At 49.5% G+C, this 71,985-nt stretch overlaps 1 protein-coding gene across 1 annotated transcript; it reads left to right on the forward strand.

The window, feature by feature from the left end:
- Window positions 1–22,678: 22,678 nt before the first annotated feature.
- Window positions 22,679–36,288, forward strand: LOC140492371 (transmembrane protein 88-like). Its single transcript, XM_072591290.1, has 2 exons — window positions 22,679–23,325; window positions 35,983–36,288. The coding sequence occupies exons 1-2, from the start codon at window positions 23,044–23,046 to the stop codon at window positions 36,247–36,249; spliced, it is 549 nt and encodes a 182-aa protein (XP_072447391.1). The 5' UTR covers window positions 22,679–23,043; the 3' UTR covers window positions 36,250–36,288.
- Window positions 36,289–71,985: the final 35,697 nt, after the last annotated feature.

Raw genomic sequence — 71,985 nt, forward strand, 5'->3', positions numbered from 1 at the left:
CTCTCCCCTCTCCCCTCACCCTCCTCTCCCCTCACCCCTCACCCTCCTCTCCCCTCACCCTCCTCTCCCCTCACCCTCCTCTCCCCTCACCCTCCTCTCCCCTCACCCTCCTCTCCCCTCACCCTCCTCTCCCCTCACCCTCCTCTCCCCTCACCCTCCTCTCCCCTCACCCTCCTCTCCCCTCTCCCCTCACCCTCCTCTCCCTTCCCCCTCCTCTCCCCTCACCCTCCTCTCCCCTCACCCCCCTCTCCCTTCCCCCTCCTCTCCCCTCACCCTCCTCTCCCCTCTCCCCTCACCCTCCTCTCCCCTCACCCTCCTCTCCCCTCACCCTCCTCTCCCCTCACCCTCCTCTCCCCTCACCCTCCTCTCCCCTCACCCCTCACCCTCCTCTCCCCTCACCCTCCTCTCCCCTCACCCTCCTCACCCCTCACCCTCCTCTCCCCTCCCCTCACCCTCCTCTCCCCTCTCCCCTCACCCTCCTCTCCCTTCCCCTCACCCTCCTCTCCCTTCCCCCTCCTCTCCCCTCACCCTCCTCTCCCCTCACCCCCCTCTCCCTTCCCCCTCCTCTCCCCTCACCCTCCTCTCCCCTCTCCCCTCACCCTCCTCTCCCCTCTCCCCTCACCCTCCTCTCCCCTCTCCCCTCACCCTCCTCTCCCCTCTCCCCTCACCCTCCTCTCCCTCTCCCCTCACCCTCCTCTCCCCTCACCCTCCTCTCCCCTCACCCTCCTCTCCCCTCACCCTCCTCTCCCCTCTCCCCTCACCCTCCTCTCCCCTCTCCCCTCACCCTCCTCTCCCCTCACCCTCCTCTCCCCTCACCCTCCTCTCCCCTCACCCTCCTCTCCCTCACCCTCCTCTCCCCTCACCCTCCTCTCCCCTCACCCTCCTCTCCCCTCACCCTCCTCTCCCCTCTCCCCTCACCCTCCTCTCCCTCACCCCTCACCCTCCTCTCCCCTCACCCTCCTCTCCCCTCACCCTCCTCTCCCCTCACCCTCCTCTCCCCTCACCCTCCTCTCCCCTCACCCTCCTCTCCCCTCACCCTCCTCTCCCCTCTCCCCTCACCCTCCTCTCCCTTCCCCCTCCTCTCCCCTCACCCTCCTCTCCCCTCACCCCCCTCTCCCTTCCCCCTCCTCTCTCCTCACCCTCCTCTCCCCTCTCCCCTCACCCTCCTCTCCCCTCTCCCCTCACCCTCCTCTCCCCTCACCCTCCTCTCCCCTCACCCTCCTCTCCCCTCTCTCTCCCCTCTCTTCCTCTCCCTCCCCTTCCCCCTCTGAGGATGTTCTGGTCCTTCCAGGAGATGCCTGGGAGCTGCAGTACTACCCAGTGCCCCTCAGTGGCAGTGCTGAGCCCAGCAGCTCAGGCCTGCCCCATGGGGTGGTCAGTGGTAATGCAGGCAGTGGAACAGACCTGTGAGATTGAAGTCCGTCACAGTGCTGTTGAGCCCAACGTTAGGAGAGATGGCGAGGGTGGCTGCATTTGAAAGGTTTGATTTATTGTGTTTGGTGTTGATGGGGGACAGTGTGGTGAGGAGGAGGAGGAGCAGGGAAGGGGGTGCCTGGAGTTTGGGATCTTTGCAGAGTCAGGCCTATGTGTGAACTCGATCCATTCCTGTTTCTCCCGCAGGCGCCTCAATCCAGCTCCTCCAGATGACGAGATCTTCAAAAGCCATACCAAATGTTTCTCACTGTCCGAGGTTCCTCTCCAGTCCAATGGCACCGCAATCCCCTGCCCCCCACCCACCCAATATCCCTGCCATGGACTGTCCAACCAGCGACTGGGCTCGCCCAATCACTATGCGGATCTTTGCATCAGCCAATCAACTATGTGTTTACTCAACCTTATCATCAGCAGCTGCAGCTGCTGATTGGCCGCACAAGGTGGAACAACAAAATGGCCGCCTCCTCAGGTGGAACAACAAAATGGCCGCCTCCTCAGGTGGAACAACAAGATGGCCGCGCCCCTCCCCTTCCCTGCGTTTGGTGATACCGAGGCGGCCAATTGGCAGTTAATGTTCTCGAACCTCTGTCATTCGACACTGCAGCAAATACCACTTTGGCCTTCGAAGATGGGAAGAGGAAGAGAAGGAAAATGGAATTAAAAATAAACTTTTTCCTATCAAAAAAATGTAAGCATTAAGAAGTGGTTTTGGATTGCTAAATACGGGTTATAGCAAGAATTATTTTTGTTGTAGCTTCTTGTATGTGTTTCTATGTATGGTGTCACTTTAATTTAGACATACGATCCCACAGTGAAATTTCCACATTTAAATTATCAATTGCGTCATCATCATTGAATTTACCTCCATGTTTTAAAAAGTTTTCTTTTCTAATGTACAGTTTTGGTTTTATTTATGAAATTCTCTATTTATTCACTCTAATTGTCTCCCCTAAGGTTTCACATTTTTAAAAGTTTTTTTTTAAGGAAAACACTTCTAACTGCAAGGTTGGCATTCTAGACTCTCATTCTCCTTCTCTCTGTCCCTCTCTCTCTCTGTCCTGATCTTTGTTTTTCTCTCTCTCTCTCTCTTTCTTTGTTTCTCTCTCTCCTTTTCATACCTATCTTCTCTCCTTCCACTTCTTCCCTTACCCCATTCTCCTATCAGTGTCTCTCTTCCATCACTCCCCGTCTCTCTCCCTGTCTCTTATTTTTCCTCGTCTCTCTCTCTCTCTCTCCCTCCCTCTCTCTCTCCCTCTCCTCTTCTGTTCCTCATTGGCCTCACCTTTATTCCATCCCCAGTCAGTTAGGAGCAGCTGAGAACTCGATAAGAGTGAGTTGTTTTCCTGAAATTGTGTGCTATTTTTAATTCTAATTAAAATTTTGCTCGGGGCTTTTTTAAGAACACGAGGTTATGTTGGAGTCGGAGGGTAGTTTTTTTTTGTTGTTCATTTTGAATTTTATGATGAGAGTATTGTTTTAGAGTTGACTGCACTGTTTGAGACAAACTGAGCCAGAACTGTCTTAACTTTGTGAATCGGTGTGACATGATTAATAAAGCTTTTGATAAACTTTATTTCTTCCCCACTTTGCGGAGGCGGTTGAGGGGGGGGAGGGGGGATGGAGAAAGCTGGGAGTGGGCAATACGCTTTCCTCAAGTCCAGGGGCTGCCTTTGCAACTGCTTCGGGGGTGGGGTGGGGTGGGGTGGGGTGGGGTGGGGTGCGGGGGAGGGGGGGCACCAGTCTGGGGGAGCGCGGCAGGGGGTTGGGGTTCCAAATGATGGATGGGAACATCACCAGAAGTGGAGCCACTCAGACCCGAGGGGCCGGTAGTGTCCTGGGAAACGGATTGGGAGAATCGTTTGGGGAGGGGGGAGGCGGGCAACGGGATTTAACAGTGAGATTTTGACATGTGGGTTTACTTTTGAAGCTGGGGTGAGACCGGGGGCTGTTTGATCGGGGCCGTGGGTGTTGGTGGGGTGGGAGGGGGGAAGGTTCACTTCAAGTTGAACGTTGGCCAACGCTCCACCCCCTTTTCAATGGAACTGCCCGGGAGCTCGCCCCGTGACTGAGTTGGTTGGCGAAGGGGTATGGATTTGGGAGCTGTTACCCCATGTTCTTGCCACACTGGGCTCTTGAGGTTTGAGGGGCCCAAAGCTGGAGCTGTTTCTCCATGAGCCTAACTCCTGTGGTCTCGGGTAAGGGGGTGGTAGAGTTGGACTCAGTGCCCGAGGTGCAGAGGGTATGTTGATTGGGCTGCTCCGGCCATCCCAGCCTGGCAACGCTGCCAGGGTCAAACAGCTCACATGTGCCCGGGGTGGGTAATGTGGGTGATCCCGAGGTTAACATGAAAGGGCAGGAGCGAGGATGAGGGAGACCTTTGAAGTGTTCACTCCTTTCACTGTGTGTGTTGGGGGGCCCTTGATCTGCTGGTGAGAGGGAAGAAGAGACTGCCACCAAGAGATATTCTCAATCTTGAGATTCAAGATGAGGGAACATCTGCCCCCAATCAGCCTGCTCCCTTAAGGCAGCACAGCCTCCCAATGTGTGGCTGATGCTCAAATTCTTGGAGAAGATTAAAGAACTGATCAGAGGAAGCCATTACCCTCCATGAGGCAGACAGTCAAAATGGCTTCCCCCTGTACCTTGACTCTTTGCACACAAAATGATCCCGGAACACAGCAGACCTAGCCGAGCTGGCGGGGGGTTGGGATAAAATATTCCAGGGCATTTGATTTTTAGGAGAGGTGACCAAAATGGAAAAGAGGATAGTATCTAATTTATTTCTTCAGTTGTGGGCCTTGCTGGCTGGTCAGCCTCTGCTTTGATCTTAGCATCTTGCTCGGCCATTTTAGAGGCAGGTGACAGCCTCACGTCACTGTAGGCCCGAAGTCACAGGTGGGCCAGAGGGTGGCAAGTTTCCTTCCTTGACGGACATTAATGAACCGGGAGGGTTTTTCCCAACAATCAGCAATGATTTCGTCGTTGACTCTGAGTTCCAGATTTTTCTTCCCCTGTCAAATTCAACTTCCAAACACAGGCGCCCAGAACATGAGGTGAGTTTCCCGATTAATGGAATCATTGATAATTGCCCGAGGCCATCGTCTCCCTGGTGGTGCTCCTATCACAAGTTGTGACAAAGTTAAGAATCTCAGGGTGAACAAAGTATTTTTAAAAATTGAAAGAGCAGGCGCTGGTGGTGATGTTTTACCAGCTCCCCAACAGTAATCATTATGTTGAGCAAGGAATAGGTCCACACATTCGGGGAACGTGGCACAAGGGTGATTGGATAATTATGGGGATCTTGATCTTCATTCAAAAGGTAGGCAACCACCAAAGAGGTCGAGATGGTGCAAGAGACATGTTAAAGAAGCAACAGGTAAACAGGATTTTGTTTTTCAAGGTTAATTAGTAATACAGTAATGGATCCTCTGGGGAAGAGCGATCATAATATCGAATCTCATGACTTTGGCAAGTTTGTTGAATCTGAAACTAAGCTTCAAAGTGAATTATACATGTATGGGGTAAGCGCGGATGGAGGTAGGTTCAGAAAGTGTATGAAAATGTAAGACGGGAGAAAAAGTGTTCAAATGAAATAATTTATAATTATACGCTCCACCAGTATAGCCGCAACTGAAAGTAATGTTAGATTCAACAATTCAGCAGTTTCTAATGGTCTCAAGGAATTGTCAGCTTGAGGTCTATAATCAGGTCCTGGGGATTTATCCACTTTTATGCATTTCAAGACAATCCAGTACTTCCTCCTCTGTAATATGGACATTTTTCAAGGTGTCACCATCGATTTCCCTACAGTCTATATCTTCCATATCCTTTTCCACAGTAAATACTGATGCAAAATACTCATTTAGTATCTCCCCCATTTTCTGTGGCTCCACACAAAGGCCGCCTTGCTGATCTTTGAGGGGCCCTATTCTCTCCCTAGTTACCCTTTTGTCCTTAATATATTTGTAAAACCCCTTTGGATTCTCCTTAATTCTATTTGCCAAAGCTGTCTCATGTCCCCTTTTTGCCCTCCTGATTTCCCTCTTAAATATACTCCTACTTCCTTTATACTCTTCTAAGGATTCACTCGATCTATCCTGTCTATACCTCTCATATGCTTCCTTCTTTTTCTTAACCAAACCCTCAATTTCTTTAGTCATCCAGCATTCCTTATACCTACCAGCCTTCCCTTTCACCCTAACAGGAATATACTTTCTCTGGATTCTTGTTATCTCATTTCTGAAGTTTTCCCATTTTCCAGCCGTCCCTTTACCTGCGAACATCTGCCTCCAATCAGCTTTCAAAAGTTCTTGCCTAATACCGTCAAAATTGGCCTTTCTCCAATTTAGAACTTCAACTTTTAGATCTGGTCTCTCCTTTTCCATCACTATTTTAAATCTAATAGAATTATGGTCGCTGGCCCCAAAGTGCTCCCCCACTGACACCTCAGTCACCTGCCCTGCCTTATTTCCCAAGAGTAGGTCAAGTTTTACACCTTCTCTAGTAGGTACATCCACATACTGAAGCAGAAAACTGTCTTGTACACACTTAAATTCCTCTCCATCTAAACCCTTAACACTATGGCAGCCCTGGTCTATGTTTGGAAAGTTAAAATCCCCACCATAACCACCCTATTATTCTTACAGATAACTGAGATCTCCTTACAAGTTTGTTTCTCAATTTCCCTCTGACTATTAGGGGGTCTATAATACAATCCCAATAAGGTGATCATCCCTTTCTTATTTCTCAGTTCCAGCCAAATAACTTCCCTGGATGTATTCCCAGGAATATCCTCCCTAAGTACAGCCGTAATGCTATCCCTTATCAAAACATCATTCCCCCCTCCTACTGGGTCGTTCTAGCAAATGTCCCTGCCAGTATATTAGTCTCCTTCTTATTTAGTTGCAATCTGTCCTTCGTGTATAGGTCACTTCTACCCCAGAAGAGATTCCAATGATCCAAAAATGTGAATCCTTCTCCCGTACACCAGCTCCTCAATCTGCCTTATCCTCTTATTCCTGCCCTCACTAGCTCATAGCACCGGGAATAATCCTGATATTACTACTCTCGAGGGCCTCCTTTTTAAATTCCTGCCTAACTCTCTGTAATCTCCGTCCAGAATCTCATCCTTTTCCCTTCCAGTGTCATTGGTTCCAATGTATACAATGACCCCCTGATCCCTCTCCCCTTTTGAGAACATTCTGCACCCTCTGTGAGATATCCTTGATCCTGACACCTGGGAGGCAACACACCAGTCTGATGTTTTTCTGCTGGCCACAGAAACGTCTGTCTGTGCCTCTGACTGGAGAGTTCCCAATCACAATTGATTACTTGGAACCCAATGTACCCCTCATTACATTAGAGCCTGTCTTGATACCAGAAACTTGGCTGTTCACACTACATCCACCTGAGAGTCCATCATCTCCTACTTGTTCCTAAAGCGTTTCCTTACTTGAAATGAGGATGGCCACAGAAGACTGTTGCCGTACCTGCCTACCCCTCCTACCTTTCCTAGAGTTAACTCATCTACCTGACTGTATCTGTGGCTTTCTCCCTTAATATAACTGCCATCCATCACATCCCCTAGCTCTTGTAAATTTCTCATTGCCTCTAACTGTCGCTGCAACCGATCCGTGTGAACTGAGAGGATTTGCAACTGAAGACACTTCCTGCAGACAGGATCCTCAGTCACACGGAATCTCTCCCTAAACTCCTACCTCTGACTGGAAGAGCAGATCACTCTACTAAAGGCCATCTTTGCACCTTAACAATCTATAGAAAGTAGATTACTCTGATCTTATTACTCTGATAAACACTGCTCCAGGCTAACTTAATATGTTTTATATTTTAACATTTTAGTTGAGAAAATCTCAATAAACCATCTAACCCACTCTATTCACTATTAAGAAAACAGTGAGGTTACACTTAAAAACCATGCACTTATCTGCTCTTTTTATCAGGTGTACCCTAGAACTCTGTGGGAAGCTCGGGGAGTGATTATTGGGCCCTTTGCTGAGATATTTATATCATTGATAGTCACAGGTGAGGTGCCAGAAGACTGGAGGTTGGCAAACGTGGTGCCACTGTTTAAGAAGGGTGGTAAAGACAAGCCGGGGAACTATAGACCAGTGAACCTGACCTCGGCGGTGGGCAAGTTGTTGGAGGGAATCCTGGAGGGACAGGGTGCACATGTATTTGGAAAGCAGGGACTGATTAGGGAGAGTCAGCATGGCTTTGTGCGTGGGAAATCATGTCTCACAAACTTGATTGAGTTTTTTGAAGTAACAAAGAGGATTGATCTATATGGGCTTCAGTAAGGCATTCGACAAGGTTCCCTATGGGAGACTGATTAGCAAGGTTAGATCTCACAGAATACAGGGAGAACGAGCCATTTGGATATAGAACTGGCTCAAAGGTAGAAGACAGAGGGTGGTGGTGGAGGGTTGTTTTTCAGACTGGAGGCCTGTGACCAGTGGAGTGCCACAAGGATCGGTGCTGGGCCCTCTACTTTTTGTCATTTACATAAATGATTTGGATGTGAGCATAAGAGGTACAGTTAGTACGTTTGCAGATGACACCAAATTTGGAGGTGTAGTGGACAGCAAAGAGGGTTACCTCAGATTACAACAGGATCTGGACCAGATGGGCCAATGGGCTGAGAAGTGGCAGATGGAGTTTAATTCAGATAAATGCGAGGTGCTGCATTTTGGGGAAGCAAATCTTAGCAGGACTTCTACACTTAATGGTAAGGTCCTGTGGAGTGTTGCTGAACAAAGAGACCTTGGAGTGCAGGTTCATAGCTCCTTGAAAGTGGAGTCGCAGGTAGATAGTGAAGAAGGCGTTTGGTATGCTTTCCTTTATTGGTTAGAGTATTGAGTGCAGGAGTTGGGAGGTCATGTTGCAGCTGTACAGAAAATTGGTTAGGCCACTGTTGAAATATTGTGTGCAATTCTGGTCTCCTTCCTATCAGAAAGATGTTGTGAAACTTGAAAGGGTTCAGAAAAGATTTACAAGGATGTTGCCGGGTTGGAGGATTTGAGCTACAAGGAGAGGCTGAACAGGCTGGTGCTGTTTTCCTTGGAGCGTCAGAGGCTAGGCATTTATAAAATAGTGGTTTATAAAATCATAAGGGGCATGGAGAGGGTAAATAGACGAGGTCTTTTCCCTGCGGTGGGGGAGTCCAGAACTAGAGGGCATAGGTTTAGGGTGAGAGGGGAAAGATATAAAAGAGACCTAAGGGGCAACTTTTTCACACAGAAGGTGGTACGTGTATGGAATGAGCTGTCAGGGTATGTGGTGGAGGCTGGTACAATTACAACATTCAAAAGGCATTTGGATGGGTATATGAACAGGAAGGGTTTGGAGGGATATGGACCGGGTGCTGGCAAATGGGACAAGATTCAGTTAGAATATCTGGTCGGCATGGACGGGTTAGACCGAAGGGTCTGTTTCCGTGCTGTTTCTATGACTCTAAATCAGCAAAAGATGACACGAAAACTAATGGTGGAGGGGAATAGGGAGAAACATCAAATGGACAAGGACAGCATAGGAACAGGGGAAGTTCCTTTCGGCCCTCCGAGCCTGCACCACATCTCCGTGAGATTACCCATCTCCATAGTGACAGCTTCACCCTATAATCCATTCATCGTTCTGGACAAAAAGCGATCAATCTCTCAGATTTACAATGAACCATCGTAACTGCTGTTTGTGGAATCGAGTCACAAGCATCTATCACCCTTTTTAGAAAGGTTCCGCTCCTAAAAGTTCCGACTGTCCCCTTTAATCCTACGCTCCTGAGAAACCATTTCCCTCTCCCAGCACCGCTTCAAGAGAGAGGAGGAAAGGAAAGGGAATTATAGACCAGTCAGTTGTGGGGAAAATGCTTGAATCCATTATCAAGGATTTTCTAGCAGAGCACTGAGGAATCGGTGGTTTTCGGATGCATGGGTTTACAAAAGGGGAATCATTGGCAAATCTATTGAAGACCTTTGAGGATGTAACTGATCGAGTTGGCTGGGGATTCACTGGATGTGTTTGATTGAGACTCTCGGAAGGCTTTTGACAAAATGCCACGTTAGAGATTAATGTGTAAAATTGAAGTGTTTGAGATTGGGGGGGTAGTGTTTTGATGGATAAAAAATTGGTTCTCAGAGAAGCAGGGAAGAGGAGGAGTCAGTGGGTCTTTTTCTGAATGGCAGGCAATGTCTTAGTGGGGTACCGCAGGGCCCAGTGCAGAGAGCCCAGCTATTCTCAATATATGTTAACGATTTGGATGAGGGAACTAAATATACCTCAAGGTATGCTGATGACCCAAAGCTGGATGGGCGGGTGAGCTGTGAGAGGGACGCAGAGATGGTGTCATGTCAGTTGGACAGGCTGAGGGAGTGAGCAACTGCAAGGCAGATGCAGTTTAATGTCACCAAAATAGGAAGGCAGATTATGATGTGAACAAAGAACAAAGAGAGCAAAGAATCTTACAGCATAGGAACAGGCCCTTTGGCCCTCCAAGCCTGCACCGATCCAGATCCTCTATTTAAACCTGTCACCTATTTTCCAAGGATCTGTATCCCCCTGCTCCCTGCCCATTCATGATTCTGTCTAGATGCATCTTAAATGATGCTATCGTGCCCACCTCCACTGGTAATGCATCCCAGGCACGCAACACCCTCTGCGTAAAGAACTTTCCACACATATCTCACCTAACTTTTCCCCTCTCACCTTGAATTTGTGACCCCTAGTAATTGAATCCCACACTCTGGGAAAGAGCATCTTGCTATCCACCCTGTCTATATGTCTCATGACTTTGTAGGCCTCAATCAGGTCCCCCCTCAACTTCTGTCTTTCTAGTGAAAATAATCCTAATCCACTCAACCTCTCCTCATAGCTAGCACCCTCTTTACCAGGCAACATCCCGGGGAACCTCCTCTGCACCCTCTCCAAAGCATCCACATGCTTTTGGTAATGTGGCGACCAGAACTGTACACAGTATTCTAAATGTGGCCAAACCAAAGTCTTATACAGCTGTAACATGACCTGCCAGCTCTTATACTCAGTGAAGGAAAGCATTCCGTATGTCTTGAGTGACTGTAAGTTAAGAGAGAGGGGAGTGTTCAATGAAACCAGTCGCGTGCAGGTGCAGCAGGTGGTAAAGAAGGTAAATGGTCTCCTTCATTGCGAGAGGCTTGGAGTACAGAAACAAGGCCACCTTGCTGCAGTTATACAAGGCATTGGTGAGCCCACACCTGTAATATTGTGTGCAGTTTTAGGCTCCCAGTCTGAGGAAGGATGTTCTTACTCCAGAAGATGTGAAGCGAAGATTTCCCATCCTGCTCTTTGGGCTAGCAAGACTGACCTGTAAGGAGAGATTTACTCAGTTCGGACGGAAATCGGAAGAATGAGAGGGGACTCTCAGGGAAACCTATAAAATTCTGACAGGACTGGACAGGTTAGATGTAGGAAAGATGTTCCCATTAATGGGTGAATCCAGAACCAGGGGGTCACAGTCTAAGGAGAAGGGGTCAACCTTTTCGGAATGGGATGAGGAGAAATTTCTTCCAGGGGGGGGGAACCCTGTGGAATTCACTACCCCAGAACATGGTTGGGGCCAAACCAATGTGTGTTTGAAAGAAGGAGGCAGATATAGCTCTTACGGCTAAAGAGATCAGGGGATATGGGAAGGGGGAGATCAGGGTATTGAGATCGATGATCAGGCGTGATCATATATAGTGATGGAACAGTCTTGAAGAATCAAGTGACCTACTCCTGCTCCTACCCTCTCTGTTTCCAAGGTCTCCCTCAGGCCCTGTAACTAAAACATTGTCTCCCTGCTTTTGAATTCAGTGCCCCTCGTGAAAGAATGATCATCCCTACAGGATGCAAACAGGCCACTCAGTCCAACAAGTCCACACCAACCCTCCAAAGAGTATCCGACCAAGTCCCATCCCCCTCCCCTATATTTCCCTCTGATTTAACCTACACATCCCTGGATACTATGGGCAATTTAGTATGTCCGTTTCACCTTCACCTTTGGATTGTGGGAGGAAACCCACACAGAGAATGGGTAAACTCCACACAGACAGTTGTCTGAGGCCGGGATCGAACCCAGGTCCCTGGAGGCAGCAGTGGTAACCACTGAGCCACTGTGTGGCCCATTCTAGAGGGTTTCCTTCACCTGCTTTGAAACCTTTTGTGATTCATGCACTAGATCTCTCACTATTTACATAATATGCATATTTATTATTCTTTCCACATTTGCCCACTCACTGAACCAATTCATTGGCTCCCAATAAAGACCAATAATATCCAGAATCTCAGTAAGCGAGTCATTCCCTCAGTTTTGTGTGCTGTTTGGTTGGAGTTTCCTGTCTTGTGAATTCCTGAACAACATACTTGCTAAACTGAGCTTACGTTGATGCCGTCAGTCTCATACAGTCACAGAGATGTACAGCACAGAAACAGACCCTTCGGTCCAACCCGTCCATGCCGACCAGATATCCCAACCCAATCTAGTCCCACCTGCCAGCACCCGGCCCATATCCCTCCAAACCCTTCCTATTCATATACCCATCCAAATGCCTCTTAAATGTTGTAATTGTACCAGCCTCCACCACTTCCTCTGGCAGCTCATTCCACACACACCACCCTCTGTGTGAAAAAGCTGCCCCTTTTATATCTTTCCCCTCTCACCCTAAACCTATGCCCTGTAGTTCTGGACTCCCCGACCCCAGGGAAAAGACTTTCTATTTATCCTATCCATGCCCCTCATGATTTTATAAACCTCACCCCTCAGCCTCCGACGCTCCAGGGAAAACAGCCCCAGCCTGTTCAGCCTCTCCCTGTAGCTCAGATCCTCCAACCCTGGCAACATCCTTGTAAATCTTTTCTGAACCCTTTCAAGTTTCACAACATCTTTCCAACAGGAAGGAGACCAGAATTGCACGCAATATTCCAACAGTGGCCTAACCAATGTCCTCTTTGTATAAAGGATTAAAGGTTGAGACCCGAGCACTGAGCCCTTTGACACACCACTTTTCACAACCTACCAACCAGAAAATTGCCCCTTAGATTCCTCTTGATAGCAGGCCAATCCTCTATCGATGCTCCCCTTGCACCCTGAGCTTTTATTTTCCACAATCAAATTTGGTGTGGGATTTTACCAAATGCTACCTGAAAATCAATTTACAATATATCTACAACACGTCACCTGAAAGAGCTCCAGGAGATTGGTTAAAGATTTGATCACTGGTACCTCACAAATCATATTGAATCTGACTGATTCCCTTGACCTATTTCGAACAGTAACCTTTTTAATAGTGGCTGCTAAAATATAGACTTGAGCTAACTGGTCCGTCATTCTGTTTTCCGCCCCCTTCCCTTTCTGAGTGAAGTTACCTTCAACTATTTCCAACTTCGGTGAAACATCTATGAATCTAGGGAATTGTTGGAAATAAGACTGAGGAACAGAAGTAGCCCATTCAGTCGATCCTGACTGCTCTGTGATTCATTGAGATCATGGGCTGACCTCAACTCCATTTTCCTGCCTCCCCACAACACCCCCCCATAACCCTTGATGACCTTACTGAGTAACAATCTGCCTATTTCTGAAACCAAACACACCAACTATCTCAGTAGCCACTTCATTGAAGTCCCTCGGATGAAATTCTGTCAGGAGCCCATGGACTTGTCAGAACCACAGCTCCACGTTCCTCCTTCCCTTCTATTCCCTTCCATTTCCTGATGTGTAGCTGCTTTGGGGTTGTTACTGGTAACCCTGCATAGTGATACAATCCAAAACATCTGTTCGATTCTTCTGCTGTTATTATTATTTTCCCAGTGGCTCAGTGGTTAGCACTGCTGCCTCCCAGTGTCAGGGACCCAGGTTCGATTCCAGCCTGTCTGTGTGGAGTTTGCACATTCTCCCCGTGTCTGCGTGGGTTTCCTCCCACAGTCCAAAGATGTGCAGGTCAGGGTGGAGTGGCCATGCTAAATTGCCCCATTGTGTCCAGGGTGTGTACATTAAGTGGATGAGACACTATAGGGTATTTTTGGAGGGTCGGTGTGATGTGATGGGCCGAGTGGCCTACTTCCACTCTGTACGGATTCTCTGATTATTAATTCTTTAATTTGGTGTTCTACTGGACAATGCTCACTTTGTAAACTGTCTCCTTTTTAAATTTATTTATGCAAGTGTTTAGTCAGCACCTTTTAAAAATATTCCACCCACTGTTCTGACAAGCCCCCCCGCCATTTTTGTGCAGTGATATGTTTTTCTTTAACCTCGCTATTATCTCACCTTTTTAACAGCCACAGATTGTCGGTCTCCCCTTGGAACTTTTCATTCTCATTGGAATGTAAATAGAGATGTACAGCATGGAAACAGACCCTTCGGCCCAACCTGTCCATGTCGACCAGATATCCTAACCCAATCTAGTCCCACCTGCCAGCACCCGGCCCATATCCCTCCAAACCCTTCCTATTCATATACCCATCCAAATGCCTCTTAAATGTTGTAATTGTACCAGCCTCCACCACATCCTCTGGCAGCTCATTCCATACACACACCACCCTCTGAATGTTCTGAACCACCCCCTTAAACAATGGCCAGTACATCTTGTTGACTAATTCCTTCACGTTTATTACTTTATCTCACTCAGCCGTTCTGTCTTCATGTTTGCCCTTATTTAGACTTGCTATGTATTCCTCAAACTGGACACTGTCTCTGATCACAGGTACCTCAGGGAGTCATTACTAGACAATCATTAATGAATCGAATCCCAGTCCACAATAGCAGGGTTGAGTGTATCTTGCTGCCTGGTTGTATCCAGAACATGCTGTTCTAAGAAACGGTCCTGAAAACCTTCTGTGAATTCCTCAGCTCAGCTACGATTGCTCATCCAACGTTTCCAGCCTGTGTCACGCTGCATGGATTAAAATGCCCCCCCGAATCGTTGCTGCACCTTTCCGCCCCGGCTCTCACCATTTCGACTCTGCCTCAGCGTGGGTCACCCTTCTCGATTGTGGAAATTGATGAACAGAGCTACGTTTCCCACCTTTTCCTGCCCTCCTTCAACATTCAGATGCCAATCTGTTATCCTGCAGTTACCAGACAGAAAAGACATAAAGGGGCAGAAATTAGGCCGTTCAGCCCATCGAGCCTGCTCCACCATTCAATCATGGCCGATGGGTTTTTCAACCCTATTCTCCTGCTGTCTCCCTGTATCCCCTGGATCCCCTTGATACTCAAGAACCTATCTATCTCAGACGTAAACACACTCACTGACCTGGCCCCCACAGCCCTCTGTGGCAGTGAATCCCATCGATTCCCCACTCTCTGGCTGAAGACGTTTCTCCTCTCCATCCTAAAAGCTCTTCCCTTTACTCTAAGGCTGTACCCTCGAGTCCTCATCCCTCCTACCGATGGAAACATCTTCCCAACATCCAATCTGTCCAGGCCATTCAGTGTTCTGGATGTTTTAATTCGATCCTCTTCGTCCTTCTAAACTCCATGTATACGTCTATACGGCTCCCATACGCTATTCTATAGTGCGATTGGCTGCTATTGGTTCACCTTATTTTTATAACCTCTGGCCTTATCTGTGTGTTTATTCTTCGAACTGTTCTCTCTATCCCTTCCCTGTTATGATCTGTTTATCATTTCCTGTAGTCTCTACCCAGTGGTTTACTGCACATCTCCAGATTTGATTCCTTGGCCCCACTATTTCATTTCAAACCCTCACCAGAAGGACAGACCCGAGCACAGGTTCAGGAAGGTAGACCAACCCCACACCCTCTTCCCCCCGCGCCCCCCCACCGATACCAGTATCAGTGCACCTTGAACCAGAGCCCATTTTTCCCACACTGATCTTTTGAACTTGGGAGAAATTCTTGTGGAGGGTAAGGAAATGATGGGATACAAACATCTCAGAGTCATCGAGATGTACAGCACGGAAACAGACCTTTCAACCCGTCCATGCCGACCAGATATCCCAACCCAATCTAGTCCCACCTGCCAGCACCCGGCCCATATCCCTCCAAACCCTTCCTATTCGTATACCCATCCAGATGCCTCTTAAATGTTGCAATTGTACCAGCCTCCACCACTTCCTCTGGCAGCTCATTCCATACACGTACCACCCTCTGCGTGAAAAAGTTGCCCCTTAGATCTCCTTTATATCTTTCCCCTCTCACCCTAAATCTATACCCTCTAGTTCAGGACTTCCCCATCCCCAGGGACCAAGTTGGTGTTCATATAACAGAAAGTGGTGCAGAAAGTTCTAATAAGGCCAAGGAACTTAAAGTAATTAATATTGATAATTAGTCAATTTGTCATATTAATGAAGAGAAGAAACGAGATTAAACAGGAGCTGAACAGCTTGCAGTGAGAACACAAAAACAGAATGTTATTTAAATCAAGAGACCCTGTCGGGAATTGAGACACCCAGGACATGAGGAACATTAATTGTGTCTGCCGGGGCACCAGCTGATGAGGGAGACAGTGAAAAAATGTTCCTCATTACAAAAGGGATTACAATAGAAAATGTTCACTGCAGGGGGTGGTATGCTCACATCTGCAGCACGATGTACAGTTTCTGCTCAAGGAACGAGACAACGGCTCAGAGAAAACTCACTCGACTGATTCCTGGGATGACGGGGTAATCAGACCAGGAAAGGTCAGACAGGCCGAGTCTGCAGTAAGGGTTACAACATAGGGGATCTTACTGCGAGGGGAGTAGGGGCTGGAGGAGGTTACAGAGATAGGGAGGGGGTGTAGGGGCTGGAGGGGGCTACAGAGATAGGGAGGGGGTGTAGGGGCTGGAGGGGGTTACAGAGATAGGGAGGGCGTGTAGGGGCTGGAGGGGGTTACAGAGATAGGGAGGGGGAGTAGGGGGCTGGAGGGAGTTACAGAGATAGGGAGGGGGTGTAGGGGCTGGAGGGGGTTACAGAGATAGGGAGGGGGTGTAGGGGCTGGAGGGGGCTACAGAGATAGGGAGGGGGTGTAGGGGCTGGAGGGGGTTACAGAGATAGGGAGGGGGTGTAGGGGCTGGAGGGGGTTACAGAGATAGGGAGGGGGTATAGGGGCTGGAGGGGGCTACAGAGATAGGGAGGGGGTGTAGGGGGTGGAGGGGGCTACAGAGATAGGGAGGGGGTGTATGGGCTGGAGGGGGTTACAGAGATAGGGAGGGGGTGTAGGGGCTGGAGGGGTTACAGAGATAGGGAGGGGGTGTAGGGGCTGGTAAAGGTTACAGAGATAGGGAGGGGGTGTAGGGGCTGGGGTGTTACAGAGATAGGGAGGGGTATAAGGGCTGGAGGAGGTTACAGAGATAGGGAGGGAATGTAGGGGCTGGAGGAAGTTACAGAGATAGGGAGGGGGTAGAACATAGAACATAGAACATAGAACGTAGAAGAATACAGTGCAGTACAGGCCCTTCGGCCCTCGATGTTGCGCCGATCAAAGCCCACCTAACCTACACTAGCCCACTATCCTCTATATACCTATCCAATGCCCGTTTAAATACCCATAAAGAGGGAGAGTCCACCACTGCTACTGGCAGGGCATTCCATGAACTTACGACTCGCTGAGTGAAGAATCTACCCCTAACATCAGTCCTATATCTACCCCCCCTTAATTTAAAGCTATGCCCCCTAGTAACAGCTGACTCCATACGTGGAAAAAGGTTCTCACTGTCAACCCTATCTAACCCCCTAATCATCTTGTACACCTCTATCAAGTCACCCCTAAACCTTCTTTTCTCCAATGAAAACAGCCCCAAGTGCCTCAGCCTTTCCTCATAGGATCTTCCTACCATACCAGGCAACATCCTGGTAAACTTCCTCTGCACCCGTTCCAGTGCCTCCACATCCTTCCTATAGTATGGCGACCAAAACTGCACACAATATTCCAGATGCGGCCGCACCAGAGTCTTATACAACTGCAACATGACCTCAGGACTCTGGAACTCAATTCCTCTACCAATAAAAGCCAGTACGCCATATGCCTTCTTCACTGCACTATTTACCTGGGTGGCAACTTTCAGAGATCTGTGTACATGGACACCAAAATCCCTCTGCTCTTCCACACTACCAAGTATCCGACCATTAGCCCAGTACCCCATCTTTTTATTACTCTTACCAAAGTGAATCACCTCACACTTAGCTACATTGAACTCCATTTGCCACCTTTCTGCCCAGCTCTGCAGCTTCTCTATATCCCGCTGTAACCTGCCACATCCTTCCTCACTGTCTACAACTCCTCCGACTTTCGTATCATCCGCAAACTTGCTCACCCAACCTTCTAACCCTTCCTCCAGGTCATTGATAAAAATGACAAACAGCAATGGTCCCAAAACAGATCCTTGCGGAACACCGCTAGTGACGGCACTCCAAGATGAACCTTTGCCATCAACTACTACCCTCTGTCTTCTTCCAGAGAGCCAATTCCTAATCCAAACCTCCAACTCACCCTCAATGCCATATCTCTGTATTTTCTGCAGTAGCCTACCATGGGGGACCTTATCAAACGCCTTACTAAAATCCATATATACCACATCTACCGCTTTCCCCTCATCTACCTCCTTAGTCACCTTCTCAAAGAATTCAATAAGGTTTGTGAGGCACGACCTGCCCTTCACAAAACCTTGATCACATTATTCTTATCCAGATGTGCATAAATCCTATCCCTTACAATTCTCTCTAAGACTTTGCCCACAACAGAAGTGAGACTCACTGGCCTATAGTTACTAGGATTATCCCTACTCCCCTTCTTGAACAAGGGAACCACGTTTGCTAGCCTCCAGTCCTCTGGCACTACTCCTGTCGACAAAGAGGACACAAAAATCAAGGCCAATGGCTCTGCAATCTCCTCCCTTGCTTCCCAGAGAATCCTAGGATAAATGCCATCAGGCCCAGGGGACTTATCTATTTTCACCCTTGCCAGAATTTCCAACACCTCTTCTCTACATATCTCAAAGCCATCCATTCTACTTATTCGTGCCTCAGTATTCATATCGACAACAATGTCCTGTTCCTGAGTGAATACTGACGAAAAGTATTCATTCAGTGCCTCCCCAATCTCTTCAGCCTCCACACGCAACTTCCCATTACTATCCTTGACTGGACCTATTCCTACCCTAGTCATTCTTTTATTCCTAACATACCTATAGAAAGCCTTAGGGTTTTCCCTAATCCTACCAACTAAGGACCTTTCATGTCCCCTCCTTGCTGCTCTTAGCTCTCTCTTCAGGTCCTTCCAGGCTACCTTATAACTCTCAATCGCCCCAATTGAACCTTCACGCCTCATCTTTACAAAGGCCGCCCTCTTCCATCTAACAAGGGATTCCAATTCCTTATTAAACCACGGCTCCCTCACACGACCCTTTCCTCCCTGCCTGATAGGTACGTACTTATCAAGGACACTCAATAGTTGCTCCTTGAACAAGTTCCACATATCAGTTACGCTCTTGCCTTGGAATCTACTTTTCCAATCCACACATCCTAAATCATGCCTCAACGCATCATAATTTCCCTGCCCCCAGCTATAACTCTTGCCCTGTAGTACACACTTATCCCTCTCCATCACTAGAGTAAAAATCACCGAATTGTGGTCACTGTCCCCAAAGTGCTCACCTACCTCTAGTTCTAATACCTGGCCTGGTTCGTTACCCAGAACCAAATCCAGTATGGCCTCACCTCTTGTTGGCTTATCTACATATTGTGTCAGGAAACTCTCCTGCACACATTGGACAAACACTGACCCATCTAACGAACTTGAGCTATAGCTTTTCCAATCAATATCAGGAAAGTTAAAGTCCCCCATAACAATCACCCTATTACTGTCACTCTTCTCCTGAATCATCTTCACAATCTTTTCTTCAACGATTCTAGGACTGTTAGGAGGCCTGTAAAAGACTCCTAACAGGGTGACCTCACCTCTCCTATTCCTAACCTCAACCCAAACTACCTCAGATGGCAAATCTTCGTCCATCGTCCTTTCCACCGCTGTAATACTATCTTTGACAAGCAAAGGGTGTAGGGGTGGAGGAGGTTACAGACATAGGGAGGGGGGTGTAGGGGCTGGAGGGGGTTACAGAGATAGGGAGGGATGAAGGGGCTGGTTTTTGTTGTTTATATAAATGATTTGTATGTAAATATAGGAGACATAGTCATCAAGACGTACAGCATGGAAACAGACCCTTCGGTCCAACCTGTCCATCCCAACCAGATATCCCAACCCAATCTAGTCCCACCTGCCAGCACCCAGCCCATATCTCTCCAAACCCTTCCTATTCATATACCCATCCAAATGCCTTTTAAATGTTGTAATTGTACCAGCCTCCACCACATCCTCTGGCAGCTCATTCCATACACCCTCTGTGTGAAAAAGTTGCCCCTTAGGTCCTTTTTATATCTTTCCCCTCTCACCCTAAACCAATGCCCCTCTAGTTCTGGACTCCACCACCCCAGGGAAAAGACCTTGTCTATTTACCCTATCTATGCCCCTTATAATTTTGTAAACCTCTATAAGGTCACCCCTCAGCCTCCGACGCTCCAGGGAAAACAGCCCCAGCCTGTTCAGCCTCTCCCTGTAGCTCAGATCCTCCAACCCTGGCAACATCCTTGTAAATCTTTTCTGAACCCTTTCAAGTTTCACAACATCTTTCTGATAGGAAGGAGACCAGAATTGCACACAATATTCCAACAGTGGCCTAACCAATGTCCTGTACAGCCGCAACATGACCTCCCAACTCCTGTATTCAATACTCTGACCAATAAAGGAAAGCATACCAAATGCCTCCTTCACTATCCTATCTACCTGTGACTCCACTTTCAAGGAGCTATGAACCTGCACTCCAAGGTCTCTTTGTTCAGCAACACTCCCTAGGACCTTACCATTATGTGTATCAGTCCTGCTAAGATTTGCTTTCCCAAAATGCAGCACCTCACATTTATCTGAATTAAACTCCATCTCCCACTTCTCAGCCCATTGGCCCATCTGATCCAGATCCTGTTGTAATCTGAGGTAACCCTCTTCGCTGTCCACTACACCTCCAATTTTGGTGTCATCTGCAAACTTACTAACTATACCTCTTATGCTTGCATTTGTAAATGACAAAAAGTAGAGGGCCCAGCACCGATCCTTGTGGCACTCCACTGGTCACAGGCCTCCAGTCTGAAAAACAACCCTCCACCACCACCCTCTGTCTTCTACCTTTGAGCCAGTTCTGTATCCAAATGGCTAGTTCTCCCTGTATTCCGTGAGATCTAACTTTGCTAATCAGTCTCCCATGGGGAACCTTGTCGTACGCCTTACTGAAGTCCATATAGATCACATCTACTGCTCTGCCCTCATCAATCTTCTTTGTTACTTCTTCAAAAAACTCAATCAAGTTTGTGAGACATGATTTCCCACGCACAAAGCCATGTTGACTATCCCGAATCAGTCCTTGCCTTTCCAAATACATGTACATCCTGTCCCTCAGGATTCCCTCCAACAACTTGCCCACCACTGAGGTCAGGCTCACTGATCTATAGTTCCCTGGCTTGTCTTTACCGCCCTTCTTAAACAGTGGCACCACGTTTGCCAACCTCGTCTTCCAGCACCTCACCTGTGACTATCGATGATACAAATATCTCAGCAAGAGGCCCAGTAATCACTTCTCTAGCTTCCCACAGAGTTCTCGGGTACACCTGATCAGGTCCTGGGGATTTATCCACCTTTAACCGTTTCAAGACATCCAGCACTTCCTCCTCTGTAATATGGACATTTTGCAAGGTGTCACCATCTATTTCCCTACAGTCAATATCTTCCATCTCCTTTTCCACAGTAAATACTGATGCAAAATATTCATTTAGGATCTCCCCCATTTTCTGTGGCTCCACACAAAGGCCGCCTTGCTGATCTTTGAGGGGCCCTATTCTCTCCCTAGTCACCCTTTTGTCCTTAATGTACTTGTAAAAACCCTTTGGATTCTCCTTAATTCTATTTGCCAAAGCTATCTCCTGTCCCCTTTTTGCCCTCCTGATTCCCCTCTTCAATATACTCCTACTTTCTTTATACTCTTCTAAGGATTCACTCGATCTATCCTGTCTATACCTGACATATGCTTCCTTCTTTTTCTTAAGCAAACCCTCAATTTCTTTAGTCATCCAGCATTCCCTATACCTACCAGCCTTTCCTTTCACCCTGACAGGAATATACTTTCTCTGGATTCTTGTTATCTCATTTCTGAAGGATTCCCATTTTCCAGCCCTCCCTTTACCTGCGAACATCTGCCTCCAATCAGCTTTCGAAAGTTCTTGTCTCATGGTCAAAATTGGCTTTTCTCCAATTTAGAACTTCAACTTTTAGATCTGGTCTCTCCTTTTCCATCACTATTTTAAATCTAATAGAATTATGGTCACTGGCCCCAAAGTGCTCCCCCACTGACACCTCAGTCACCTGCCCTGCCTTATTTCCCAAGAGTAGGTCAAGTTTTACACCTTCTCTAGTAGGTACATCCACATACTGAATCAGATGATTGTCTTGTACACACTTAACAAATTCCTCTCCATCTGAACCTTTAACACTATGGCAGTCCCAGTCTATGTTTGGAAAGTTAAAATTCCCCACCATAACTACCCTATTTTTCTTACAGATAGCTGAGATCTCTTTACAAGTTTGTTTCTCAATTTCCCTCTGACTATTGGGGGCCAATAAGGTGATCATCCCTTTCTTATTTCTCAGTTCCACCCAAATAACTTCCCTGGATGTATTTCCGGGAATATCCTCCCTCAGCACAGCTGTAATGCAACTGGGCGGCACAGTTGGTTAGCCCTGCTGCCTCACAGCACCAGTGACCCAGGTTTGATTCCAGCCTCAGGTGACTGTGTGTGAGTGGAGCTTGGACGTTTTCCCCATGTATGTGTCGGTTTCCTCTCCCGTCCAAAGGTTATGATGGATTGGCCATGGGAAATTGCCCATTTGAGCCAAGGGGCATTTAATTCAGATAAATGCGAGGTGGTGCATTTTGGGAAAGCAAATCTTAGCAGGACTTATACACTTAATGGTAAGGTCCTGGGGAGTGTTGCTGAACAAAGAGACCTTGAAGTGCAGGTTCATAGCTCCTTGAAAGTGGAGTCGCAGGTAGATAGGATAGTGAAGGCTGCGTTTGGTATGCTTTCCTTTATTGGTCAGAGTATTGAGTACAGGAGTTGGGAGGGTCATGTTGCCAGGCCGCAGCTCGACACAGTCTCAGCAGCTCCCTCTCACCTCTCTGACAGCACTCGCCCAACCACCCCCACCCCCATTACTCACTCACTCTTTGTTCGTATCTCTGATGGGGGCCTGTGTTATCTCACATTCCAGGATTACGTGTGGGGGGCCCTCTGCTCCTGGCTCCAGCCGGGAGGGGAGAGAGAGAGGGAGGGAGGGAGAGGCCTGGACTCAGTTCTCAGCATTCTGTGCGAGACACAGAGAGACGAGCTTTCCAGATCCTCACAGGCAGCCCCACGCTGGGAATCTCTCGCGTGCCGGACTCCACAAAGGCTTTCCCAGAGGTTTGGGACCAGACGGTGCTAAAGGAGGGGTGTGGGGGTCACGGGTGCTGTTCGTCTGCTCTCGGGATTGGCTCCACCATGTCTGACCTTGCCGACCCGTTTGATGGCCTGGCGCTGGGCAGCCAGAGTGCAGAGATGCCCCGAGGAATGGCGCTGGGTCAGTGCCCGGGTGAACCGCTCTGCCGAGGGGAAGCGCTGGAGTTGCGCAGTGGGCTGGACTGCTGGGCGTGTGCGGTGCTCCTCACTGCACACAACATCCTGGTCACTCTTCTCAACGTGCTGCTCATTGTCACCGTCTTTGGGAGCATCCTACTGCCCGCCTCCATCATGGTCACCATCGGCCTACTCTGCCACTCCCAGGTGAGGGACACCAGAAACACCCCTCACCCCTCACCCCTCACCCCAACTCCTCACCCCATCTCAAAACCCCCACTCAAAACCCCATCAACTTCTCTCAAACCCCCCTCAGTCTCCCCCACCCCTTCACACCCCCACTCAAAACTCCCTCAGTCTCCCACACAGCCCACCCCCACTCAAAACCCCCTCAGTCTCCCTCACCCCCTCACCCCCACTCAAAACCCCCTCAGTCTCCCACACCCCCACCATCCCATTCAAAACCCCCTCAGTCTCCCCACCCCTACCCCCACCCCAAATCAAAACCCCCTCAGTCTCCCCCACCCCCTCAACCCCCCACTCAAAACCCCCTCAGTCTCCCACACTCCCCACTCCCCAACTCAAAACCCCCTCAGTCTCCCCTACACCCTCACCCCCCCACTCAAAACCCCTTCAGTCTCCCACACCCCTCAGCCTCCCCCACCCCCTCAACCCCCCACTCAAAACCTCCTCAGTCTTCCCCACTCCTCACCCCCAACTCAAAACCACCTCTGTCTCCCCCACCCCTCACCTTCACACAAAACCCCCTCAGTACCCCACCCCCTCACCCCCACTCAAAACCCCCTCAGGCTCCCCCACCCCCCCAGTCTCCACCAACCCCTCACCCCCAAATCAAAACCCCCTCAGTTTCACCCCTTCCAGTCTCCCCCACTTCTCACCCCCCCCACTCAAAACCAGGAATGGGGGAGGGTTTCAGGAATGGGGTAGTTTTGGGAAACAGGAGAGGGTTCAGGGAACAGGAGAGGGTTCAGGGAATAGGACTATGTTTGGGGAATGGGAGAGTGTTTGTGGGAAAGGAGTGGGTTTAGGGAATGGGGGGTTTGGGGGAAAGGAGAGGGTTTGGGGAATGGAAGAGTGTTTGTGGAACAGGAGTGGGTTTAGGGAATGGGGGGTGTTGGGGGACAGGAGAGGGTTTGGGGATTGGGGGAGGGTTTGGGGGACAGGAGAGGGTTTGGGGATTGGGGGAGGGTTTGGGGGACAGGAGAGGGTTTGGGGATTGGGGGAGGGTTTGGGAACAGGAGAGGGTTTGGGGAATGGGGGAGGGTTTGAGGGACAGGAGAGGGTTTGGGGATTGGGGGAGGGTTTGGGGGACAGGAGAGGGTTTGGGCGACAGAAGGTTTGGGGATTGGGGGAGGGTTTGGGGGACAGGAGAGGGTTTGGGGATTGGGGGAGGGTTTGGGGGACAGGAGAGGGTTTGGGGTTTGGGGGACAGGAGAGGGTTTGGGGGACAGGAGAGGGTTTGCGGGATAGGAGAGGGTTTGAGGGACGGGAGAGGGTTTGCGGGACAGGAGAGGGTTTGGGGATTGGGGAAGGGTTTGGGGGACAGGAGAGGGTTTGGGGATTGGGGGGAGGGTTTGGGGGACAGGAGAGTGTTTGGGGATTGGGGGGGAGGGTTTGGGGGACAGGAGAGGGTTTGGGGATTGGGGGGGAGGGTTTGGGGGACAGGAGAGGGTTTGGGCATTGGGGGAGGGGGTGCGAGTTACTAGCAATGACCTCCGTGTCTCTATGTTGAGTGAAGGTAGAGGTTGTCAGCGTTCTGGGTCCTGTTCAGATTGCATCTGGCCGCACTGTGATCCAGATGCACGTTTGCTTGGGAGACGTACCTGTGCTCTGCAGGTGTCGCTTCCAGCCCAGACACGCTTGACGACATACAGGTAAGTCTGCAATGTGGGATCTTGCTGTGTATAGACTTATGTCTCCTGCATTACAACTGTACTCCCATTGGCTAAAGGTGTTGAAAGCTGCTGAGTCGTTGCCTAGAATGTGGCAACGGTTCCGGTCTCCATCTTGGGAATGGTTTTCCTGGATGGCAGGAGTCTGAATGTCAGGGAAGGTTGAACGGGACGGAACTCTTTTTCTCTGGGAGTGGTGGAGGGAAGGCTGACCGAGGTCTTTAAAGAGATGGAGGGTCTCCACTGGTGTGGGAGACCAGAACTGAGGACCACCGACCGCAGACAGTCCCTAAATAAATCCCACCGGGAGTTCGGGAGGAACGTCTTTACTCCAGAGAGAAAGAGGAATGTGTTCGAGGGGAATAGTTTCAGTCCATTGTAGGATAGACCACACCAGGGAGAAAGGACTAGGAAGAGAGACGGAAAGGGATTGGAAGGAGACGCGTGTGGAGCAGAAAGACCAGCATGGAGCGGACGGGCCGAGTGGTCTCACAGAGGGAACTCCACAGAAGGCTCAGTGGTTAGCACTGCTGCCTCACAGCGCCAGGGACCCCGGTTCGATTCCACCCTCTGGCGACTGTCTGTGTGGAGTTTGCACATTCTTCCCCGTGTCTGCGTGGGTTTCCTCCCACAGTCCAAAGATGTGCAGGTTAGGGTGGATTGGCCGTGGGGAATGCAGGGTTGCAGGGAAAGGATAGAGGGGGAGGGGATTGCAGGTGACTCTGGGGGGGGGGGGGGGGGCGGGGGGATGCTCCTCAGAGGGCCTGTGTGGACTCAGTTGGCCAAAAAAGCCTGTTTCCACGCTGCAGCGATTCGATCTTCTATTCTACCTTCCTCCACCCAGCACCCCTGGGGCGGAGGAGCCTCTGAGATGTCAGGGAATTATCCCAGCCCCCTCCAACCCCCCCCCACCAACCCCACACTCGGCTCTTATGGATTCCAGTGAAGGGCGGAGTGAGATCAGCGAGGTCTGGTCTTCATCCAGCCTATGATTTGATATTGAATTCCTCGCCCTCGCCTGCCTGCTCTCAGAGGACTGAAGCTACCCAGGGGTTTTGAAAGGACAGCAAAATTCTCAGCCTGCTGGTTATTTTTTTGGTTTACCCGGAGATTGAGGAACCCAGTGCCCTACATCCTCTTTCCCAGCTTCATCCCCTTAGCTAACAACCAATTCCCTCCACCCGCACCTCCCTCACCCCGGAGACCACTGGGAATCAGTGGGGAAGCCACTCATAGCTGAGGCAGAGGACAAATTTCACCGAGGGTAAGCCTTGGCCGAGGGATGGGGTTGGGGAGGGGGGTGGGGAAGCAAGTATCTGTGAGAAATGAAAGTGCTAGTGCTCCATTTTGCGGTACCTGCCTGGTCGGGCCTTTATGGCTCATTTGCAATTTTACCACGGAGAGCTTCAGCCTGGGCAGGAGATTCCCCTTGGCCAAGGAAAGAGGGAGAACCTATGGAGAATCAGAGGATCTACCTATCGGGAAAGGGGGAAGTTTGGCCTATAGAGAAGCAACTTCGGCCTAGAGAATGAGCCTGAGGCCTGAGGTCTGAGCCTTGAGGCCTGGGCACTGGGGCCTTGACTGTAAGGCCTAAGCACACAGGACTGAGGCCTAAGTGCTGAAGCTTGAGGCCTGGGCCATAGGCCTTTTAAATGGATGGATAAGAAACTGACAGAGTTCCAGCCTGTGGTTTCTGTATTTAAAACTCATATTTGACTCTTTATCTGATGCGGGAAAGAGTATGCAGCCCTTGTGGAGCTTTAGATAGACATTGGTCGAAGATAGTTGCTGTGGAACCAATTTGTAATCTTCAGTCTTCCCTGAACTGCTATTTCCAGCACTTCCATATTGACAGCAAATGACAGTTTGTGGTAAATCCTCAATAATCTGGATATTCTGACTCAGATTAGTGAGTGAATGGACAATGGAAGCTTCCTATAGTCGGTCATCCTTCCTTTATTTCTCCCTTCTCTATCTCTCTCTCTCTCTCTCTCTCGCTCTCTGTCTGTTAGTGTTTTTCCAGAAAATTCCTGTGAAGATTTTCTAACACAAGTGAAGATATGGAAACAATCCGAAAACTCCAGGCAGTTTCGGACGATTGGGATATGATCACTTTCCCGAAATCCTGAAAGTCACAGAGTCTTATGTCAGGGACGCAATTCTGTTCAGATTTTACCACGATTGTGCTGTAATTTAACTGTAACTCTGATTCCATTGTACAAAAGTCCAAAGTTAGACCATTCTGCCCCTTGAGCCAAATAAATCTGGTCACAGCTGATTTTTTTTTTAAGAATTAGAATCCCTACAGCATGGAAACAGGCCCTTCGGCCCAACAAGTCCACACTGACCCTCCGAAGAGTATCCCACCCAGGCCCATTCCCCTACTGTATTACTCCTACATTTACCCCTGACTAATGCGCCTAACCCACACATCCCTGAACACTATGGGGCAATTTAGCACGGCCAATCCACCCTAACCTACACATCCCTGAACACTATGGGGCAATTTAGCATGGCCAATCCACCCTAACCTACACATCCCTGAACACTATGGGGTAATTTAGCACGGCCAATCCACCCTAACCTACACATCCCTGAACACTATGGGGTAATTTAGCATGGCCAATCCACCCTAACCTACACATCCCTGAACACTATGGGGCAATTTCCCGTGGCCAATCCACCCTAACCTACACATCCCTGAACACTATGGGGTAATTTAGCATGGCCAATCCACCCTAACCTACACATCCCTGAATACTATGGGGCAATTTCCCGTGGCCAATCCACCCTAACCTACACATCCCTGAACACTATGGGGCAATTTCCCGTGGCCAATCCACCCTAACCTACACATCCCTGAGCATTATGGGACAATTTCCTGTGGCCATTCCTGAGGAGATCATGTTTGACAATGTTGGAGTCTTTCAGGATGTAACTTTCTGGCATAGATACCAGAGAGTCAGTGGACGTGGCTTAGTTGGATTTTCGGCAGGAGGATGTTAATGATCAATAGTAGAGCAGGTGGGATTGGGATATGGATTGAGAGAGAGGAAGCAGATTAATCTCAGGATGGTAGAGAGCCTTCCTCAGTGGCTGTAGATGTCTGCAATTCTATGGGCAGGCTGTAGGTCAGTGAGGTCAGAGAGACGTACAGCATGGAAACAGTCCCTTCAGTCCCAACCCAATCTAGTCCCACCTTCCATCACCCGGCCCATATCCCTCCAAACCCTTCCTATTCATATACCCATCCAGATGCCTCTTAAATGTTGTAATTGTACCAGCCTCCACCACATCCTCTGGGAGCTCATTCCATACACACACACACACCACCTTATCATAACCGTCAGTGCTTGGTCTGCAACTGTTCATCATCTGTATAAATGTTTGGAATGTGGGGACCAATTGTAACGTTTTCAGCAAGAATACAAACTGCTGGAAAATCTCAGTAGGTCAGGTATCATCTGTGGAAAGCAGATGGAGTTAATGTTTCCAGTCTACTGCCAGACTTGCTGAGATTAACTGAGAGTAAACTGGAAAGGGAGGGCTGCAGATGCTGGAGACCAGAGTAGAAAAGTTGTGATGCTGGAAAAGCACAGCAGGTCAGGCAGCATCCGAGGAGCAGGAGAGTCGACGTTTCGGGGAAGAGTGGTGTAGAGCCCAAGGGGACTGAGAGATAAATGGGAAGGGGTGGGGCTGGGGGGGAAGGTAGCTGAGAGTGCAATAGGTGGTTGGAGGTGGGGGTAAAGGTGATAGGTCGGAGAGGATAGATGGGATAGGTGGGATAGGTCATGAGGGAAGTGCTGAGTTAGAAGGTTGGCTCTGGGATAAGATGGGAAATAAGGAAACTGGTGAAATCCACATTGATCCCATATGGTTGAAGGTTCCTGAAGTGAAAGATGAGGCGTTCTTCCTCCAGGCATCGGGTAGTAAGGGAGTGGCGGTGGAGATGACCAAGGACATGTCCTTGGTGAGGTGGGAGGGGGAGTTGAAGTGTTCAGCCACGGGGCGGTGGGGTTGATTTGGTGCAGGTGTCCCGGAGATGTTCCCTAAAGCGCTCTGCGAGTAGACGTCCTGTCTCCCCAATGTAGAGGAGACTTCATCGGGAGCAACGGATACAGTAGATGACATGTTTGGATGTGCAGATAAGTTTCTGTCGGATGTGGAAGGATCCTTTGGGGCCTTGGATGGAGGTGAGGGGGGGGGGGGGGGGTGTGGGCGCAGGATTTGCAATTCCTGCGGTGGCAGGGGATGGTGCCAGGAGGGAGGGTGGGTCGGTGGACCTGATGAGGGAATCATGAGGGGGGAATGGTCTTTACAGAATGCAAATAGGGTGGGGAGAGAAATATATCTCTGGTGGGGTGGAAGGTGAGGATCAGGGGGTTCTGTCCTTGTTGTGGTTGGAGGGATGGGGTTCGAGGACAGAGGTTCTGGGAGTGGATGAGATGCGTTGGAGGGCATCTTCAACCACATAGGAAAGGAAATTGGAGTCTTTAAAGAAGGAGGCCATCTGTTGTGTTCTGTGGTGGAACTGGTCCTCCTGGGAGCAGATACAGTGGAGGCGGAGGAGGTAGGAATACGGGATAGCATTTTTGCAGGAAGCAGGGTGGGAGGAGTTGGTGGGTTTGTAGTAGATGTCAGTGTTGAGTCGGTCACCGTTGATGGGACTGGAGAGGTCCAGGAAGGGGAGGGAGGTGTCAGATGGTCAGAAGGTCAGGGTGGAATGTGTTGGTGAAGCTGATGAACTGTTCAACTTTCTTGTGGGAGCACAAGGTGACATTGATGCAGTCATTGATGTAACAGAGAAAAAGGTGGGGCTTGGTGCCAGTGTAACTCCGAAAGATGGACTGTTCTATGTAGCCGAAGAAGGGACAGGCATAGCTGAGGCCCATGTGGGTGCCCATGGCTACCCCTTTTGTCTGGAGGAAGTGGGATGATTGAAAGGAGAAATTGAGGGTGAGGACCAGTTCAGCCAAATGAATAAGAGTGTCAGTGGAAGAGTTTGGTGGGGATGCCGGGAGAGGAAGAAACGGAGAGCTTGGAGGCCCTGGTCATGGCGGATGGAGGTGTAGAGGGACTGGATATCCATGGTGAAGATGAGGCATTGGGAACCAGGGAAACGGAAGTCTTGGAGGAGATGGAGGGTGTGGGTGGGGTGTCCTGAACACGTGGGGAATTCCTGGACTAGGGGGGATAGGACAGTGTCGAGGTAGGTAGAGATGAGTTCAGTGGGGCAGGAGCATGCTGAGACCATGGGTCGGCCAGGGTGGTCAGGCTTGTGGATCTTGGGAAGGAGGTAGAACAGGTGGATCTTGGGAAGGAGGTAGAACAGGGCCCCAAGCTATGAGGTTGGAAGCTGTGGGTGGGAGATCTCCTGAGGTGATGTGGTTCTGTATGGTCTGGGAGATGATGGTTTGGTGATGGGGGAGTGCGGTCATGGTCGAGGGAGTGGTAGGAAGAGGTGAATTCGAGTTGGCGTCTGGCTTCAGCGGTGTAGAGGTCAATGCGCCAGACTACCACTGCGCCCCCTTTATCTGCTGGTTTGATGGTGAGGTCGGTATTGGAGCAGAGGGATTGGAGGGCTGCGCATTGTGAGGGTGAGAGGTTGGAGTGGGGGAGGGGGGTCGACAGGTTGAGGTGGTCAATGTCACAGCGACAGTTGGAAATGAAGAGGTCAAGAGGCCAGCATGGGGTGTCCAGGTGGATGGGGTGTGTTGGAGGCGGGAGAAGAGGTCTCAGTGAGTGAACGGGAGTCCTGAGCTAGAACACCGCAGAGGGAATCTACTGGGAATAAGTGTGACGGTACGTGTTTTGTAAGAAGAAGAAACAGAAAAACAGCACATTTCTTTCATGACGAGAGGTCGGGAAGTGTGCTTGTCCAAAAGTCACTCAGAGTGAACACGCAAGTGAATCGAGAGGACTTGGATCTAGGAGTAAAGGTAACCTGCTGCAGCTGGAAAGCCTTAGTGAGACCACCCCGAAACATTGGGTAGAGAGGGAGTGCAACAGGGGTTGACTAGATTACTCCTGGGATGGGGAGCAACCTGGGGTCAGTATTCTGTAGGGTTTTGAGTGATAAAAGGCGAATGCAGGATGGGACAATCATAGGCCTGAACTTCCCACACATCCCTGACTTAAATAGTATTTGTAGTCTTGCAGATGTAGAGACCAACAGACAAGCTCCCAGAACCTCATTTAATAACTCTTATCAAGTGAAGAAATGGACTTTATAAGTTCTAAATATTTAATTATTTGATGAAGCCATATCACGGACCCCCCCCCCACAGTGTGGAAGCAGGCCCTTCGAGTCCACTCTGTAGAGTATCCCACTCAGACCCACCACTCCCTCCGCCCTATATCTGCATTTCCCATGGCTAACCCACCTAGCCTGCACATCCCTGGACCCTATGGGGCAACTTCCCACAGCCAATCCACCCTGACCTGCACATCCTTTGGACTGTGGGAGGAAAAAGGAGCACCCGGAGAGGAGTTATGCGGATTCAGGGAGAATGTGCAAACTCCACACAGACAGTGTGGAATCGAACCTGGGTCCCTGGTGCTGTAAGGCTGCAGTGCTAACCACCCCTGTACTGAGGATCTTAACTTCCAATCAGTATCCAGTCTAAACAGACAAGAGGGAGCTATCCACCAATCATCCGTGTGCCAGGCTGGGACAATATCCTTCAATGTTTCGGAATCAGCTGTGCTCCCAGTCTGTCTGTCCCTACCTGAGTCCCACACAGGTCTGTCTGCTTCCTCTAGAGCCCATAGATGCCTGTGGTGATTTTATTGTGAATCTACACAAACTCCTTTGTAACTCAGTTGTAACTTGCCACAACACCTGCAGTACTGATGTATCACTCCTGTGGTTCCATTGTAACCCTGTCCCAACGCTGTTGTCATTCTCTTGTGTTTCAATCCTATTGTCACTCTGCTGCTATTCCATTTGTAACTCAGCCATAGCCCTGCTGCATCTTATAGAAACACAGAAGGGAGGAGCAAGTGTAGGCCATTGGCCCCTTGAGACTGTTCTACCATTCAACATGGTGCTGGCTGATCATCACATATCTGTTGATCCCTTTAGCCACAGAGCTCTATCTATCTCCCTTCTTGTAAACACATGGTGGTTTGGCCGCAACCACTTTCTTTGGCACTGAATTCCACCGACTCACAACTCTGTGTGTGTGTGTGTGAAGAAATTTCTCCTCCCCTCAGCCCTAAACGTTTTATCCCTCATTCTTAAAACTTCCCCAAGTCTGTCCACCATCGACAGGACACAGGTCAGGAGGGTGAGGGAATACTCCCCATTTGCCCCTGGATGGGGGCAGCCCCAACAACACTCGAGGGGCTCGACACCATCCAGGACAAAGCAGCCCCCGTTTGATTGGCACCACATCCAGCCCCTCCCTCACCGACGCTCAGTAGCAGCAGTGTGTCCTCCAGGGTGCGTTGTTGCAGGAACTCACCAAGGTTTCTCTGACAGTACCTTCCAATTATTTCCAACTGGAAGGACAAGGGCAGCAGGTAAACGTGAACATCACCCCCTGCAGGTTCCCCTCCAGGGCACTCCCCATCCCGATTTGGGAAATATATCACCGTTCCTTCACCGTCGCTGGGTCAAAATCCTGGAATTTCCATCCTGAGGATATTGTGGGTTCAAGAAGGCAGCTCACCACCACCTTCCCAAGGGTCAACTAGGGATGGGCAATAAATGCTGGGCACAGCCAGCGATGCCGATGTGTTAAGAGTGAATGTTTTAAAAAAAGACTCCTGGTTCTAGGCTCCTGAAGTATCGGGAGCACTCTTCTTCCATCTAACCTGTCTAGTCCTGTTGGAATTTTATAGGTTGCTATGAATTCCCCCAATTCTTCAAAAACTCCAGTGTATACAATCCTAAACTGACTCAATCTCTCCTCGGACAAGAGGACCAAAACCACACACAACGTTCCAGTGTTGGAGCAAATTACTGCAGATGCTGGAAGCTGTACTGGAAACAGCTCCGATGAAGAGCTGTTGAGACTGGAAACGTTCGCTTGCCCCCTCTCCATGGATGCTGCCTGACCCACTGTGATCTCCAGCATTTTGTTGTTTCGATGCACAATATTCCAGGAGTGGCCTTCCCACTATATTGTAACTCTGCTGTCGATCTGTTGTAATTCAGCTGCAACATTGCCATAACTATGTTGTAGCTCTGATACACTCCTCCTGTGACTCGATTTTAACCCTGCTGTAACTCTTTTCTCATTCTGTTGTGACTCTGTCATAAGCCCACTTTGCTTTAGCCCCATTGTAACTCTGTTCTAAGTTCATTTTAACACTGTTATGACTTCAGTATTATGCTGGTGTGTCCATTTTAACTTCATTATACATCTGCTATATCTCTACTCTGCTCTAAGACTAGTTTATCTCTGCTTTAACTCCATTGGAACATTGTTGTAACTCGATTGTATTTCCATCATAATGAAGCTGTTCCTCTGCTGTAACATGTCTTGAAACAGTTAAAGGTGGATAAATCCCCAGGACCTGATCAGGTGTACCCGAGAACTCTGTGGGAAGCTAGAGAAGTGATTGCTGGGTCTTTTGCTGAGATAGTCACAGGTGAGGTGCCAGAAGATTGGAGTTTGGCTAATGTGGTGCCACTGTTTAAGAAGGGCGGTAAAGACAAGCCAGGGAACTATAGACCAGTGGGCCTGACCTCGGTGGCGGGCAAGTTGTTGGAGGGAATCCTGAGGGACAGGATGTACATGTATTTGGAAAGGCAAGGACTGATTCGGGATAGTCAACATGGCTTTGTGCGGGTAAATCATGTCTCACAAACTTGATTTGTGAGTTTTTTGAAGAAGTAACAAAGAAGATTGATGAGGGTAGAGTAGTAGATGTGATCAATATGGACTTCAGTAAAACGTTCGACAAGGTTCCCCATGGGAGACTGATTAGCAAGGTTAGATCTCATGGAATACAGGGAGAACTAGCCATTTGGATACAGAACTGGCTCAAAGGTAGAGGACAGAGGGTGGTGGTGGAGGGTTGTTTTTCAGACTGGAGGCCTGTGACCAGTGGAATGCCACAAGGATCGGTGCTGGGCCCTCTACTTTTTGTCATTTACATAAATGATTTGGATGAGAGCATAAGAGGTACAGTTAGTAAGTTTGCAGATGACACCAAAATTGGAGGTGTAGTGGACACGAAGAGGGTTACCTCAGATTACAACAGGATCTGGACCAGATGGGCCAATGGGCTGAGAAGTGGCAGATGGAGTTTAATTCAGATAAATGCGAGGTGCTGCATTTTGGGAAAGCAAATCTTAGCAGGACTTATACACTTAATGGTAAGGTCCTAGGGAGTGTAGCTGATCAAAGAGACCTTGGAGTGCAGGTTCATAGGTCCTTGAAAGTGGAGTCGCAGGTAGATAGGATAGTGAAGGCGGCGTTTGGTATGTGTTCCTTTATTGGTCAGAGTATTGAGTACAGGAGTTGGGAGGTCATGTTGCGGCTGTACAGGACATTGGTTAGGCTACTGTTGGAATATTGCATGCAATTCTGGTTTCCTTCCTATCGGAAAGATGTTGTGAAACTTGAAAGGGTTCAGAAAAGATTTACAAGGATGTTGCCAGGGTTGGAGCATCTGAGCTACAGGGAGGGGTTGAACAGGCTGGGGCTGTTTTCCCTGGAGCGTCAGAGGTTGAGGGGTAACCTTATAGAGGTTTACAAAATTATGAGGGGCATGGATTGGATAAATAGACAAAGTCTTTTCCCTGGGGTCGGGAAGTCCAGAACTAGAGGGTATAGGTTTAGGGTGAGAGGGGGAAGATATAAAGGAGACCTAAGGGGCAACTTTTTCACACAGAGGGTGGTACGTGTATGGAATGAGCTGCCAGAGGAAGTGGTGGAGGATGGTACAATTGCAATATTTAAGAGGCATTTGGATGGGTATGTGAATAGGAAGGGTTTGGAGGGATATGGGCCGGGTGCTGGCAGGTGGGATTGGGTTGGGAAATCTGGTCGGCATGGACGGGTTGGACCGAAGGGTCTGTTTCCATGCTGTACGTCTCTATGACTCTATAACTTCACAGTATCTCTGTTGCAAATCTACTGTGACTATTTCTTTTGTGATTTTTGTAGCACTATTGTAATTTCATTGTAACCCCACTATACCTCTGCTGTATATCTGGTGTACCTCTGTGGTAATTCTATTGCATGTTCACTGTGACTCTCATACCTCAAGCACAACTGCATTATAATTATTTTGTCATTCTTTTGTAATACATCAGGCAGCACAGTGCCTCAGTGATTAGCACTGCTGCCTCCCAGCGCCAGGGACCCGGGTTCGATTCCAGCCTTGGGTAACTTTCTGTGTCGACTTTGCATGTTCCCCCCCTGTCTGCGTGATGGTGCTCTGGTTTTCTCCCACAGTCCGAATATATGCAGGTTAGGGTGAATTGGCTGTGCTAAGTTGTCTGTTTGGGTCAATGGGCTGAGGGGTGGCAGATGGAGTTTAATTGAGATAAATGTGCGGTGCTGCAGTTTGGGACAGCAAATCTTACCAGGACCTATTTATACACTTAATGGTAAGGTTCTGGGGATTGTTGCTGAACAAAGAGACCTTGGAGGGTTCAGGGATGTGTAGGTTAGATGCATTAGTTAGGGGTAAATGTAGAGTAATAGGGTAGGGGAATGGGTCTGGGTGGGATAGTCTTTGGAGGGTTGGTGTGGACTTGTTGGGCCAAATGGCCTGTTTCTATGCTGTAGGGATACGATGATTCTATTGTAACTCTGCTGTCTACTGCTATAACTCCACTGTAACCTGATTGTTATCTCTAATGTAATTCCATTGTAACCTAAATGTAATTACTATTGTAATTCTAATAATGTAATTCCTCTGTAACTCCGCTGTAACTTTATTGTAACTTGATTGTAACTCTGCTGTCTCTCTCTCTCTCTCCCCCTTGCAGGTTTTGAACTCCCAGGCGAGTCACTGCAAGCAGTTCCTGAACGATAACAGTTCCACTGCCCTGATGGTGGTGGGCTTCGTTCTGGTGACACCGTTAGCAGTCCTGGCTCTGGCTGCTTACTGTCGGCTCGCACGGCGCCTGGAACTTGGCCTCTGCTTTATCCCGTACAGCAAGGCCGTGTACCGGAATCTTCCAGCCTCCCGCTACCGCTGGACGGGGGGTTGCTGCCTCAGGACGGGGGAGACTTCAGGAAAAGTTTGGGTGTAACGTCTGTCCATGGCCAATGTGATGGGTCAGAGCAAGAGTGTGGGGGTGGGGGAAGGAATGGGGGTCTGGCGTCTGTACCATTACTGTTGGGGGGGAAGGGGAATGGGAATGTGTACCATTACTGTTGGGGGGAAGGGGAATGGGAATGTGTACCATTACTGTTGGGGGGGAAGGGAAATGGGAATGTGTACCATTACTGTTGGGGGGAAGGGGAATGGGAATGTGTACCATTACTGTTGGGGGGAAGGGGAATGGGAATGTGTACCATTACTGTTGGGGGGGAAGGGGAATGGGAATGTGTACCATTACTGTTGGGGGAAGGGGAATGGGAATGTGTACCATTACTGTTGGGGGGAAGGGGAATGGGAATGTGTACCATTACTGTTGGGGGGAAGGGGAATGGGAATGTGTACCATTACTGTTGGGGGGAAGGGGAATGGGAATGTGTACCATTACTGTTGGGGGAAGGGGAATGGGAATGTGTACCATTACTGTTGGGGGGAAGGGGAATGGGAATGTGTACCATTACTGTTGGGGGGAAGGGGAATGGGAATGTGTACCATTACTGTTGGGGGGAAGGGGAATGGGAATGTGTACCATTACTGTTGGGGGGAAGGGGAATGGGAATGTGTACCATTACTGTTGGGGGGAGTGCAGAATAGGGTCTTGGGTCTGTACCATTACTGTCGTGGGGGGAATGGGGGTCTGTACCATTACTGTTGGTGGTGGTGGTGGTGGGGGGGGGGGGGGGTGCGGCAGGGAATGGCAATCTAGGGCCTGTACCAATGCTGTAGGGTGGGGGGAAATGAAAGTCTGGCATCTGTACTATTACTATTGGTGGGGGCGAGAATGGGGGTCTGGGGTCTGTACCATTACAGTCAGTGGGGGGAAGGGAATGGGGGTCTGGGCTCTGTACCATTACAGTCAGTGGGGGGAAGGGAATGGGGGTCTGGGCTCTGTACCATTACAGTCAGTGGGGGGAAGGGAATGGGGGTCAGGGGTCTGTACCATTACTGTTGGGGGAGAATGAAGATCTAGGGTGTGTGCTGTTAACATCAGGGGGAGGGTGTAGAAGTAGGGATCTGGTATCTGCACCATTATATTGGGTGGGAGGGGGAATAGCATTCTGGTGTCTGTACCTGTCTGTTACTGTTGGGAAAGAGGGTGTGGGCATGGGGGTCTGGTATCTGCAGGATTATATCAGATGGGAGGGGGCATGGATGTCTGGGGTCTGTACCATTATTGCTGGGTGCAATGACATGGAGGAGGGGGTATAAGGGTGGGAAGGTATGTACCATTACTGAGAGGTGAAGAGGAGAGATGGGTTTGTACCATCAATGAAGTGGGGTGGGGGCGGCAAAAGGGACCTTTGATGAGTGCTTCTGTACCATCACTGAGGCGAGTGGGAAAGACCTGGTCTGTAGCATCTCAAATCCCAATTCCAGTTAATTACACCACCACCCCCACTTCCCCAACAGGGAAATGATGTGTGGGGTGGGGGGAGGGGTAGTTAATGTCACAATCTTCCTCAACTGAGGTCAGCTAACTGCTGCTATGGAACTTGTTTGCCTCGGTGCTGTGCGATATACCGGGGCAGAGGTGGGGTGGAGCCATCTCACAGCCCCTGCCCAGTTACCCCTCAGCTGTCACTCTGGGATAGTGCTTAATAAAACTGAGACTTGGCACAGAAAGAGTCCATTCAACCCACCGGGTCTGTGAAACATCCATCTGATGATAAAATCGTAGAGGTTTACAGTCGAGAAGGAGGCCATTCGACCCATCGAGTCTGTACTGGCTCCTGAAAAGGCCACTCAGTCAGGCCTGTTCACCAGCCCTATCTCCGTAGCCTTATAAATTTTAATTAGATCCACTTCCAAGCACCATCCTTAACATCGGCGTATCTTACACCCCTTCAACTACTGCACTCCTTATAAAAAGCTTCCTCAAGCTTTTGGGCCACACAGAGGATGGGATAACAGAAGGACATCAGGCCCTTGCTCCTGACCTCCCCCCTGCTGCTCCGGGCTCAGTTGGAAAACTCGAAATCGCAGCACGACAAATAATCCGACACAAATTGTTCAGATACTGCTCCCCCAACATTTGGATGGATCCTGGGATGGGGCCCCGTGTTGTCACCCTCTTAGATACCCACTGGTGGTGATCATTCTGCAGGGATGTACCAATCTTGGGAGGAAGCTACCAGGAGGAAAGGGGGTCAATCCAACATTGTTAACTATTCAGTGGGTTCTTGGCCAATCAAGTCTAGACTCACACCCTATCCCTGTAATCCCACATTTACTGTAGCTAACCCACCTAGCCTGTGCATCCCTAGACACTATTGGGCAATTTAACATTGTCATTCCAGTGTAACCAGCACACCTTTTGGATTGTGGGAGGAACCCCACACTGACTTTTGGAATATTGTGTGCGATTCTGGTCTCCTTCCTATCGGAAAGATGTTGTGAAACTTGGATGGGTTCAGAAAAGATTTACAAGGATGGCGCCAGGGTTGGAAGATTTGAGCTATAGGGAGAGGCTGTTTTCCCTGGAGTGTCGGAGGCTGAGGGGTGACCTTATAGAGGTCTGTGGGGGGCATGAATGGGCAGGGTCTTTCCCCTGGGGTTGGGGGGGGGGGGTCCAGAACTAGAGGGCATAGGTTTGGGGTGGGAGGGAATGGTGTAAGGGAGACCTGGGGGGAGGGTAACATTTTCAGGCAGGGGGTGGTATATCTGTGGAATGCGCAACCAGGGGCGGTGGTGGGGGGGCTGGTGCAATTGTGGGATTTGGGAGGCATCTGGATGGGTATATGAGTGGGGGAGGGGTTTGGGCCAAGTGCTGGGAAACAGAACTAGATTAGGTTGGGATATCTGGTCGGCATGGACGAGTTGGACCGAAGGGTCTGTTTCTGTGCTGTACATCTCTATGACTCTATGACATGGGGAGAATGTGCAAACTCCACTCAGACAGTCACCTGAGGCTGGAATCGAACCCAGGACCCTGGGGCCATGAGGCAGCAGTGCTAACCACTGAGCCACCGTGCCACTCAATATTCAGTGTGTCTTCTTTTCTGTTTAATATTCAGTGGGTTTTTTTTTCCCCAATGGGGGCAGGAAACTGATTACAATCACTGGGACCAGCAGCGTCTGGTTGGTCAAGGGGAGGGGTAACTGGATCAGCGGCTAGATTTATAGATCTACAGATCGATCCCGATCAGAGGCCATGTACTCCAGAAGGTTGTGGTTACCTGACAACACAGTCTGGGCTGTCGCATGGGAGGAGATGGGTGATGGAAAGGCAGGAGTTGGACGGGAAGGTTTCACGAGGGAAGCCTGGGCCTAGACGAGGCCCAGAGGTTGAGATTGTAATCCAGACGGGCATGAACGTCGAACCCGCTCCACAGTCTGATTGTCTCCCTCAGTGCCATTTTCTCCCCAACATCCCCATATCCATTGACACCCCTAACAACCGGAAATCTCTGTCTGGAACAATGATTCCACCGCCCTCTGGGGTCGAGAATTCCAAAGGTCCGCACCCTCCTCGAGTTGAAGCAATTCCTCCTCAGCTCAGTCAGAAATGACCTCCTGCTTATTCAGAGATTCTGCCTTCATGTTCGAGACCTCCTTAGTCAGGGGGAACACATCTTTTCAGATTCCTGATGAAGGGCTCTTGCCCGAAACGTCGATTCTCCTGCTCCTCGGATGCTGCCTGACCTGGCTGTGCTTTTCCAGCACCACGGTCTCGACTCTGATCTCCAGCATCTGCACGTCCTCGTTGCCTCCTGGTTGATCTTCCCTGTATCTACCCGCTGTGAGGACTTTCGACATTTTAATGGGATCACCACACGGTGTTCTATACTCAGGAGGATTCAGTAACAGCCTCCTTGTGGGACAGCACTGACACCTACCTGCTGAATATCTATCACCCCCCCAGAAGCTGACAGGGCAAGTTGAATCAAGAAATGGCCTCCAGGCAGAGGGGAGCCATTTGGGAGCCAATCCGAGCTATCTGCACAGGAAATCTGTACCTTTTCCTCAGTGCACAGATGGGCTGAATGGCCTACTCTAGCACCCGTTTAACACTGAGTAGAATCATCTGTTGGGGGGGGGGGGTCATCGAAGCTGCTTTCTGACTGGTTTTGGGAGGCGGGAAAATTAAAAATGGCAGCTGCACGCGGATGTCGGTTCAGAAAGCGATGGGTGGAGAATCGAGGGTGTTCTGGGTATCCCTGTCGCCTCGTTGAGGGGCAGATCCACAGCAGAGGGGTTGGTAAAAGAGCAACTCCTTGTGGAGTGGGTTCCCGTCGCTACGGGAACGGAGCGTTGTCAAACCATGGTGGAAATAAAGTGAACTGATTCATTGAACACATCAAGAGTCACATGCCTCGTTCGTCTGCGTGGGCGTCAAAGGTCAAAGGCCAAAGGCACGCAAGTCCAGATCATAATGGAGTACAGGAGAACCTTCTGTTCTCCTGTAGGCTGGGTCAGAGGTTATTCCATTGAAGGGGAAATTAATTGCGGGGATAAGGATGATGAAAGGATTCAAAACAATGGACTGAGAGGAGTTGTTCCATCTTGTGAGAGAAAGAAATGGCCGTGTCCCTTGTGGAGTTCAGGGGAGGCGGGGCATGAGAATGATCAGCGGGACTCTTAAAATCTGAGCCAGGGAGGGTCAGGAGTGACAGCAGGAAACTTCTCCGCAAACAAGAGGCTTAATGAGGAATCTCAGAATCTAATTGGAAGGTTTTTGTAAGGGGTAAGGGAATCTGGGTGAAGGGAACAAGGGCAGACAGACACAGATAAAATACATGTCAAGCCTGATCAAGTTCAGGATCAGGACACGCTGCAAGGGCTGAATGGCCTCCCCTTAGCTCGAGGGTCTGATATAAATCTCCAAAGTTCAGCAGAGGACTCCTTCAACGTTCGATCAGAAAGGGTTCATGTCCCACTCTACAGTCTGGAGAAAATACTTCGGGATAACACTCCAAGTGCAGTTCAGAGGGAGTGCCGCACTGTCTGAGGGTGTGCCGCACTGTCTGAGGGTCAGTGCTGAGCGAGTGCCGCACTGTCTGAGGGTCAGTGCTGAGGGAGTGCTGCACTGTCTGAGGGTCAGTGCTGAGGGAGTGCCGCACTGTCTGAGGGTCAGTGCTGAGGGAGTGCCACACTGTCTGAGGGTCAGTGCTGAGGGAGTGCCGCACTGTCTGAGGGTCAGTGCTGAGGGAGTGCCGCACTGTCTGAGGGTCAGTGCTGAGGGAGTGCCGCACTGTCGGAGGGTCAGTGCTGAGGGAGTGCCGCACTGTCAGAGGGTCAGTGCTGAGCGAGTGCCGCACTGTCGGAGGGTCAGTACTGAGGGAGTGAAGCACTGTCGGAGGGTCAGTGCTGAGGGAGTGAAGCACTGTCAGAGAGTCAGTGCTGACGGAGTGGTTACTGTCAGAGGGTCAGTACAGAGGGAGTGCTGCACTGTCGGAGGGTCAGTACTGAGGGAGTGAAGCACTGTCGGAAGGTCAGTGCTGAGGGAGTGAAGCACTGTCAGAGGGTCAGTGCTGACGGAGTGGTTACTGTCAGAGGGTCAGTACAGAGGGAGTGCTGCACTGTCGGAGGGTCAGTACTGAGGGAGTGCTGCACTGTCAGAGGGTCAGTACTGAGGGAGTGCCGCACTGTCAGAGGGTCAGTGCTGAGGGAGTGCCGCACTGTCAGAGGGTCAGTGCTGACGGAGTGGTTACTGTCAGAGGGTCAGTACAGAGGGAGTGCTGCACTGTCGGAGGGTCAGTACTGAGCGAGTGGGCACTGTCAGAGGGTCAGTACTGAGGGAGTGCCGCACTGTCGGAGGGTCAGTGCTGAGGGAGTGCCACACTGTCGGAGGGTCAGTACTGAGGGAGTGCCGCACTGTCGGAGGGTCAGTGCTGAGGGAGTGCCGCACTGTCGGAGGGTCAGTGCTGAGGGAGTGCCGCACTGTCGGAGGGTCAGTACTGAGGGAGTGCCGCACTGTCAGAGGGTCAGTACTGAGGGAGAGCCGCACTGTCAGAGGGTCAGTACTGAGGGAGTGCCGCATTGTCAGAGGGTCAGTGCTGAGGGAGTGCCGGATTATCAGAGGGTCAGTGCTGAGGGAGTGCCGCACTGTCAGAGGGTCAGTACTGAGGGAGTGCCGCACTGTCAGAGGGTCAGTACTGAGGGAGTGCCGCACTGTCAGAGGGTCAGTGCTGAGGGGACACCGCACTGTCAGAGCTTTTTTCCTTCCCTGGCACATTCAATCCTTTATCTGCCCAACTGAGTTTCTCTGAAGAAGTGCCACTGGACTCGGGATGTTAACTCTGCTTTCTCTCCTAAAAGTTGAAGTTCTAAATTGGAGAAAGGCCAATTTTGACGGTATTAGGCAAGAACTTTCGAAAGCTGTTTGGGGGCAGATGTTCGCAGGTAAAGGGACGGCTGGAAAATGGGAAGCCTTCAGAAATGAGATAACAAGAATCCAGAGAAAGTATATTCCTGTCAGGGTGAAAGGGAAGGCTGGTAGGTATAGGGAATGCTGGATGACTAAAGAAATTGAGGGTTTGGTTAAGAAAAAGAAGGAAGCATATGTCAGGTATAGACAGGATAGATCGAGTGAATCCTTAGAAGAGTATAAAGGAAGTAGGAGTATATTTAAGAGGGAAATCCGGAGTGCAAAACAGGGACATGAGATAGCTTTGGCAAATAGAATTAAGGAGAATCCAAAGGATTTATACAAATATATTAAGGACAAAAGGGTAACTAGGGAGAGAATAGGGCCCCTCAAAGATCAGCAAGGCGGCCTTTGTGTGGAGCCACAGAAAATGGGGGAGATACTAAATGAATATTTTGCATCAGTATTTACTGTGGAAAAGGATATGGAAGATATAGACTGTAGGGAAATAGACGGTGACATCTTGCAAAATGTCCAGATTACAAAGGAGGAAGTGCTGGATGTCTTGAAACGGTTAAAGGTGGATAAATCCCCAGGACCTGATCAGGTGTACCCGAGAACTCTGTGGGAAGCTAGAGAAGTGATTGCTGGGTCTCTTGCTGAGATATTTGTATCATCGATAGTCACAGGTGAGGTGCCGGAAGACTGGAGGTTGGCAAATGTGGTGCCACTGTTTAAGAAGGGCGGTAAGGACAAGTCAGGGAACTATAGACCGGTGAGCCTGACCTCGGTGGTGGGCAAGTTGTTGGAGGGAATCCTGAGGGACAGGATGTACATGTATTTGGAAAGGCAAGGACTGATTAGGGATAGTCAACATGGCTTTGTGCGGGTAAATCATGTCTCACAAACTTGATTGAGTTTTTTGAAGAAGTAACAAAGAGGATTGATGAGGGCAGAGCAGTAGATGTGATCTACATGGACTTCAGTAAGGCGTTCGACAAGGTTCCCCATGGGAGACTAGTTACCAAGGTTAGATCTCATGGAATACAGGGAGAACTAGCCATTTGGATACAGAACTGGCTCAAAGGTAGAAGACAGAGGGTGGTGGTGGAGGGTTGTTTTTCAGACTGGAGGCCTGTGATCAGTGGAGTGCCACAAGGATCGGTGCTGGGTTCACTACTTTTTGTCATTTACATAAATGATTTGGATGCGAGCATAAGAGGTACAGTTTGTAAGTTTGCAGATGACACCAAAATTAGAGGTGTAGTGGACAGTGAAGAGGGTTACCTCAGATCACAACAGGATCTGGACCAGATGGGCCAATGGGCTGAGAAGTGGCAGATGGAGTTTAATTCAGATAAATGCGAGGTGCTGCATTTTGGAAAAGCAAATCTTAGCAGGACTTATACTAAATGGTAAGGTCCTGGGGAGTGTTGCTGAACAAAGAGACCTTAGAGTGCAGGTTCATAGCTCCTTGAAAGTGGAGTCGCAGGTAGATAGGATAGTGAAGGAGGCGTTTGGTATGCTTTCCTTTATTGGTCAGAGTATTGAGTACAGGAGTTGGGAGGTCATGTTGCAGCTGTACAGGATATTGGTTAGGCCACTGTTGGAATATTGTGTGCAATTCTGGTCTCCTTCCTATCGGAAAGATGCTGTGAAACTTGAAAGGGTTCAGAAAAGATTTACAAGGATGTTGCCAGGGTTGGAGGGTTTGAGCTACAGGGAGAGGCTGAACAGGCTGGGGCTGTTTTCCCTGGAGTGTCGGAGGCTGAGGGGTGACCTTATAGAGGTTTACAAAATCATGAGGGGCATGGATAGGATAAATAGACAAGGTCTTTTCCCTGGGGTCGGGGAGTCCAGAACTAGAGGGTATAGGTTTAGGGTGAGAGGGGAAAGATATAAAAGAGACCTAAGGGGCAATGTTTTCACACAGAGGGTGGTGCGTGTATGGAATGAGCTGCCAGAGGATGTGGTGGAGACTGGTACAATTGCGACATTTAAGAGGCATTTGGATGGGTATATGAATAGGAAGGGTTTGGAGGGATATGGGCCGGGTGCTGGCAAGTGGGACTAGATTGGGTTGGGATATCTGGTCGGCATGGACGGGTTGGACCGAAGGGTCTGTTTCCGTGCTGTACATCTCGATGACTCTATGACCTGCTGAGTTTCTGCAGCACTTGCTGCCTTGAGTTGGATATACAAGTTCTCATGGCGAATATTGGAAGATGAGTTGAGAATTTTTCCCAGTGTTCTTGATTCCTCAGTAACCACATACAAACAAACCTATATCCTGTTTTTTTAGATTAGATTGCTTACAGTGTGGAAACAGACCCTTCGGTCCAACAAGTCCACACCGACCCGCCGAAGCGCAACCCACCCATACCCCTACATTTACCCCTTACCTAACACTACGGGCAATTCATCTGACCTGCACATGTTTGGACTGTGGGAGGAAACCGGAGCACCCGGAGGAAACCCACGCAGACACAGGGAGAACGTGCAAACTCCACACAGTCGCCTGAGGCTGGAATCGAACCCGGGACCCTGGTGCTGTGAGGCAGCAGGGCTAACCACTGAGCCACCGTGCTGCCCACCGTGTTTGTGGCATCTAACTTTACAGATATTCTCTTTCACATTGATTATGCTTCCAAAATTAATCAGTTTGCTGTGTACATATATCTCTGTCAATACCTCGTCTCCCTTTCACCTTTTCCCACTGTCTCTGTTTCTCTGTGCCCTCCACTCTAGCTGATTCTTTCTTTCCCTGCTCCCTATGTCTCTTTCTCTCTGCTTGTCTCTTACCCTGCACCCTCCTTCTCTCTCTCTCTCTCTCTCTCTCTCTCTGTCTCTCTCTCTCTATGTCTCTCCCTCTGTCTATCTGTCTCTCTCTCTCTCTCTGTCTCTTTCTCTGACTCTGTCTCTCTCTGTCTCTCTATCTCTCTCTCTGTCTGTCTGTCTCTTTCTCTCTGTCTTCCTGTCTCTCTCTCTCTCTCTGTCCCGGTCTCTCTCTCTCTCTCTCTTTCACTCTGTCTATCTCTCTTTCTCTCTCTCTCTCTCTGTCCCGGTCTCTCTCTCTCTCTCTTTCACTCTGTCTATCTCTCTTTCTCTCTCTCTCTCTCTGTCTCTCTATCTCTCACTCTTTCTCTCTCTCTCTGGTGATAGTGGTGATTTCTTTCTGCCATTACCTGGTGGGTCAGGGTTCAGTTTCTCGTCCCCCCACCCCCTCCCCCTGTTGCTTTGTAAGTGCTGCTGTTGTCTCTGCTGCGTCCCCTGTGCTAGTTCATGTTCTGCACAGAGTACCAGTGACTTGCAGCACACTCACAAAAACAGTTGAAGCCCAAACCTCATCTAAGTGCTTCCCCTCGTCTCCCTGTTTTATCCCTGATTTTAAAATTATCATCCTTAATTTCAAACCCTTTCACAGAATTGCCCCCTCTATATCTCTGTGCCTTCCTCCAGCTCCTATCCCTGTAACCTCCTGACCCACAGAGCGCAGCCAGTGAGAGTAGGCAACACAGCCCCTCCACTATAACCCTCAACACCAGGGCTGTGCAAGGCTATAGACTCAATCCCCTACAATACTCCATAAACCCTCACCACGGTGTGGCCAAATTCCACCCCCAACTTCATTCACAAGTTTGCTGATGACACCTCCGCTGTAACTTGGATCTCAAACAACGACCAGGCAGAACACAGGAAGGGGATTCAGTGCTCAGCGTCATGATGTAAAGGCAACAATCTCTCCATGAACATCAGCCAAACGAAGGAGCTGGTCACTGACTTCAGGATGCAGAGTGGGGGGCACGCCCCATCGATGGAGCAGAGGTGGAGGTGATTGAGAGAGTCAAGTCCCTGGGAGGGACGATCACCAATGATCTCTCTTGGTCCAGCCACGTCGACACAATGGTCAAGAAGGCACAGCGTCCACATCCTCAGGAGGCTAAGGAAATTCAGCATGTCCACAAACCCTCTTACCCATTTTTATAGCTGCACCATCGAAAGCATCCGAGCTGGATGTGTCACGGTGTGGTACAGCAACTGCACTTCCTAAACCCGCAAGAAACTCCAGAGAGTTGTGACCACAGGCCCAGTCCACCAGGCTGACCAGCCTCCCATCCACTCTCTCCACCTATACACCCCACTGCCTCAGGAAAGCAGCCAGCAACAGCAAGCTCCTTCACACCCCCAATACATTCACTTTCACCCTCTTCCCTCAGACAGAGAATGAAAACTATGAATACATGGAAGAATACTCGCGAGAACAGCTTCTTCCCCACTCTTCTCAGACTTTGGAATGGACCACTGAGATGTTAATGTTGTTCCTTCTCTCTCTCTCTATCTCTCTCTCTCTCTCTCTCTTTCTCCCCCTGCACCTTCTCTGCGTTAGTAACACTGTATTCTGCACGCTGTTCTGCTACCACTCTGTGTAGTATGATCTGGCTGTACAACAGGCAAAACAACACTTTTCACTCAATCTGTTTTCAAACGCCTCAAGACTTGCTTCCTATCACAAACATTCCATAGGCTCAACACACATCCCTAACTCAATACAGCTCACTGTAACATATTGATATACCTCACTCTCTCTCATGGTAACACTCTGATATACCTAATACTCCTCACTCTAATGACATACCCTAACACCCATCGCTAAAACACTCTGACATGCCATGCACGTTTCTCACTGTAACATGCTGTAATACTGCACATCCCTCATTATAGCAGTCAGATATATTCAACACCCCTCACTGTAAAAGTCCCTGATGCACCCCACACGCCTCACTGTAACACTCTCTGATATACCCCTCACCCCTCACTGTAACACTCTCTGATATACCACACACCCCTCAGTGTAACACTCTCCGATATACCCCACACCCCTCACTGTAACACTCTCTGATATACCCCACACCCCTCACTGTAACACTCTCCGATATCCCCAACACCCCTCACTGTAACACTCTCTGATATACCCATTACCCCTCACAGTAACACTCTCTGATATACCCCACCCCCCTCACTGTAACACTCTCTGATATACCCCACACCCCTCACTGTAACACTCTCCGATATCCCCAACACCCCTCACTGTAACACTCTCTGATATACCCATTACCCCTCACAGTAACACTCTCTGATATACCCCACACCCCTAACTGTAACACTCTCTGATATACCCCACACCCCTCACTGTAATACTCTCTGATATACCCCACACCCCTCACTGTAACACTCTCCGATATACCCCACACCCCTCACTGTCACACTCTCTGATATACCCCACACCCCTCGATGTAACACTCTCTGATATACCCCACACCCCTCACTGTAACACTCTCTGATATACCCCACACCCCTCACTGTAACACTCTCCGATATACCCCACACCCCTCACTGTAACACTCTCTGATATATCCCACACCCCTCACTGTAACACTCTCTAATATACCCCACACCCGTCACAGTAACACCCTCTGATATACCCCACACCCCTCACTGTAACACTCTCCGATATCCCCAACACCCCTCACTGTAACTCTCTCTGATATACCCCACACCCCTCACTGTAACTCTCTCTGATATACCCCACACCCCTCACTGTAACACTCTCTGATATACCCCGCACCCCTCACTGTAACACTCTCTGTTATACCCCACACCCCTCACTGTAACACTCTCTGATATACCCCACACCCCTCACTGTAACTCTTTGATATAGACTACACCCCTCACTGTAACACTCTCTGATATACCCCACACCCCTCACTGTAACACTCTCTGATAGACCCCACACCCCTCACTGTAACACTCCACGATATACTCCACAACAAACCACTGTAAGAATCTCCAATATACCCCTCACTGTAACAAACTCCAATATACCCCACACCCCTCTCTGTAACACTCTCTGATATACCACACACCCCTCACTGTAACACTCTCTGATATACCCCACACTCCTCACTGGAACACTCTACGATATACTCCACACCCCTCACTGTAACACTCTCTGATATACCCCACACTCCTCACTGTAACACTCTCCGATACACCCCACACCCCTCACTGTAACACTCTCTGATATACCCCTCATCCCTCACTGTAACACTCTCTGATACACCCCACACCCCTCACTGTAACACTCCAATTTACCCCACACCCCTCACTGTAAAGCTCCGATATACCCCACACCCCTCACTGAAACACACCCCGATATACCCCACACCCCTAACTGTAACACTCTCTGATATACCCCTCATCCCTCACTGTAACACTCTCTGATACACCCCACACCCCTCACTGTAACACTCCAATTTACCCCACACCCCTCACTGTAAAGCTCCGATATACCCCACACCCCTCACTGTAACACACCCCGATATACCCCACACCCCTCACTGTAACACTCTCTGATTTACTCCACACCCCTCACTGTAACACTCTCTGATATACCCCACACCCCTCTCTGTAACACTCTCTGATATACCCCACACCCCTCACTGTAACACTCTCTGATATACCCCACACCCCTCACTGTAACACTCTCTGATATACCCCACACCCCTCACTGTAACACTCTCTGATATACCCCACACCCCTCACTGTAACACTCTCTGATATACCCCACACCCCTCACTGTAACACTCTCTGATATACCCCACACCCCTCACTGTAACACTCTCTGATATACCACACACCCCTCACTGTAACACTCTCTGATATACCCCACACCCCTCACTGTAACACTCTCGGATATACCCCACACCCCTCACTGAAACACTCTCTGATATACCCCACACCCCTCACTGCAACACTCTCTAATATACCCCACACCCCTCTCTGTAACACTCTCTGATATACCCCACACCCCTCACTGTAACACTCTCTGATATACCCCACACCCCTCACTGTAACACTCTCTGATATACCACACACCCCTCACTGTAACACTCTCTGATATACCCCACACCCCTCACTGTAACACTCTCGGATATACCCCACACCCCTCACTGTATCACTCTCTGATATCCCCCATGCCCCTAACTGGAACACTCTCTGATATATCCCAAACCCCTCACTGTAACTCTCTCTGATATACCCCACACCCCTCACTGTAACACTCTTTGATATACCCCACACCCCTCACTGTAACACTCTCTGATATACCCCACACCCCACACTGTAACACTCTCTGATATACCCCACAATCCTCACTGTAACACTCTCTGATATACCCCACACCCCTCACTGTAACTCTCTCTGATATACCCCACACCCCTCACTGTAACAATCTCTGATATACCCCACACCCCTCACTGTAACACTCTCTGATATACCCCACACCCCTCTCTGTAACACTCTCAGATATACCCCACACCCCTCACTGTAACACTCTCTCATATACCCCACACCCCTCACTGTAACACTCTCTCATATACCCCACACCCCTCACTGTAACACTCTCTGATATACCCCACACCCCTCACTGTAACACTCTCTGATATACCACACACCCCTCACTGTAACACTCTCTGATATACCCCACACCCCTCACAGTAACACTCTCTGATATCCCCCCTGCCCCTAACTGGAACACTCTCTGATATATCCCAAACCCCTCACTGTAACTCTCTCTGATATACCCCACACCCCTCTCTGTAACACTCTCAGATATACCCCACACCCTTCACTGTAACACTCTCTGATATACCCCACACCCCTCACTGTAACAATCTCTGATATACCCCACACCCCTCTCTGTAACACTCTCAGATATACCCCACACCCCTCACTGCAACTCTCTCTGATATACCCCACACCCCTCACTGTAACACTCTTTGATATACCCCACACCCCTCACTGTAACACTCTCTGATATACCCCACACCCAACACTGTAACACTCTCTGATATACCTCACACCCCTCACTGTAACACTCTCTGATATACCCCACACCCCTCACTGTAACTCTCTCTGATATACCCAACACCCCTCACTGTAACAATCTCTGATATACCCCACACCCCTCACTGTAACACTCTCTGATATACCCCACACCCCTCTCTGTAACACTCTCAGATATACCCCACACCCCTCACTGTAACACTCTCTCATATACCCCACACCCCTCACTGTAACACTCTCTCATATACCCCACACCCCTCACTGTAACACTCTCTGATATACCCCACACCCCTCACTGTAACACTCTCTGATATACCACACACCCCTCACTGTAACACTCTCTGATATACCCCACACCCCTCACAGTAACACTCTCTGATATCCCCCCTGCCCCTAACTGGAACACTCTCTGATAAATCCCAAACCCCTCACTGTAACTCTCTCTGATATACCCCACACCCCTCTCTGTAACACTCTCAGATATACCCCACACCCCTCACTGTAACACTCTCTGATATACCCCACACCCCTCACTGTAACACTCTCCGATATACCCCACACCCCTCACTGTAACACTCTCTGATATATCCCAAACCCCTCACTGTAACTCTCTCTGATATACCCCACACCCCTCTCTGTAACACTCTCAGATATACCCAACACCCCTCACTGTAACACTCTCTGATATACCCCACACCCCTCACTGTAACAATCTCTGATATACCCCACACCCCTCACTGTAACACTCTCTGATATACCCCACACCCCTCTCTGTAACACTCTCAGATATACCCCACACCCCTCACTGTAACACTCTCACATATACCCCACACCCCTCACTGTAAGACTCTCTGATATACCCCACACCCCTCACTGTAACACTCGCTCATATAACCCACACCCCTCACTGTAACAATCTCTGATATACCCCACACCCCTCACTGTAACACTCTCTGATATACCCCACACCCCTCACTGTAACACTCTTTGATATACCCCACACCCCTCACTGTAACACTCTCTGATATACCCCACACCCCACACTGTAACACTCTCTGATATACCCCACATCCCCCAATGTAACACACTCTGATATACCCCACACCCCAAACTGCAACACTCTCTGATATACCCCACATCCCCCAATGTAACACACACTGATATACCCCACACCCCTCACTGTAACACTCTCTGATATACCCCACACCCCTCACTGTAACACTCTCTGATATACCACACACCCCTCACTGTAACACTCTCTGATATACCCCACACACCTCACTGTAACACTCTCTGATATACCCCACACCCCTCACTGTAACACTCACTGATATACCCCACACCCCTCACTGTAACACTCTCTGATATACCCCACACCCCACACTGTAACACTCTCTGATATACCACACACCCCTCACTGTAACACTCTCTGATATACCCCACACCCCTCACTGTAACACTCTCGGATATACCCCACACCCCTCACTGTAACACTCTCTGATATACCCCACACCCCTCACTGTAACACTCTCTAATATACCCCACACCCTTCTCTGTAACACTCTCTGATATACCCCACACCCTTCACTGTAACACTCTCTGATATACCCCACACCCCTCACTGTAACACTCTCTGATATACCACACACCCCTCACTGTAACACTCTCTGATATACCCCACACCCCTCATTGTAACACTCTCGGATATACCCCACACCCCTCACTGTATCACTCTCTGATATCCCCCATGCCCCTAACTGGAACACTCTCTGATATATCCCAAACCCCTCACTGTAACTCTCTCTGATATACCCCACACCCCTCACTGTAACACTCTTTGATATACCCCACACCCCTCACTGTAACACTCTCTGATATACCCCACACCCCACACTGTAACACTCTCTGATATACCCCACACCCCTCACTGTAACACTCTCTGATATACCCCACACCCCTCACTGTAACTCTCTCTGATATACCCCACACACCTCACTGTAACAATCTCTGATATACCCCACACCCCTCTCTGTAACACTCTCAGATATACCCCACACCCCTCACTGTAACACTCTCTCATATACCCCACACCCCTCACTGTAACACTCTCTCATATACCCCACACCCCTCACTGTAACACTCTCTGATATACCCCACACCCCTCACTGTAACACTCTCTATTAGACCACACACCCCTCACACTAACACTCTCTGATATCCCCCCTGCCCCTCACTGGAACACTCTCTGATATATCCCAAACCCCTCACTGTAACTCTCTCTGATATACCCCACACCCCTCTCTGTAACACTCTCAGATATACCCCACACCCCTCACTGTAACACTCTCTGATATACCCCACACCCCTCACTGTAACAATCTCTGATATACCCCACAACCCTCATTGTAAGACTCTCTGATATACCCCACACCCCTCTCTGTAACACTCTCAGATATACCCCACACCCCTCACTGTAACTCTCTCTGATATACCCCACACCCCTCACTGTAACACTCTTTGATATACCCCACACCCCTCACTGTAACACTCTCTGATATACCCCACACCCCACACTGTAACACTCTCTGATATACCCCACACCCCTCACTGTAACACTCTCTGATATACCCCACACCCCTCACTGTAACACTCTCTGATATACCCAACACCCCTCACTGTAACAATCTCTGATATACCCCACACCCCTCACTGTAACACTCTCTGATATACCCCACACCCCTCTCTGTAACACTCTCAGATATACCCCACACCCCTCACTGTAACACTCTCTCATATACCCCACACCCCTCACTGTAACACTCTCTCATATACCCCTCACCCCTCACTGTAACACTCTCTGATATACCCCACACCCCTCACTGTAACACTCTCTGATATACCACACACCCCTCACTGTAACACTCTCTGATATACCACACACCCCTCACTGTAACACTCTCTGATATCCCCCCTGCCCCTAACTGGAACACTCTCTGATATATCCCAAACCCCTCACTGTAACTCTCTCTGATATACCCCACACCCCTCTCTGTAACACTCTCAGATATACCCCACACCCCTCACTGTAACACTCGCTGATATACCCCACACCCCTCACTGTAACAATCTCTGATATACCCCACACCCCTCACTGTAAGACTCTCTGATATACCCCACACCCCTCTCTGTAACACTCTCAGATATACCCCACACCCCTCACTGTAACACTCTCACATATACCCCACACCCCTCACTGTAAGACTCTCTGATATACCCCACACCCCTCACTGTAACACTCTCTCATATAACCCACACCCCTCACTGTAACAATCTCTGATATACCCCACACCCCTCACTGTAACACTCTCTGATATACCCCACACCCCTGACTGTAACACTCTTTGATATACCCCACACCCCTCACTGTAACACTCTCTGATATACCCCACACCCCACACTGTAACACTCTCTGATATACCCCACATCCCCCAATGTAACACACTCTGATATACCCCACACCCCACACTGTAACACTCTCTGATATACCCCACATCCCCCAATGTAACACACTCTGATATACCCCACACCCCACACTGTAACACTCTCTGATATACCCCACACCCCTCAGTGTAACACTCTCTGATATACCACACACCCCTCACTGTAACACTCTCTGATATACCCCACACACCTCACTGTAACTCTCCCTGATATACCCCACACCCCTCACTGTAACACTCTCTGATATACCCCACACCCCTCAATGTAAGACTCTCTGATATACCCCACACCCCTCACTGTAACACTGTCTGATATACCCCACACCCCTCACTGTAACACTCTCTGATATACCCCACACCCCTCACTGTAACTCTCTCTGATATACCCCACACCCCTCATGTAACACTCTCCGATATACCCAACACCCCTCACTGTAACATTCTCCGATATACCCCACACCCCTCACTGTAACTCTCTCTGATATACCCCACACCCCTCACTGTAACACTCTCCGATATACCCCACACCCCTCACTGTAACACTCTCTGATATACCCCACACCCCTCACTGTAACACTCTCTGATATACCCCACACCCCTCACTGTAACTCTCCCTGATATACCCCACACCCCTCACTGTAACACTCTCCGATATACCCCACACCCCTCACTGTAACTCTCTCTGATATACCCCACACCCCTCACTGTAACACTCTCTGATATACCCATCACCCCTCACTGTAACACTCTCCAATATAGCCCACACCCCTCAGTGTAACACTCTCCGATATACCCCATACCCCTCACTGTAACACTCTCTGATATACCGTACACCCCTCACTGTAACTCTCTCTGATATACCCCACAGCCCTCACTGTAACACTCTCTGATATACCCCACACCCCTCACTGTAACTCTCTCTGATATACCCCACACCCCTCACTGCAACACTCTCCAATATACCCCACACCCCTCACTGTAACTCTCTCTGATATACCCCACACCCCTCACTGTAACACTCTCCGATATACCCCACACCCCTCACTGTAATACTCTCTGATATACCCCACACCCCTCACTGTAACACTCTTTGATATACCCCACACCCCTCACTGTAACTCTCTCTGATATACCCCACGCCCCTCACTGTAACACTCTCTGATATACCCCACACCCCTCACTGTAACACTCTCCAATATACCCCACACCCCTCACTGTAACACTCTCTGATATACTCCACACCCCTCACTGTAACACTCTCTGATATACCGGACACCCCTCACTGTAACACTCTCTGATATACTCCACACCCCTCACTGTAACACTCTCTGATAGACCCCACACCCCTCACTGTAACACTCTCTGATATACCCCACACCCCTCACTGTAACACTCTCTGATATACCCCACACTCCTCACTGTAACACTCTCTGATATACCCCACACCCCTCACTGTAATATTCTCTGATGTACCCCACACCCCTCACAGTAACACACTCTGATATACCCCACACCCCTCACAGTAACATTCTCTGATGTACCCCACACCCCTCACAGTAACACTCTCTGATATACCCCACACCCCTCACTGTAACACTCTCTGATATACCCCACACCCCTCACTGTAACACTCTCTGATATACCCCACACCCCTCACTGTAACACTCTCTGATATACCCCACACCCCTCACTGTAACACTCTCTGATATACCCCACACCCCTCACTGTAACACTCTCTGATATACCCCACACCCCTCACTGTAACATTCTCTGATGTACCCAACACCCCTCACAGTAACACTCTCTGATATACCCCACACCCCTCACAGTAACATTTTCTGATGTACCCCACACCCCTCACTGTAACACTCTCTGATATACCCCACACCCCTCACTGTAACACTCTCTGATATACCCCACACCCCTCACTGTAACACTCTTTGATATACCCCACACCCCTCACTGTAACTCTCTCTGATATACCCCACACCCCTCACTGTAACACTCTCTGATATACCCCACACCCCTCACTGTAACACTCTCCAATATACCCCACACCCCTCACTGTAACACTCTCTGATATACTCCACACCCCTCACTGTAACACTCTCTGATATACCCGACACCCCTCACTGTAACACTCTCTGATATACTCCACACCCCTCACTGTAACACTCTCTGATAGACCCCACACCCCTCACTGTAACACTCTCTGATATACCCCACACCCCTCACTGTAACACTCTCTGATATACCCCACACTCCTCACTGTAACACTCTCTGATATACCCCACACCCCTCACTGTAATATTCTCTGATGTACCCCACACCCCTCACACTAACACTCTCTGATATACCCCACACCCCTCACAGTAACATTCTCTGATGTACCCCACACCCCTCACAGTAACACTCTCTGATATACCCCACACCCCTCACTGTAACACTCTCTGATATACCCCACACCCCTCACTGTAACACTCTCTGATATACCCCACACCCCTCACAGTAACACTCTCTGATATACCCCACACCCCTCACTGTAACACTCTCTGATATACCCCACACCCCTCACTGTAACACTCTCTGATATACCCCACACCCCTCACTGTAACATTCTCTGATGTACCCAACACCTCTCACAGTAACACTCTCTGATATACCCCACACCCCTCACTGTATCATTTTCTGATGTACCCCACACCCCTCACAGTAACACTCTCTGATATACCCCACACCCCTCACTGTAACACTCTCTGATATACACACACCCCTCACAGTAACATTCTCTGATGTACCCCACACCCCTCACAGTAACACTCTCTGATATCCCCCACATCCCTCACAGTAACATTTTCTGATGTACCCCATACCACTCACAGTAACACTCTCTGATATACCCCACATCCCTCACTGTAACACTCTGTGATATACCCCTCACTGTAACACACTCTGATATACCCCACACCCCTCAGTGTAACTCTCTCTGATATACCCCACACCCCTCACTGTAACACTCTCTGATGTACCCCACACTCCTCACAGTAACACTGTATGATATACCCCACACCCCTCACTGTAACATTCTCTGATCTACCCCACACCCCTCACTGTAACACTCTCTGATATACCCCACACCCCTCACTGTAACACACTCTGATATACCCCATACCCCTCACTGCAACACTCTCTGATATACCCCACACCCCTCACTGTAACACTCTCTGATATACCCCACACCCCTCACTGTAACACATTCTGATATACCCCACATCCCTCACTGTAACACTCTCTGATATACCCCACACCCCTCACTGTAACACTCTCTGATATACCCCACAACCCTCACAGTAACATTCTCTGATATACCCCACACCCCTCACTGTAACACTCTCTGATATACCCCTCACTGTAACACTCTCTGATATACCCCACATCCCTCACTGTAACACTCTCTGATATACCCCTCACTGTAACACACTCTGATATACCCCACACCCCTCACTGTAACTCTCTCTGATATACCCCTCATCCCTCACTGTAACACTCTCTGATACACCCCACACCCCTCACTGTAACACTCCAATTTACCCCACACCCCTCACTGTAAAGCTCCGATATACCCCACACCCCTCACTGAAACACACCCCGATATACCCCACACCCCTCACTGTAACACTCTCTGATATACCCCTCATCCCTCACTGTAACACTCTCTGATACACCCCACACCCCTCACTGTAACACTCCAATTTACCCCACACCCCTCACTGTAAAGCTCCGAAATACCCCACACCCCTCACTGTAACACACCCCGATATACCCCACACCCCTCACTGTAACACTCTCTGATTTACTCCACACCCCTCACTGTAACACTCTCTGATTTACTCCACACCCCTCTCTGTAACACTCTCTGATATACCCCACACCCCTCACTGTAACACTCTCTGATTTACTCCACACCCCTCACTGTAACACTCTCTGATATACCCCACACCCCTCTCTGTAACACTCTCTGATATACCCCACACCCCTCACTGTAACACTCTCTGATATACCCCACACCCCTCACTGTAACACTCTCTGATATACCCCACACCCCTCAGTGTAACACTCTCTGATATACCCCACACCCCTCACTGTAACACTCTCTGATATACCACACACCCCTCACTGTAACACTCTCTGATATACCCCACACTGCTCACTGTAACACTCTCGGATATACCCCACACCCCTCACTGTAACACTCTCTGATATACCCCACACCCCTCACTGTAACACTCTCTGATATACCCCACACCCCTCTCTGTAACACTCTCTGTTATACCCCACACCCCTCACTGTAACACTCTCTGATATACCCCACACCCCTCACTGTAACACTCTCTGATATACCCCACACCCCTCACTGTAACACTCTTTGATATACCCCACACCCCTCACTGTAACTCTCTCTGATATACCCCACGCCCCTCACTGTAACACTCTCTGATATACCCCACACCCCTCACTGTAACACTCTCCAATATACCCCACACCCCTCACTGTAACACTCTCTGATATACTCCACACCCCTCACTGTAACACTCTCTGATATACCCGACACCCCTCACTGTAACACTCTCTGATATACTCCACACCCCTCACTGTAACACTCTCTGATAGACCCCACACCCCTCACTGTAACACTCTCTGATATACCCCACACCCCTCACTGTAACACTCTCTGATATACCCCACACTCCTCACTGTAACACTCTCTGATATACCCCACACCCCTCACTGTAATATTCTCTGATGTACCCCACACCCCTCACACTAACACTCTCTGATATACCCCACACCCCTCACAGTAACATTCTCTGATGTACCCCACACCCCTCACAGTAACACTCTCTGATATACCCCACACCCCTCACTGTAACACTCTCTGATATACCCCACACCCCTCACTGTAACACTCTCTGATATACCCCACACCCCTCACAGTAACACTCTCTGATATACCCCACACCCCTCACTGTAACACTCTCTGATATACCCCACACCCCTCACTGTAACACTCTCTGATATACCCCACACCCCTCACTGTAACATTCTCTGATGTACCCAACACCTCTCACAGTAACACTCTCTGATATACCCCACACCCCTCACAGTATCATTTTCTGATGTACCCCACACCCCTCACAGTAACACTCTCTGATATACCCCACACCCCTCACTGTAACACTCTCTGATATACACACACCCCTCACAGTAACATTCTCTGATGTACCCCACACCCCTCACAGTAACACTCTCTGATATCCCCCACACCCCTCACAGTAACATTTTCTGATGTACCCCATACCACTCACAGTAACACTCTCTGATATACCCCACATCCCTCACTGTAACACTCTGTGATATACCCCTCACTGTAACACACTCTGATATACCCCACACCCCTCAGTGTAACTCTCTCTGATATACCCCACACCCCTCACTGTAACACTCTCTGATGTACCCCACACTCCTCACAGTAACACTGTATGATATACCCCACACCCCTCACTGTAACACTCTCTGATCTACCCCACACCCCTCACTGTAACACTCTCTGATATACCCCACACCCCTCACTGTAACACACTCTGATATACCCCATACCCCTCACTGTAACACTCTCTGATATACCCCACACCCCTCACTGTAACACTCTCTGATATACCCCACACCCCTCACTGTAACACATTCTGATATACCCCACATCCCTCACTGTAACACTCTCTGATATACCCCACACCCCTCACTGTAACACTCTCTGATATACCCCACAACCCTCACAGTAACATTCTCTGATATACCCCACACCCCTCACTGTAACACTCTCTGATATACCCCTCACTGTAACACTCTCTGATATACCCCACATCCCTCACTGTAACACTCTCTGATATACCCCTCACTGTAACACACTCTGATATACCCCACACCCCTCACTGTAACTCTCTCTGATATACCCCTCATCCCTCACTGTAACACTCTCTGATACACCCCACACCCCTCACTGTAACACTCCAATTTACCCCACACCCCTCACTGTAAAGCTCCGATATACCCCACACCCCTCACTGAAACACACCCCGATATACCCCACACCCCTCACTGTAACACTCTCTGATATACCCCTCATCCCTCACTGTAACACTCTCTGATACACCCCACACCCCTCACTTTAACACTCCAATTTACCCCACACCCCTCACTGTAAAGCTCCGAAATACCCCACACCCCTCACTGTAACACACCCCGATATACCCCACACCCCTCACTGTAACACTCTCTGATTTACTCCACACCCCTCACTGTAACACTCTCTGATATACCCCACACCCCTCTCTGTAACACTCTCTGATATACCCCACACCCCTCACTGTAACACTCTCTGATTTACTCCACACCCCTCACTGTAACACTCTCTGATATACCCCACACCCCTCTCTGTAACACTCTCTGATATACCCCACACCCCTCACTGTAACACTCTCTGATATACCCCACACCCCTCACTGTAACACTCTCTGATATACCCCACACCCCTCAGTGTAACACTCTCTGATATACCCCACACCCCTCACTGTAACACTCTCTGATATACCACACACCCCTCACTGTAACACTCTCTGATATACCCCACACTGCTCACTGTAACACTCTCGGATATACCCCACACCCCTCACTGTAACACTCTCTGATATACCCCACACCCCTCACTGTAACACTCTCTGATATACCCCACACCCCTCTCTGTAACACTCTCTGTTATACCCCACACCCCTCACTGTAACACTCTCTGATATACCCCACACCCCTCACTGTAACACTCTCTGATATACCCCACACCCCTCACTGTAACACTCTTTGATATACCCCACACCCCTCACTGTAACTCTCTCTGATATACCCCACGCCCCTCACTGTAACACTCTCTGATATACCCCACACCCCTCACTGTAACACTCTCCAATATACCCCACACCCCTCACTGTAACACTCTCTGATATACTCCACACCCCTCACTGTAACACTCTCTGATATACCCGACACCCCTCACTGTAACACTCTCTGATATACTCCACACCCCTCACTGTAACACTCTCTGATAGACCCCACACCCCTCACTGTAACACTCTCTGATATACCCCACACCCCTCACTGTAACACTCTCTGATATACCCCACACTCCTCACTGTAACACTCTCTGATATACCCCACACCCCTCACTGTAATATTCTCTGATGTACCCCACACCCCTCACACTAACACTCTCTGATATACCCCACACCCCTCACAGTAACATTCTCTGATGTACCCCACACCCCTCACAGTAACACTCTCTGATATACCCCACACCCCTCACTGTAACACTCTCTGATATACCCCACACCCCTCACTGTAACACTCTCTGATATACCCCACACCCCTCACAGTAACACTCTCTGATATACCCCACACCCCTCACTGTAACACTCTCTGATATACCCCACACCCCTCACTGTAACACTCTCTGATATACCCCACACCCCTCACTGTAACATTCTCTGATGTACCCAACACCTCTCACAGTAACACTCTCTGATATACCCCACACCCCTCACAGTATCATTTTCTGATGTACCCCACACCCCTCACAGTAACACTCTCTGATATACCCCACACCCCTCACTGTAACACTCTCTGATATACACACACCCCTCACAGTAACATTCTCTGATGTACCCCACACCCCTCACAGTAACACTCTCTGATATCCCCCACACCCCTCACAGTAACATTTTCTGATGTACCCCATACCACTCACAGTAACACTCTCTGATATACCCCACATCCCTCACTGTAACACTCTGTGATATACCCTTCACTGTAACACACTCTGATATACCCCACACCCCTCAGTGTAACTCTCTCTGATATACCCCACACCCCTCACTGTAACACTCTCTGATGTACCCCACACTCCTCACAGTAACACTGTATGATATACCCCACACCCCTCAATGTAACACTCTCTGATCTACCCCACACCCCTCACTGTAACACTCTCTGATATACCCCACACCCCTCACTGTAACACACTCTGATATACCCCATACCCCTCACTGTAACACTCTCTGATATACCCCACACCCCTCACTGTAACACTCTCTGATATACCCCACACCCCTCACTGTAACACATTCTGATATACCCCACATCCCTCACTGTAACACTCTCTGATATACCCCACACCCCTCACTGTAACACTCTCTGATATACCCCTCACTGTAACACTCTCTGATATACCCCACATCCCTCACTGTAACACTCTCTGATATACCCCTCACTGTAACACACTCTGATATACCCCACACCCCTCACTGTAACTCTCTCTGATATACCCCTCATCCCTCACTGTAACACTCTCTGATACACCCCACACCCCTCACTGTAACACTCCAATTTACCCCACACCCCTCACTGTAAAGCTCCGATATACCCCACACCCCTCACTGAAACACACCCCGATATACCCCACACCCCTCACTGTAACACTCTCTGATATACCCCTCATCCCTCACTGTAACACTCTCTGATACACCCCACACCCCTCACTGTAACACTCCAATTTACCCCACACCCCTCACTGTAAAGCTCCGAAATACCCCACACCCCTCACTGTAACACACCCCGATATACCCCACACCCCTCACTGTAACACTCTCTGATTTACTCCACACCCCTCACTGTAACACTCTCTGATATACCCCACACCCCTCTCTGTAACACTCTCTGATATACCCCACACCCCTCACTGTAACACTCTCTGATTTACTCCACACCCCTCACTGTAACACTCTCTGATATACCCCACACCCCTCTCTGTAACACTCTCTGATATACCCCACACCCCTCACTGTAACACTCTCTGATATACCCCACACCCCTCACTGTAACACTCTCTGATATACCCCACACCCCTCAGTGTAACACTCTCTGATATACCCCACACCCCTCACTGTAACACTCTCTGATATACCACACACCCCTCACTGTAACACTCTCTGATATACCCCACACCCCTCACTGTAACACTCTCGGATATACCCCACACCCCTCACTGTAACACTCTCTGATATACCCCACACCCCTCACTGTAACACTCTCTGATATACCCCACACCCCTCTCTGTAACACTCTCTGTTATACCCCACACCCCTCACTGTAACACTCTCTGATATACCCCACACCCCTCACTGTAACACTCTCTGATATACCACACACCCCTCACTGTAACACTCTCTGATATACCCCACACCCCTCACTGTAACACTCTCGGATATACCCCACACCCCTCACTGTATCACTCTCTGATATCCCCCATGCCCCTAACTGGAACACTCTCTGATATATCCCAAACCCCTCACTGTAACTCTCTCTGATATACCCCACACCCCTCATTGTAACACTCTTTGATATACCCCACACCCCTCACTGTAACACTCTCTGATATACCCCACACCCCACACTGTAACACTCTCTGATATACCCCACACCCCTCACTGTAACACTCTCTGATATACCCCACACCCCTCACTGTAACACTCTCTGATATACCCCACACCCCTCACTGTAACACTCTCTGATATACCCCACACCCCTCACTGTAACATTCTCTGATGTACCCAACACCTCTCACAGTAACACTCTCTGATATACCCCACACCCCTCACAGTAACATTTTCTGATGTACCCCACACCCCTCACAGTAACACTCTCTGATATACCCCACACCCCTCACTGTAACACTCTCTGATATACACACACCCCTCACAGTAACATTCTCTGATGTACCCCACACCCCTCACAGTAACACTCTCTGATATACCCCACATCCCTCACTGTAACACTCTGTGATATACCCCTCACTGTAACACACTCTGATATACCCCACACCCCTCAGTGTAACTCTCTCTGATATACCCCACACCCCTCACTGTAACACTCTCTGATGTACCCCACACTCCTCACAGTAACACTGTATGATATACCCCACACCCCTCACTGTAACACTCTCTGATCTACCCCACACCCCTCACTGTAACACTCTCTGATATACCCCACACCCCTCACTGTAACACACTCTGATATACCCCATACCCCTCACTGTAACACTCTCTGATATACCCCACACCCCTCACTGTAACACTCTCTGATATACCCCACACCCCTCACTGTAACACATTCTGATATACCCCACATCCCTCACTGTAACACTCTCTGATATACCCCACACCCCTCACTGTAACACTCTCTGATATACCCCACAACCCACACAGTAACATTCTCTGATATACCCCACACCCCTCACTGTAACACTCTCTGATATACCCCACATCCCTCACTGTAACACTCTCTGATATACCCCTCACTGTAACACACTCTGATATACCCCACACCCCTCACTATAACTCTCTCTGATATACCCCTCATCCCTCACTGTAACACTCTCTGATACACCCCACACCCCTCACTGTAACACTCCAATTTACCCCACAGCCCTCACTGTAAAGCTCCGATATACCCCACACCCCTCACTGAAACACACCCCGTTATACCCCACACCCCTCACTGTAACACTCTCTGATATACCCCTCATCCCTCACTGTAACACTCTCTGATTCACCCCACACCCCTCACTGTAACACACTCTGATATACCCCACACCCCTCACTGTAACACTCTCTGATTTACTCCACACCCCTCACTGTAACACTCTCTGATATACCCCACACCCCTCTCTGTAACACTCTCTGATATACCCCACACCCCTCACTGTAACACTCTCTGATATACCCCACACCCCTCACTGTAACACTCTCTGATATACCCCACACCCCTCAGTGTAACACTCTCTGATATACCCCACACCCCTCACTGTAACACTCTCTGATATACCACACACCACTCACTGTAACACTCTCTGATATACCCCACACCCCTCACTGTAAGACTCTCGGATATACCCCACACCCCTCACTGTAACACTCTCTGATATACCCCACACCCCTCACTGTAACACTCTCTGATATACCCCACACCCCTCTCTGTAACACTCTCTGTTATACCCCACACCCCTCACTGTAACACTCTCTGATATACCCCACACCCCTCACTGTAACACTCTCTGATATACCACACACCCCTCACTGTAACACTCTCTGATATACCCCACACCCCTCACTGTAACACTCTCGGATATACCCCACACCCCTCACTGTATCACTCTCTGATATCCCCCATGCCCCTAACTGGAACACTCTCTGATATATCCCAAACCCCTCACTGTAACTCTCTCTGATATACCCCACACCCCTCACTGTAACACTCTCCAATATACCCCACACCCCTCACTGTAACACTCTCTGATATACCCCACACCCCACACTGTAACACTCTCTGATATACCCCACACCCCTCACTGTAACACTCTCTGATATACCCCACACCCCTCACTGTAACTCTCTCTGATATACCCCACACCCCTCACTGTAACAATCTCTGATATACCCCACACCCCTCACTGTAACACTCTCTGATATACCCCACACCCCTCTCTGTAACACTCTCAGATATACCCCACACCCCTCACTGTAACACTCTCTCATATACCCCACACCCCTCACTGTAACACTCTCTGATATACTCCACACCCCTCACTGTAACACTCTCTGATATACCACACACCCCTCACTGTAACACTCTCTGATATACCCCACACCCCTCACTGTAACACTCTCTGATATCCCCCCTGCCCCTAACTGGAACACTCTCTGATATATCCCAAACCCCTCACTGTAACTCTCTCTGATATACCCCACACCCCTCACTGTAACAATCTCTGATATACCCCACACCCCTCACTGTAACACTCTCTGATATACCCCATACCCCTCTCTGTAACACTCTCAGATATACCCCACACCCCTCACTGTAACACTCTCACATATACCCCACACCCCTCACTGTAAGACTCTCTGATATACCCCACACCCCTCACTGTAACACTCTCTCATATAACCCACACCCCTCACTGTAACACTCTCTGATATACCCCACACCCCTCACTGTAACTCTCTCTGATATACCCCACACCCCTCACTGAAACAATCTCTGATATACCCCACACCCCTCACTGTAACACTCTCTGATATACCCCACACCCCTCTCTGTAACACTCTCAGATATACCCCACACCCCTCACTGTAACACTCTCTGATATCCCCCCTGCCCGTAACTGGAACACTCTCTGATATATCCCAAACCCCTCACTGTAACTCTCTCTGATATACCCCACACCCCTCACTGTAACAATCTCTGATATACCCCACACCCCTCACTGTAACACTCTCTGATATATCCCTCATCCCTCACTGTAACACTCTCTGATACACCCCACACCCCTCACTGTAACACTCCAATTTACCCCACACCCCTCACTGTAAAGCTCCGAAATACCCCACACCCCTCACTGTAACACACCCCGATATACCCCACACCCCTCACTGTAACACTCTCTGATATACCACACACCCCTCACTGTAACACTCTCTGATATACACCACACCCCTCACTGTATCACTCTCTGATATCCCCCATGCCCCTAACTGGAACACTCTCTGATATATCCCAAACCCCTCACTGTAACTCTCTCTGATATACCCCACACCCCTCACTGTAACACTCTTTGATATACCCCACACCCCTCACTGTAACACTCTCTGATATACCCCACACCCCACACTGTAACACTCTCTGATATACTCCACACCCCTCACTGTAACACTCTCTGATATACCCCACACCCCTCACTGTAACTCTCTCTGATATACCCCACACCCCTCACTGTAACAATCTCTGATATACCCCACGCCCCTCACTGTAACACTCTCTGATATACCCCACACCCCTCTCTGTAACACTCTCAGATACACCCCACACCCCTCACTGTAACACTCTCTCATATACCCCACACCCCTCACTGCAACACTCTCTGATATACTCCACACCCCTCACTGTAACACTCTCTGATATACCACACACCCCTCACTGTAACACTCTCTGATATACCCCACACCCCTCACAGTAACACTCTCTGATATCCCCCCTGCCCCTAACTGGAACACTCTCTGATATATCCCAAACCCCTCACTGTAACTCTCTCTGATATACCCCACACCCCTCACTGTAACAATCTCTGATATACCCCACACCCCTCACTGTAACACTCTCTGATATACCCCACACCCCTCTCTGTAACACTCTCAGATATACCCCACACCCCTCACTGTAACACTCTCACATATACCCCACACCCCTCACTGTAAGACTCTCTGATATACCCCACACCCCTCACTGTAACACTCTCTCATATAACCCACACCCCTCACTGTAACACTCTCTGATATACCCCACACCCCTCACTGTAACTCTCTCTGATATACCCCACACCCCTCACTGTAACAATCTCTGATATACCCCACACCCCTCACTGTAACACTCTCTGATATACCCCACACCCCTCTCTGTAACACTCTCAGATATACCCCACACCCCTCACTGTAACACTCTCTCATATACCCCACACCCCTCACTGTAACACTCTCTGATATACTCCACACCCCTCACTGTAACACTCTCTGATATACCACACACCCCTCACTGTAACACTCTCTGATATACCCCACACCCCTCACAGTAACACTCTCTGATATCCCCCCTGCCCCTAACAGGAACACTCTCTGATATATCCCAAACCCCTCACTGTAACTCTCTCTGATATACCCCACACCCCTCACTGTAACAATCTCTGATATACCCCACACCCCTCACTGTAACACTCTCTGAAATACCCCACACCCCTCTCTGTAACACTCTCAGATATACCCCACACCCCTCACTGTAACACTCTCACATATACCCCACACCCCACACTGTAAGACTCTCTGATATACCCCACACCCCTCACTGTAACACTCTCTCATATAACCCACACCCCTCACTGTAACAATCTCTGATATACCCCACACCCCTCACTGTAACACTCTCTGATATACCCCACACCCCTCACTGTAACACTCTTTGATATACCCCACACCACTCACTGTAACACTCTCTGATATACCCCACACCCCACACTGTAACACTCTCTGATATACCCCACATCCCCCAATGTAACACACTCTGATATACCCCACACCCCACACTGTAACACTCTCTGATACACCCCACATCCCCCAATGTAACACACTCTGATATACCCCACACCCCTCACTGTAACACTCTCTGATATACCCCACACCCCTCACTGTAACACTCTCTGATATACCACACACCCCTCACTGTAACACTCTCTGATATACCCCACACACCTCACTGTAACACTCTCTGATATACCCCACACCCCTCACTGTAACACTCTCTGATATACCCCACACCCCTCACTGCAAGACTCTCTGATATACCCCACACCCCTCACTGTAACACTGTCTGATATACCCCACACCCCTCACTGTAACACTCTCTGATATACCCCACACCCCTCACTGTAACTCTCTCTGATATACCCCACACCCCTCACTGTAACACTCTCCGATATACCCAACACCCCTCACTGTAACATTCTCCGATATACCCCACACCCCTCACTGTAACTCTCTCTGATATACCCCACACCCCTCACTGTAACACTCTCCGATATACCCCACACCCCTCACTGTAACACTCTCTGATATACCCCACACCCCTCACTGTAACACTCTCTGATATACCCCACACCCCTCACTGTAACTCTCCCTGATATAACCCACACCCCTCACGGTAACACTCTCCGATATACCCCACACCCCTCACTGTAACTCTCTCTGATATACCCCACACCCCTCACTGCAACACTCTCTGATATACCCCTCACCCCTCACTGTAACAATCTCCAATATAGCCCACACCCCTCAGTGTAACACTCTCCGATATACCCCATACCCCTCACTGTAACACTCTCTGATATACCCCACACCCCTCACTGTAACACTCTTTGATATACCCCACACCCCTCACTGTAATTCTCTCTGATATACCCCACGCCCCTCACTGTAACACTCTCTGATATACCCCACACCCCTCACTGTAACACTCTCTGATATACCCCACACCCCTCACTGTAACACTCTCTGATATACTCCACACCCCTCACTGTAACACTCTCTGATATACCCGACACCCCTCACTGTAACAGTCACTGATATACTCCACACCCCTCACTGTAACACTCTCTGATAGACCCCACACCCCTCACAGTAACACTCTCTGATATACCCCACACCCCTCACTGTAACACTCTCTGATATACCCCACACTCCTCACTGTAACACTCTCTGATATACCCCACACCCCTCACTGTAACACTCTCTGATATACCCCACACCCCTCACTTTAACATTCTCTGATGTACCCCACACCCCTCACAGTAACACTCTCTGATATACCCCACACCCCTCACAGTAACATTCTTTGATGTACCCCACACCCCTCACAGTAACACTCTCTGATATACCCCACACCCCTCACTGTAACACTCTCTGATATACCCCACACCCCTGTCTGTAACACTCTCTGATATACCACACACCCCTAACTGGAACACTCTCTGATATATCCCAAACCCCTCACTGTAACTCTCTCTGATATACCCCACACCCCTCACTGTAACACTCTTTGATATACCCCACACCACTCACTGTAACACTCTCTGATCTACCCCACACCCCACACTGTAACACTCTCTGATATACCCCACACCCCTCACTGTAACACTCTCTGATATACCCCACACCCCTCACTGTAACTCTCTCTGATATACCCCACACCCCTCACTGTAACAATCTCTGATATACCCCACACCCCTCACTGTAACACTCTCTGATATACCACACACCCCTCACTGTAACACTATCTCATATACCCCACACCCCTCACTGTAACACTCTCTCATATACCCCACACCCCTCACTGTAACACTCTCTGATATACCCCACACCCCTCACTGTAACAATCTCTGATATACCCCACACCCCTCACTGTAACACTCTCTGATATATCCCTCATCCCTCACTGTAACACTCTCTGATACACCCCACACCCCTCACTGTAACACTCCAATTTACCCCACACCCCTCACTGTAACACACCCCGATATACCCCACACCCCTCACTGTAACACTCTCTGATATACCACACACCCCTCACTGTAACACTCTCTGATATACACCACACCCCTCACTGTATCACTCTCTGATATCCCCCATGCCCCTAACTGGAACACTCTCTGATATATCCCAAACCCCTCACTGTAACTCTCTCTGATATACCCCACACCCCTCACTGTAACACTCTTTGATATACCCCACACCCCTCACTGTAACACTCTCTGATATACCCCACACCCCACACTGTAACACTCTCTGATATACCCCACACCCCTCACTGTAACACTCTCTGATATACCCCACACCCCTCACTGTAACTCTCTCTGATATACCCCACACCCCTCACTGTAACAATCTCTGATATACCCCACGCCCCTCACTGTAACACTCTCTGATATACCCCACACCCTTCTCTGTAACACTCTCAGATACACCCCACACCCCTCACAGTAACACTCTCTCATATACCCCACACCCCTCACTGCAACACTCTCTGATATACTCCACACCCCTCACTGTAACACTCTCTGATATACCACACACCCCTCACTGTAACACTCTCTGATATACCCCACACCCCTCACAGTAACACTCTCTGATATCCCCCCTGCCCCTAACTGGAACACTCTCTGATATATCCCAAACCCCTCACTGTAACTCTCTCTGATATACCCCACACCCCTCACTGTAACAATCTCTGATATACCCCACACCCCTCACTGTAACACTCTCTGATATATCCCACACCCCTCTCTGTAACACTCTCAGATATACCCCACACCCCTCACTGTAACACTCTCACATATACCCCACACCCCTCACTGTAAGACTCTCTGATATACCCCACACCCCTCACTGTAACACTCTCTCATATAACCCACACCCCTCACTGTAACACTCTCTGATATACCCCACACCCCTCACTGTAACTCTCTCTGATATACCCCACACCCCTCACTGTAACAATCTCTGATATACCCCACACCCCTCACTGTAACACTCTCTGATATACCCCACACCCCTCTCTGTAACACTCTCAGATATACCCCACACCCCTCACTGTAACACTCTCTCATATACCCCACACCCCTCACTGTAACACTCTCTGATATACTCCACACCACTCACTGTAACACTCTCTGATATACCACACACCCCTCACTGTAACACTCTCTGATATACCCCACACCCCTCACTGTAACACTCTCTGATATACCCCACACCCCTCACTGTAACACTCTCTGATATACCCCACACCCCTCACAGTAACACTCTCTGATATCCCCCCTGCCCCTAACTGGAACACTCTCTGATATATCCCAAACCCCTCACTGTAACTCTCTCTGATATACCCCACACCCTTCACTGTAACAATCTCTGATATACCCCACACCCCTCACTGTAACACTCTCTGAAATACCCCACACCCCTCTCTGTAACACTCTCAGATATACCCCACACCCCTCACTGTAACACTCTCACATATACCCCTCACCCCTCACTGTAAGACTCTCTGATATACCCCACACCCCTCACTGTAACACTCTCTCATATAACCCACACCCCTCACTGTAACAATCTCTGATATACCCCACACCCCTCACTGTAACACTCTCTGATATACCCCACACCCCTCACTGTAACACTCTTTGATATACCCCACA

Source organism: Chiloscyllium punctatum, chromosome 21 (genome assembly GCF_047496795.1).
Source record: "Chiloscyllium punctatum isolate Juve2018m chromosome 21, sChiPun1.3, whole genome shotgun sequence".
Lineage (NCBI taxonomy): Eukaryota > Metazoa > Chordata > Chondrichthyes > Orectolobiformes > Hemiscylliidae > Chiloscyllium > Chiloscyllium punctatum.

Coding starts and splice junctions, on each gene's coding strand:
- LOC140492371 (XM_072591290.1), top strand. CDS start 23,044: ATGTCTGACCTTGCCGACCCGTTTGATGGCCTGGCGCTGGGCAGCCAG. Junction 23,326..35,982: donor GCCTACTCTGCCACTCCCAG/GTGAGGGACACC, acceptor TCCCCCTTGCAG/GTTTTGAACTCCCAGGCGAG.